This window comes from Balaenoptera ricei, chromosome 1 (genome assembly GCF_028023285.1).
Source record: "Balaenoptera ricei isolate mBalRic1 chromosome 1, mBalRic1.hap2, whole genome shotgun sequence".
In the NCBI taxonomy this organism is placed as follows: Eukaryota; Metazoa; Chordata; class Mammalia; order Artiodactyla; family Balaenopteridae; genus Balaenoptera; species Balaenoptera ricei.
In genome coordinates, this window is record NC_082639.1 from 96,377,515 (window position 1) to 96,431,639 (window position 54,125).

General features: G+C 48.3%; 1 protein-coding gene across 3 annotated transcripts; it reads left to right on the forward strand.

Moving 5' to 3' along the window:
* The first annotated feature begins 3,457 nt into the window (after positions 1–3,457).
* On the forward strand, positions 3,458–15,672 carry AMPD2 (adenosine monophosphate deaminase 2). Of its 3 annotated transcripts, none has more exons than XM_059927355.1 (18): positions 3,458–3,541; positions 8,524–8,654; positions 8,872–9,002; positions 10,115–10,183; positions 10,273–10,384; positions 10,628–10,814; positions 11,046–11,187; positions 11,299–11,388; positions 11,643–11,772; positions 11,939–12,133; positions 12,222–12,353; positions 12,563–12,726; positions 12,963–13,089; positions 13,179–13,342; positions 13,638–13,758; positions 14,029–14,202; positions 14,386–14,496; positions 14,612–15,672. In XM_059927355.1, the coding sequence occupies exons 1-18, from the start codon at positions 3,532–3,534 to the stop codon at positions 14,819–14,821; spliced, it is 2,400 nt and encodes a 799-aa protein (XP_059783338.1). In that variant the 5' UTR covers positions 3,458–3,531; the 3' UTR covers positions 14,822–15,672. The 3 variants fall into 3 exon arrangements, with proteins under 3 accessions (XP_059783338.1, XP_059783344.1, XP_059783331.1); XM_059927348.1 differs by lacking the exon at positions 3,458–3,541 and adding an exon at positions 4,212–4,558; XM_059927361.1 differs by lacking the exons at positions 3,458–3,541; positions 13,638–13,758; positions 14,612–15,672 and adding an exon at positions 4,201–4,558 and having other exon boundaries at positions 14,386–14,479.
* The last annotated feature ends 38,453 nt before the right edge of the window (positions 15,673–54,125 follow it).

Below are 54,125 nucleotides of genomic sequence, written 5' to 3' on the forward strand. Positions count from 1 at the left end.
CTCTAGTAGAAGAAGGGAGGGAAAAATTGTAAAATGAACAGACTTTCAACAGAGAAGCAGAACAACAATAGAAATGGGGGATAGACATTTGGACGAGAGGAAAGAGCATGAGAAAAAGCATGGAGGCATGAGGTACAAAGTGTGCTCAGAGAAGACTGGGAAGTTTGATATGACTGGACTGGAGTAAAAGAGTGGAAAGTGCATGGAGGGGAGGGCTGGGAGATGAGAATAGGAAAGGAAAATTGGGGCTAGCCAGTGAAGGGCCTTGAATGACAAAGGGTTTGGCTAAAACCCATTTAAGACTTACAAACAAGTATGGTTGGATACAGCTGCATGGTGCTATAAACAATGCAGGGTGACTGGGGTGGGGGACTGGCTCCTGGGAGAAGCTGAGAAAAAGCTGAACAGCTTGATTCTAGAAGGATCTAGGCATAATGTTTGGTTTAGGAAACTCATGGCCAATGATCTTTTTGAGGCTGCAGGTATTCTCTCCCAAGTCTAATATCTGCTGAAAGTGGTTTGACCTTGGTAGGAGGCTGACGTCACAGGTGAGCATCAGACGAGAAGCTAAGAGAAGCAGTTCTTCAGAGAATTAAGGAGTGCATTGTCAGGGGGGGGCTAAGATTCAGGGAGGGCCATTCCAGGAACCATCTGGGGTACAAGCTAGGCAGTGAGGAAGCTGGTTTCAAGCTAGGGAAGATCCCAGAGGCTCAAAGACAACCTTAAGTCCCCAATATGAAAACAGCTGGAGGTCAGAGAGGATGACTCACTCCTTCATTTCCCAAACTGTTCTACATAGACAATGAAACCCCACTAAGATTCTTGCTGATGTTGTGTAGGTGGGGAGATTGAGGCTTAGCTGTAATCAGGGCAGACTTCCTAGCAGGGACAGCATACTGAAAGTCTAGAAATAGGGGAGAGTTATAGGGTGAAGGGTGTGTTGTAGATGGGACTAGGGAGGAGCATGAAGGGACTAGTGAACTGGTTTTCCTAGGTAGGGTGGAGGGCAGGAATTGCCACCTATGGGCTGGTTAGGTAGGTAGGTCTGGATTAAGGGGGAATCCTAAAAAGACCTGGCTCAATGCAAGATACCACCCTTTAAAGTTATGTCAAAATTTGCATTGTATCAGAATATAGATGACCTTCTACATGGTTACCTGGGATTTTTAATTTTGAGATTTTATTATTCAATGTTGAGAGCCCAACAGCCTCAAAATTCCTAAAGGCCCCAAGACTAATTTAGTCCGGGGTTAAGACATAGGAGAGTCTTAACTAGGTGGGATGTGGAGGCTATTACAGATTTTTATAGACTTTTGTTGCTTTCCATTTCTTTGATTATAAAAATCATGGATATGCATTGTAGACAGTTTTTAAAATGCAAGTAAGTATAAAGAGGAACATAAATATAAGCCATGATTCCACCACTCACCGATAATCATTTGTTACACTATTTGATGTGTTTGTTTTCTATGCGTATATGTCACATAATTAGGGTCATACTGTATGTACAGATTTGTGCATCCATTTTTTTCACCTAACTTTACATTGTAAACATTTTCACCTTATTAAGAGATTCTTCAAGAACAATTTTTAATGGTTGTATTTCATTGTATGCATATGACCTAATTTAAACATTTTCCTATTGTTGGACCTTTAAGTTTCCAACCTTTCTATGTGATAAACATTGCAGTTATGAACAATTTTGTGCACATTTTTCTTGCAGCGCTTTTTAGAAGAACAATTTCCTGGAAGTGGAATTACTGGATCAGATAATACGAACCTTTTTAAGACTCTTGAGTAGACGTTGCCAAATGGCTTTCAGAAAGATTATATCAGTGTTTTTTACCACCACCAGTAGGATATGTGTGTGTCCCATCTCACTAACTACCCCCTTGCCTGCTTTAGGATTTTTTTTTCCTTTAATCTGCTAATTTGATGGGTAAACATGGTATCTCCTTGTTCTCTTTTTAGTTTTATTGATTCTTTGTGAGGTGAACTTTTCCCCCCCATGTTTACAGAGGCCATGGTTTTTTGAGTTTGTCCAGGGTGAAGAGCAGTAAGTAGGCAGGGATCAATGGAGGCAACACCAGGTGCAGGTAGAGAATAGGGTTCAGGGTCCACAATCCAGTCTGGGTAGGAGGGGAGGAGGCAGAGTTCGGGAAGGAATTTGGTTGGGGTGGTGAGAACTGGGAGGAGCTGGACAAACAGCATTAGTACAACTGGGTGTGGGGGCAAAGGGCTCCCACAAGGTGGAGACACAGGAATAGACTAAGCTGCTAATACGTTTAATTATGTGCAGTGACGTTATAGGGCCTTTCTCCCACGGGTTTCCTTTAAGTAGGATTCTCTGCTACTTGGGAGTAGGGGTTCTGGTTGTGTGGGGTATCTGCAGTCCCCAAAATAGCCCAGCACCCCTTCTTTATAGACTGCAAGGTGAATCAACCTCTGAGTGTCAACAGGGGGCCAAGGCCAAAGCACAGCAATGATATTATGGAACATTAACTGAGTAGTAACGACAAGCCAGGCACTTAACTTATATTAGTTCATTTATCCTAACAACTACCATATAAAGTGGGGTCTCTTACACTCATTTTATAGAAGAAATAGAAGCACAGAGAAGTTAACATTCCCAGTGGCAGTCAGGAAGTAGGTGGAGTCTGGAATTGAACCACACTGGCCACAGAGCCTAAGCTGTTGACCAATAAATACAGAAATAAATGTGGGAAGGAGAGTCAGAATTGCAGGACACACCCTGCCTAGCTACGCCTGCCGGGAAGGGCTTCTGCTAAAAGAGAACCCTGGCACAATAATAATAGCTATCTTTTATTGGGCACTGGCTTTGTGCCAGGTATCACGCAAAGGTGCTTAACGTTTCATCGTCACAATAACCCGTTTGAGTGAGGTGCCGCGATTACCCCATCTCACTTTATTGGTGAGGAAGCTGACGCACAGAACTTCCCCAAGACGCTGCCGGGCGGATGCTGAGTGGCGGCTGTCCACGTGGCGCCGGGAAGAGGAAAAATGGCGGGGGCGGGGCCGGGCCGGCTTGGCGGAGGAGGGCCCGAGTAGGGGCGGGGCCACGGACCTGGCGGGGCCTGGGGCTGCGGAGAAGCGCGCCGGCGCTGGCGAGGTTTCGGTGGGGTTGCACCTGTTGAGTGACTCCCCCACAGTCCAGCTACCCGAGTCCGACCCGAATACCCAGAAAGTGTGGAGAGAAGCCCAGACGAGTTGCGGGTCCCGCTCTCCGGGGAGCACGTGGCCTGCCCGCCTCTGGAGTGCGGGGCTGGGGGTCGGGAAGCCGGGGTCTACAAGGCCAGTGCAGCGGCCCAGGTCGGCAGGGGTCCGCCTCCCTACAGCCAGCAATTTTGAAAGACTGCCTTACTTCTCCCATCTCAGTGCCAGGGCAGGGGCCCTTGGAGTGACTTGCCGGGGTCTGGATCCCAGCCCTTCTCCCGTCCCTCGCGACCGGGCTTCCCGGCTTTGCAGACCCTGGAGAGCAGACTTCCCGGTACCCCTCAGGGCTCGGGCAGCATGGCCTCAGGTGAGTGTGTGCGCGTGCGAAGGAGGGCAGGGTCTCTGGGACAGAGAAGTGCAGTGTCCAGGGTGACAAGAGGGTGGGCACAGCCTGCAGACCTACGGAAGGCGGACAGCTCCTCCCGGGGAGCGCCCGGAGAGCAGAGCCTGAGTGTGGAAAGACAGAAGGAAAAGTCAGAAGCCGCTGGGGTCTCTTTCACAGACCCCAGAGAAGCCCCTGCCTCCTGGCCTCCCTGCCTTCCTAGAGGGTAGCTTCTTTGGACAGTGGAATTTTCCCAAGACAGGCTCCTCCCTACTGGGCTGGGATTCTCAGTTCTACCCCATCCTCCCCGAGCTGGGCTACCCCTGGGGCTGGGGGTCAGACGAGGACAAAAGGGGACTCTGCCCCAGAGGGGCTGGGTTTTCATGGAATCCGCTGGCCCTGAGAGGAAAGTGTTCTGAGCTTGGGGGAGCTTGCGCTGGATCCCTCTCTATTACTATTTTTTTTCTCCTTGGCTGGCTGGACCAGTTAGCCTGGACTTTGACTCTTTTGCTCCAGAGCCCTGGCAAGGGGCAAGGGGCAAGGGGCAAGGGGCTCGGGGCTCCAGGCTCCTGAGGGCTTTGTGGAGTGCTGGGTCTGGCGCTTCTCCATCTTGTTTCCTCACTTCCACCCCCCAGGGGAAGTGAGGAAACAAGTGACACGACCATCCGTGTCACTCCAGGGACTGAGGAGAGGAAGGGAGGGGTAAAGGGGCAGGGATGGAGGCCCCCCCCTCCTGAGGTTGCCTAGACAACATCAGAAATCATGGCTAGGGCCTCTTCCGCCTGCGGGGCCTCTGCTTCCTGCATCAGTCACTCCCGCTGGGGGCGGGGCGGAGGAAGGGGTTGGATGTGGCAGAGCCAGGCCCAGCTGGTGCGGCTCACACTCCCCCCGCCGTCTCTGCGGCCGGAGCCATGGCATCCTATTCATCTGGCCCCGGCAAATCCAAGGCCAAATATCCCTTTAAGAAGCGGGCCAGCCTGCAGGCTTCCTCTGCAGTACCAGGTGAGTGTGTGCTTCCTGGCCTCAGGCTTGCTCTGCCCCTACCTCTCGCCCAGGCCACTGGTACCCTCAGGAGGGGGGCTTCTCCTGCACCTTCTCTGCAGTGGTGCCCCTTGTCCCCTTCCCAGGGACAGCTGGCTTGGGAGGTGGTGTGGGGAGGGAGGCGGGGTGGAGGGTGACAGGGTTCTGTGTCGGGGATGCTGTCCTCTGTAACGAGGAGTGGGCGTGGGTGTGGGTGCAGCAAGAGTGTATTTGCACACGTGTCAGCGTGTGGATGTGCTAAGACTGTTTGCATGTGGAGTGTGTGTGAATGGAGTGGGGGATGTGTGGGACTGACTAGTTTGCAGACTGGCCACACTGCTGGTGGCTGTGCCTTTACCAGGCAGGCTCAGGCTGTCCTCTTGCAGTTAGTTACTCTTTCTAGGATCCTAGATCTTGAACCCCCTTACTGGGGGTCTGATGTTAGGGCACACTTATTGCCGCCCGGCATCCAGGGTCTAGGGGATGTTCATTCCTGATCTGTCTTGTGAGCTTCCTCAGAAGTATGGGGTGTCCTTGGGCTGGGCCCATGCGAGGGCTCAGGCTGGGGCCACTGCTGGCCTGCGTGTGCTCCTGCACCCTTTGGTTTGGCTCCCACTCCTGTAGGCATCTCTGCACCGTTTGGATCTGGCAGTGTGGTGCAGCTGTGCCCATCGCCCTGAGGGCTCAGCTGCCTGGGTCCGTGCTTGCTGAGGGATAGCTACCTGCCGTCTGCTGCTCCCAGGCCTGTGGCTAAGGGAAGACCACTCCCACTTTGGTGACCAGGTCAAGCCAGTGCCCCCACCCCCGGAGCACCTGTCTGTACTTGTAGGCTGATTTTGCTTATGCCTACCTCCTGGTTTTCTTATGCTACTGAAGATGCTGGCCTGAGTTCTGTATTGGCCTGAGGGTCTGTGTTCTCTGTGCCCAGGTCTGTGCCTCCAGAGGGTGTCCCCTGAGGCTAGATCTGTATACCTTGGGATGGTCACATGGTGGGAGCATCTGATTCTTGGGGGTCAAAGCCTTGGGTACCTCTCTGCCTGCCGGGGCAGCCTTGGCAGTGAGTGAGGGGCTCTGGTCAAGTGGGTAGACAGGTTGGCAAGAATCTTGGAGTTGGTGGGAATGGCTGGGGAGTAGCCCCCTCTGGCTTTTGACCACCCCTCCCCACGCCTTTGTGTGTGTGTGTGTGTGTGCCTTGTGTGTGTGTGCCTTGTGTGTGTGTGTGCCTTGTGGGTGTGGGTGTGGGTGTGGTGCTGTGGCACAGACCCTGGGAGAAGGGACCAGCAGGCAGCTGGGTCTTCTAGACCTGGACTCAGGAAGTGCGGAGGTTATTGCCTGTCTGTCACCTCCAGTGAACCCTGGCAGCCCTGTGTGGTGGCTTGGCAGGCTGGGGGGATGGCTCTGCGTGCCAGAACCTGTCCTGGTCACCCCAGCATTTCTGTGGAGACCCTGGGTCACCCTGCTAGGAGAGGTGGTTGAGATTAGGGCCTTTGACTCAGTTCTGCTGACCCGATACACACCAGCCCTGGAGGTCTGTGGTCAGCCTCTCTGGAGGGGGTTAGAAGTGGGGAGGAGCCATGTAGGGTCAGGGTTCCTGGGGGAAGCAAGGGCCTTAGGCTTTGTCTTAACGCTCTGAGGGCAGAGCTGGTGTCCATCTTCTTTCCTCTTTCTGCTCTGCCCTCTTCCGAGTAAGAGACAGTGTTCCCACCCTGCCAATTCTGTTCTCTTCACACCGTCACTGCTCATTGCCTTGGCCTGCGCTGGGCCCAGAAGCTCCCCCCGCCCCCAGTGGGTGGGACTGCATGTGGGGAGTGTTTGGAGGGTCCCAGGAGTTCATAATCACAGATGATGGTACTTTCCAGAACACTTGCAGAGCCGTATCTCTGTGTACCTCATAGCAGCTGTGGCTAGGCAGGGCAGGACCCCTTATCACCCCATTATAGGCAGACTTGAAGCCTCCGGAAGGTAGAGACTTGCCAGTAATTGGGAACAGAGTCAGACTCAAGTCCTCTAAATTCTAGTCCCACTTCTGAACCTCTCCTCCTGGGCAGTCTGTCCCCGACGATAGGCTTGGACAGGGGCTGGAGGTCTAGGGGGCCATGAACCAGTCCCCTGGGCAACAGGGAAGCTGCGTTAACTGGTCCCTTCCTGGACTGAGCCTCTACCCCAGCTGCCAGCCAGTTCCTCTCCCCAGCAGGGGCCCTGTCTCTCCCAAGAGACCCCGTAGTCAGGGGCCCAGAGGGCAGTGGTGAGCAAAACAAGGCCATTGGGCAGAGGAAGCTGGCCTGGGGCTGTTGGGTGTGGAGGTGAGGAGGGCTGCTCGTCCCCTCCTACTCTTTGGCTGGCCAGGCCCTACACACTATCCCCTAGGGCACTGCATTTTAAGGAGGCTTGTCCCTTCCCTGCCAGCCTGCCCTGCCCATATCGGCCTGCCCTGCTCCTCCCCCTTGGGGGCCCCACTTTGGGCTGGGCCCTGGCACTGTAGAGGTTAAGGGCCTGTTCAGTTTGGGGGTTTCTCTTATCTCCCAACTCTGATACTCCTTCCCTTGATTTCTTTACTCCCCTGAGCTTCCCCAGCCCCCTGCTTGCCGTCATCCCAGGGTCTCCCCTGCATGCAGCTGCACTTGGTACAGCCCGTGCCGGCCCCTGAGCTGTCCTGGGGGACTGGCTGCAGCTCCACTCAGCAAACAGGCGGGCAAGGGGCACAGGGCTGCTGGCCAGCGCTGCCTGACTGCAGGTAGGGCCCAGGCAGGCACCAGGGCGAGGGGGGGCTAGGTCCTGGATCTGGGGCAGGCACCCCCTCTTCTTTTTGTCCAGCCTTAGGACAGGACTCTGGGGTATTGGGAAGTGGGCCCAGAGACTTCAAGGCATGCTGCCTGGTAGAGCCTCGAGTCCATCCTGAGCCACAGTGGAGAGGGAGAAGGAGGGTGCTGGAGGGGAGTACCCCCCCACGGCTGACTGGGAGAGCTTCCTGCTGGGAGGGTGGGGCTGGGGAGCCCAGGGAGGGTCCTCTGGGGTGGGCTGGGAGCTCAGGCAGCCTCTCTAGACTATCAGCTTCAAGGCCTTTAGTGCCAGCCTCCTGTTGGAAGCTGAGGAATTCTTCCTTCCGTGGTGAGAGACTCCGGCTTCTGCTACTCCCTTCCCCAGGGCCTCCGGCCCAGATCCTGGGGCCTCTGAGTGGCGCAGACTGTTTGTGGCAGCTCCCTTTGGAGGGGCAGCCAGCAGTGGGAGGGGCAGGCTGGGGCCAGGCCACATCTTGGCAGCCCTGGGGTCCTGGGGGAGAGGGCAGGCCTCCAGGGAGGAGGTAGGGTTCCTGCTGCCAACCAGGTCCTCCACTTCCTCTCTTCCTCTTCCCTTGAAGGCTGGTCCCCAGGTCAGAGCTGAGTGGCAGCTGTGGCTTCCCCAGGCTCTGTAGGTCTAGGGTATCAGCCGCAGACCCTGGCCCTTGAGAGGGGGATCTCCTGGTCCAGAGGCAGGTCTGATCCTGGACTGTCTGCCCTGGAAGCTGTGCACTTGGCATCGCTGGTGTGGCCTTAATGAGCGCCTGGAGAGAGAGAGAGAGAGAGAGAGAGAGAGAGAGAGTGTGTGTGTGTGTGTGTGTATATGTGTGTACATGGACACGTGGGTGCCTGCCTGTAGCAGGTACTCACATGGAGGTTCTCTCATGGCCTGATGGGGTGGCCCCTAGTCCAGGATTCAGATTTTTCTTCCTGGGGTGAATGAATCCACTTATTCTAGGGGCAGACTCGTGGCCCCACCCATGAGCCTGGAATGGGTGAGGGGTCCCCGTGCCAGAATGCAGGTGAGGTCCACATGTGGGCTCACTCCTCAGCCTCTGAGGGGGGACTGGCCTCTCTTCGGGGCTGGCCTGGGGCAGGCAGGGGCCCAGGGCTTCCAGTGCACCCAGGCCCTGCCCTTCACCCTTTGACCCTGCATCACTGTCTCCACAGAGGCTCGGGGTGGGCTGGGGGCCCCTCCGCTGCAGTCTGCCCGATCCCTGCCAGGCCCTGCCCCCTGCCTCAAGCACTTCCCGCTCGACCTGCGCACGTCTATGGATGGCAAATGCAAGGAGATCGCCGAGGTATCGCCTGGCACCGCACCCTGTGTCCCCCCATCACTGCCGCCACGCCTAGTCTTTGCTCCCCTCACCCCTCCTCCACCTCACCTGTCCCTTTACTTCACGCTTGGCTGTGCCCTGATCCCCTAGCCTGTCCCAGGTACCCCCAGCTCCTGTGCCCTCACCCCATCCCCAGACCCTGATGGCTAGGCCACACTGACCCTTCCTTTCCTCCCACCAGGAGCTGTTCAGCCGCTCCCTGGCTGAGAGTGAGCTCCGTAGCGCCCCGTACGAGTTCCCGGAGGAGAGCCCCATTGAGCAGCTGGAGGAGCGGCGGCAGCGCCTGGAGCGGCAGATCAGCCAGGATGTCAAGTAAGCCCCCAGGTTCAGAGCCAGACAGGTCGCCTCAAGGGGCAAGCCATGGGGTGGGGGGCACAGCCAGGCGGCCATGGGGTGGGGGGCACAGCCAGGCGGCCATGGGGTGGGGGGCACAGCCAGGCGGCCATGGGGTGAAGGGCACAGCCAGGCGGCCACGGGGTGGGGGGCACAGCCAGGCGGCCACGGGGTGGGGGGCACAGCCAGGCGGCCACGGGGTGAAGGGCACAGCCAGGCGGCCACGGGGTGGGGGGCACAGCCAGGCGGCCACGGGGTGGGGGGCACAGCCAGGCGGCCACGGGGTGGGGGGCACAGCCAGGCGGCCACGGGGTGGGGGGCACAGCCAGGCGGCCACGGGGTGGGGGGCACAGCCAGGCGGCCACGGGGTGGGGGGCACAGCCAGGCGGCCACGGGGTGGGGGGCACAGCCAGGCGGCCACGGGGTGGGGGGCACAGCCAGGCGGCCACGGGGTGGGGGGCACAGCCAGGCGGCCACGGGGTGAGGGGCACAGCCAGGCGGCCACGGGGTGGGGGGCACAGCCAGGCGGCCACGGGGTGAGGGGCACAGCCAGGCGGCCACGGGGTGAAGGGCACAGCCAGGCGGCCACAGGGTGGGGGGCACAGCCAGGCGGCCACGGGGTGAGGGCCACAGCCAGGCGGCCATGGGGTGGGGGGCACAGCCAGGCGGCCATGGGGTGGGGGGCACAGGAAGCGTGGGGTTGGGGGGAGGGACACAGGATAGTTTGCCCAGCATCCCTCTGTCTCCATCCGGACGCTTGCAGAGCCCCATCTCTCTTCTCTTCCAACCAGTCCTCCCTCTGGGGCCCCCTGGGGAGGCGGCACAGAGCAGTGGTGTGAAGTGGCTTTGGAGTCAGGCTGCTGGGTTCTGGTTCCGTCTTCCACCCACCAGCGTGGCCTGGAACATGTTGCTTAACTTCCGGGTGTGCTTCCTCATCTCTGATGTGGGGCAAGAGCAGCACCCACGGCATAGTGTTCTACATCCCTGTGAGGACCACAGGTGACACCACATGCACGGCACCTAGTACAGTGCAGGGACCTGGGAGCAAGGGCCTCATCAGCTGCCTGACCTCTCACTCCTCCCACCTCTAGGCTGGAGCCGGACATCCTGCTTCGGGCCAAGCAAGATTTCCTGAAGACAGACAGTGACTTGGACCTCCAGTGAGGAGGGCAGAGGGGTGCGGGGGATGCAGGCCTGGGGCCTATCCCACTGCTGTCTCCAGCCCCTCCCTCGTACCCTCCACTTGTAGGCTCTACAAGGAGCAGCGTGAGGGGCAGGGCGACCGGGGCCTGTGGGAGCGAGATGTGGTGCTGGAGCGGGAATTTCAGCGGGTCACCATCTCCGGGGAGGAGAAGTGTGGGGTGAGTGTCCCCGTCCCCTGGATCCTGGTGGGCTTCCCGAGCCTGGGCAGGTGGGGGTAGAGGCCAGAGAGGGTGTTTCTCTTTCTTGAAGCTGGAGGGGCAGAGGGTCTGGCTGGAAGCTAGTTGCTGTGCTGAGAGCAGAATGCTTTGAGAGTTTCTGGGGTCAAGGCCCAGGGAAGACGTGAGAGTGAGCCGGGTCTGGGACTGGGACCAAGGAGAGTGATTCCGTGTCCCCGTCTCCAGGTGCCATTCACAGACCTGCTGGACGCAGCCAAGAGCGTGGTGCGGGCACTCTTCATCCGGGAGAAGTACATGGCCCTGTCGCTGCAGAGCTTCTGCCCCACCACCCGCCGGTACCTGCAGCAGCTGGCCGAGAAGCCCCTGGAGACACGGACCTATGAGCAGGGCCCGGACACCCCTGTGTCCGCTGGTGGGACCCCCCATCCCTGTCCTACTCCAAGTGCCCTGGTATCCCAGGCTCGCTGAGCTTGGTGCCTAGGAACCTCAACCTGCCTGCTTCCTCGCACACCCGAGTTCATTCCAGCCTCTTGGCGTGCAGGGGTGGAGGCAGGGCGGGAGCTGTCCTGCTGGGGCTTCTGGGCCGGGCAGTGGGTGGCCTGGAAGAGGCCTGGCCCTGACTCCACCCTTCTCACCCCTGCAGATGCCCCAGTGCACCCCCCTGCGCTGGAGCAGCACCCGTACGAGCACTGTGAGCCAAGCACCATGCCTGGGGACCTGGGCTTGGGTCTGCGCGTGGTGCAGGGTGTGGTTCATGTCTACACCCGCAGGGAACCCGATGAGCAGTAAGAGGGGCGCGGGGCATGCTGGGGGGAAGCTGTGGCGGGCTGCATCGGCTCGGGAGGGCCCACAGGGCCTGGCTTGCTCTCCTCACTCAAGCTCTCCCTACACACCAGCTGCTCAGAGGTGGAGCTGCCGTACCCTGACCTGCAGGAATTTGTGGCAGATGTCAATGTGCTGATGGCTCTGATTATCAATGGCCCCATGTGAGTCTGTGCCTGTCCCAGACACTCGGCTCCCCTCCCAGCTCAGATTCTTCCAGCCCCAGCCCTGCCCCAGACACTTGTCACCCAGTCTCCCACCCCTTCAGTCACCGAGTCCTAGATTTTCCCGTCATCTGCTGCCCCCTTGGCAGCCTCAGGCCTGCACCTTCCTGCTTCCTCCCTCTGCTCTGCCACCCAGGCCCTCCCAGGTGCTTCCTTGCGGGTCTGAGCCCCTGCCTGCTTCTCCTTCTGCCCAGAAAGTCATTCTGTTACCGTCGGCTGCAGTACCTGAGCTCCAAGTTCCAGATGCACGTGCTGCTCAACGAGATGAAGGAGCTGGCCGCCCAGAAGAAGGTGCCACACCGAGATTTCTACAACATCCGCAAGGTGGGCCCTCACCCCCAAGCCGGACCCTGCACCTCTGCCCAGCCTCCTCCTCCAGGGCCTGGGTCCCCACCCAGCATCCAGTTTGAAGAGTCCTCTGCCATCCTACCGCCCAGGCTCCGGACTGTCCTGGCCTCCCATGGACTCAGCAGTCCCCGTTCCCCCCCAGGTGGACACACACATCCATGCCTCGTCCTGCATGAACCAGAAGCATCTGCTGCGCTTCATCAAACGGGCGATGAAGCGGCACCTGGAGGAGATTGTGCACGTGGAGCAGGGTCGCGAGCAGACGCTGCGGGAGGTCTTCGAGAGCATGAATCTCACTGCCTACGACCTGAGTGTGGACACGCTCGATGTGCACGCGGTCCGTCCCAGTGGTACAGGGGCTGAGGGGCTGGACCAGTGTGCGGGCCAAGGGTCAGGGGTGACTTGGGCCTGCCCTCCTCCCCCAGGACAGGAACACCTTCCATCGCTTTGACAAGTTCAATGCCAAATATAACCCTATTGGGGAGTCTGTCCTCCGAGAGATCTTCATCAAGACCGACAACAGGGTTTCTGGGAAGTACTTTGCTCACATCATCAAGGTAGGGAGGAGGGGCTGCCAGGGCCCACGTACAGGGAGGGGCAGCGTCGGCCTGGGGCAGCCCTCCCTGACTGGGTAGCTGGGGGCTTGCATGGGTGGGTGGGGAGGGTGAGTGAGAGGCATGAAGGGGTCTGACTGAGCACACCTGGTGGGCGCGAAGACAGGGACGGGTGAGAAGCCTGAGGGTGACAGTTGCCTCGCACGTCCCAGGAGGTGATGTCGGACCTGGAGGAGAGCAAATACCAGAACGCGGAGCTGCGGCTCTCCATTTACGGGCGCTCAAGGGACGAGTGGGACAAGCTGGCGCGCTGGGCCGTCATGCACCGCGTACACTCTCCCAACGTGCGCTGGCTCGTGCAGGTGCCCCGCCTCTTGTGAGTGTGCCTTGGAGTGGGAGGGAATGTGGGGGGCAGAGGTCAAGAGGCCAGGGCCTCCTCCTGCCCTCCTGGGATGGCTGACCCTCCCCTATCCCAGCCGAGCCCTCGGAACAGGAGGGACTCCCTGGTCCACTCACGGTCTGTCCCGCCCGGCCCACCCAACATGGCTCAAAAGTGCTTCTGTGATTCTGCCCTGACCTACACATACCTGTGTGCATTCGTCTCGCCTGCAGTGACGTGTACCGTACCAAGGGCCAGCTGGCCAACTTCCAGGAGATGCTGGAGAACATCTTCCTGCCGTTGTTCGAGGCCACCATCCACCCTGCCAGCCACCCGGAGCTGCACCTCTTCTTGGAGCATGTGAGGGCGTGGCCCAGGGCTGGGTATGGGGGGGACACTGCCTCAGGCCCGGCTGCGGCTCTGGACCTGACCCCAGTGTCCTGTGCCAGGTGGACGGCTTTGACAGCGTGGATGATGAGTCCAAGCCTGAGAACCACATCTTCAACCTGGAGAGCCCCCTCCCCGAGGCTTGGGTGGAGGAGGACAACCCACCGTATGCCTACTACTTGTACTACACCTTCGTCAACATGGCCATGCTGAACCACCTGCGCAGGTGCCTGCCCCTGGGCTCCGCTGGTGCCGTGTCTCTGCCTGCCCTGCCGGCTCTCAGCCAGCAGGCCTTACTCTGGGCCTGCCGTAGGCTGGGGCCACCAGATCTCTGACCCACCTCTTGGCCCCAGTCTTAGATCGGATGGGTTCTCTGCCCTCGGGACTCTGTGGCTCAGCCCTCGCTGCCAAGAATCTACCCCTGCCCCCTGGTCCTAGGCCCACAAAGTCACTGGGTGGGGGTTGCTCAGGAGCCCAGGCGAGCCAGGCTTGGGACCCGACGCTGTCTTCACGCCCCCCAGGCAGAGGGGCTTCCACACGTTTGTGCTGAGGCCGCACTGTGGGGAGGCCGGGCCCATCCACCATCTGGTGTCGGCCTTCATGCTGGCTGAGAACATCTCGCATGGGCTGCTTCTGCGCAAGGTCAGGCTCTGCACCCCAGCCTCCCCTCCCAGTGGTTCCCCTCCTCCCAGCCTTTCAAGCCTCTTCAGCAACTGGTCCTCCTCCCCAGCTTGGACCCCAGCCTCCACACTGAGGCCCCAACTTGGATTCTGGCTGTAACTGACCCTCTGCAACTCAGGCCCAGCCTGGACTGCCCCCTGTCCCCCACTGTGACCTGTAACCCCCAGAACCAGGTATCCTCCCCAGCCTGGAGGCCACCTGACAGGCCTGCCCTCCCTGTTGCCTGCCCAGGCCCCGGTCCTGCAGTACCTGTATTACTTGGCCCAGATTGGCATCGCCATGTCCCCGCTCAGCAACAACAGCCTCTTCCTCAGCTACCACCGGAACCCACTACCTGAGTACCTGTCCCGCGGCCTCATGGTCTCACTGTCCACCGACGATCCCCTGCAGTTCCACTTCACCAAGGTCAGCACACGGCGGGCAGCCCGGTTGGCGGGTGTCCTGGGACACGAAGGCCACCAGGACAGGGCAGGTCTCGGGGCTGGTGCTGCCCTCTGCTGGTGGAGTGCAGCATGCCTCGTGGCAAGTCCGTGGGAGGGGCGGGTGGCAGGCCCCGTCCACCTGCCTGAGGGAACCTGGCTTGTGCAGGAGCCACTGATGGAGGAGTACAGCATCGCCACCCAGGTGTGGAAGCTCAGCTCCTGCGACATGTGCGAGCTGGCACGCAACAGTGTGCTCATGAGTGGCTTCTCCCACAAGGTACTGCGCCCCCTTGGCATCCCCTCTCCTCCCCTGCTCTGCATTTTGGGAAGGTCCTGGGGGTCCTGGCCCCTCAGAGCTGGCTGCAGCCCTGCCCATTATCCTGCCCCTTCAGGTGAAGAGCCACTGGCTGGGACCCAACTATACCAAGGAGGGCCCCGAGGGCAATGACATCCGCCGCACCAATGTGCCGGACATCCGTGTGGGCTACCGCCATGAGACCCTGTGCCAGGAGCTGGCGCTCATCACGCAGGCCGTGCAGAGCGAGATGCTGGAGACCATCCCGGAGGAGGCGGGCATCACCATGAGCCCAGGGCCTCAGTGAGCCTGGCCCACACAGTGCCCCCGCGTCTCGGCACCTTGACCACGTTCTGTCCTCAGACCCCTCCCACCCTGTTGTGGTCTCTGCATGTGTCTGTTCTTCTTTGTTCTGTCCTGCATGTCTCTACCTGTATCTGTGCCACCCAGGGAAAATGGTGCCCAGGAGCCGCTTTACCCTTGTCTTGGCTCAGGTGGCACCCGATGGCCCAGGTTTGAGGTCTGCCCTACTGGTGGACCTGTCCCAGGATCCTCTGAAGGCTGGCTGTCCTGCGGGCATCTGTGTGTCCACAGAGCCAGGGATGGTTGTGGCGGTCTGGCCCCTCTGGCCCTTGGGGTCCTGGCTTGGGCAAATTTGAGCTTTGGCTGGGGCTGGAGTTTGGGCCTCCGTCTTGCTTATGTGGCTGGGGGGCAGTCAGGTGTGGCCTGTACACGTGTGTTGTGGGCACGGGCTGCCAGGGATCTGCAGCAGGTAGAATTGGCTGAGTCACAGCCCTGGCTGCCTGGGCTCAGGCCCCGGAGGTGCTGGACCACCACCTCCGCCAAGTCACTGCCCAACAGCTTTCACCGTCCTTCCTCTGGTCCATGTGCTCCCCTGGTGTCAGCTTCCTGTGCCTCTGTGGGAGGGGGCAGCTGCCCTGTGCTGTGTCTGGGGCCATTGCAGCGGGAGGGTCCTGGATCTGCCACCAGCCCTGAGGATAGTATCCCTACTATGGTCCCCAGAGTTTTGACCAGACCTGGATCCCACCTGGTCCCCTGTGTTGTGTTCTGGACCGAGGCCTTTGCTATGAAGTGCAGTGTTTCATACAATCCCATCTTTCCTAGTGCATGACAAATAAAGATTATTTAAGTAATGAGGCAGGTGGGGTCTCTGTTGGGAGAGGGAGAGCCGTGGTGGACGGTGGCTGAGGTTGGGTCCAGGAGCACTGTGGATGGAGATACAGCAAATTCTGAGGGGAGTGACTGGGCTTGACTGAGTGTGTTTATGCATGTGGAAACTGACAAAGGAAGCGGGGTGGGAGGAGAGGCCCACCGGGGACCTGTCTGCTGCCCCTAGGCCCTTGTCCAGCCCGCCCCCTCTGAAACAGACACTTGACCCCAGGTCTCGGGCACATCTCTGTCACATCAGTTTGGGGAGTAGCATCCCCTTTCCACCTTCTACTTTCTCCTCACTTCCAGCCTCTTAGGACACCCTAGTAGATGTGGGAATGTGAGATTACAAGCAAGCCTGAGGCCAGTGGTTCTGAAACTCTGGGGACATCAGGCCCTTCTGGGGAGCTTGTTTAAAATGCTGTTTCCAGGTCCTACCCTCCGAGATTCTGATTCAGTAGGTGGGAGGCGTAGCGCAGAAATCTGCAAGCTCCGGGCAGATTCTCTTGCAAAGGGTTGGAGCAAGCGTGTTCCTTCTGAATCCAGACCTAACCAGCTTGGCTTCAGTCCCATGTTTAATGCATGATTTTTGGAGCACCTCCTTGGGCACAGAGGTTGCTGGACTCTGTTGCCCGTGTAAGGAGGAGAGTGGAATGTGCCCTGTGCTGTGCAGGGTCTTGGGTTGGCGATGGAGAAGCTGTTTGCTGCTGCTGCTGCTGCTGCTGAGTGGGGAGAAAGACGGCTGGTCGCTTCAGACACAATTAGCCGTAGAACAGTGTGAGCCTGCCTAACTGAGGGCCTGGAGAGGGAGCAGGAGGCTGGCTTCCTCCCCACTCCTGGTCAGCCCACTCTGCTCCAGCCCCGCCTCTCTTCCTGCATCTGCATCTTGCCTAGCGCCTCTGGGCAGAAGCTCCCCTGATGCCACTGCCTCCTGAGGGCTACTAGCCAGGCTCACTCCTGGCCAAGACCCAGGGTCCTTCTGTCTTCAGAAGGCATCTCTAGCCAATTTGTCCTAGACTTTTACACAACGTAGAGCAGAACGTTAGAGCTGGATGCTGAGCAAGAGATTGTACAAGTCTGGCTGGTCTCTGGTTGGGGAAACAGGCCCAGGAGATGCAACTGGCTGGTGGCGGAATCTGGGCTGGAGCCAGGGGAGCTCGGGGTCCAGGGCTCCCCACCTCAGGCTGGGCCTGCATCTGCCCAAGGGAGGATGCTTTAACAGGCTGAAGGGAACTTACTTTTCAAGGAGGTGAATGTATTTAATAGTAAAAACATGTTGTGTCTTCATCTGTAAGACAAGGAAGGAGGATTAGAAGATCTTTCTAGAAGGCAAGAATTACCTGTCTCATTTGCTAGCACTTAGGACAGCCAAGACTCTGTATTTTCTCATTGAACTTGTCATATAATAGAATCCTTTATTCCATTTTCTCGTCCCTTGTACATTCTTCTCAGTGTTCTGAGGCCTAGCTGTAAGAGTATTACCAATTTAAAAAGTTTCTTAACAACCTCCCACTATTTTTTTTTTTAAACAACTTGCTTCTAGATATTTTGTCTCTCAGAAATTTCTCTTTTAAACATTTATTGAGAGCAAATAATTGTAAAACAGACCTTAGTACTTTTTCCTAACTGAAAAGAGTAATTTTCATTTAAAAAGTTTGGAAAATATAGAAAAAATGGGAAGAGGAAAAAAGCCCATTCATAATCTACCAGTTTCAACAAATATTTGATCAACTTCTGTCTGAGATACATTTATATGTTTAAAATATATTTTATATATTTACATATTCCTTTCAGTTCTTTTTAAAAAGGCATTTTAAGTTGAGATCATACATGTATAATTTTGTATTTTAAAAATGTATTTTTAATGTCCTTCCACATTTCATTAATATTTTTACATTCTTTATAAATTTTAATCACTGTACACTGCCCCATGATGAGCCTCACAATAATGGCTCTTCTTTGTTAAGAATAACCATGGCCTAATGTCGTGGCTACCAGTGTTTGCTTTGGCTCCAGACCACTGGGGTTTGAATTTTGGCTTCACTGCTTACTGGCTGTGTGACCTTGGGCAAGTTACTTCCCCTCTCTGTGCCTCCAGGTCCTCACCAATTTCACAGGGATAATAATAGCACTTTTCTCATGGGTTCATTTTGGATTCACTGGGTCTCGATATAAAGCACTAAGTGCTCAATAACTATTAAATATTATTATCTTTGCATATAGGGCTTTACAGATTATTCCTAATCTAGATGACCGTGAATAAAATGACCAGGTCCAAGATATCTATCTTATTGCTTCTTGATAGAATGAATCAAAGTGTGTCAACTGAAGTTAAAGTCCTTTCCCTGCCTTCTCTCTCACCCACTCCAGTGCAGTCCTTCTACCTCCTTCCCTTTCTTGGAATTATGTCATGCCCCTCCTCGTGGCCTGCTTGGGAGGTGTGTGTGGAAGTCTTTGTGAAGAGGCTGCATCTTCCCTCCTCTACCTCCTTCCTCTATGGTCGGGATTCAGGGCTTCTGCCTCTTGCATGGAGAAGGGAGTGGAGTGGATGGCAGAGGGAATTCAAAAAACTGGTCTACTCTGAAGGGCCCCAGACAGAGTGCAATAAAACAGGCAAATCAACTTGTCTCAGCCAGTCTGCTTTGAATGGGCCCGGCCCTGAGTGACGTCTATACTGGGGGACTGTCCCTTGTCAGTCACAAAACACTGTGGCTGGGCGGGCTGTGCCAGGCCACATCACACCCTGCCCTGCTCTGCTTCACCTCCTGGTGCCCCATCCTGGGGGACTTGAGGGGAGCAGGGGGGCAGTTGGCTGTGCCCCCAGATGGAAGGGGCTGGTAAGGCTTGGTTAGGATGACAGTGATCCTAATTTCCAAACCTTACATGAGAACATTCTCCCCATCAAAGCATTGCCTCATTCGTAAATGTATGTATATGGAACTCCAATAAAGATTTAAGCATTAAATCGTATTTAATCCAACATTTGGCAAATCATTTTGTTTTCAAAATGAGAATAAAATTACCCAAATAAGGATGCCCTGGACCATCCGGGGTCAGGTGCTCTTGCAGCTGGACCTGCAGGGGCAGGCTGCGTGTCTGGAGATGGAGAGGAGCCAAGTGTCCTGGCTTCGTGAGCAATCCCGTCCTATCTAGGGGCCAGGGCGGACTTCTAAAGGCCCAGGAAATGCTGGAGACTTGAAAGAAAAACTTTGGGGGCTGAAAAATATGAAAAAGTGTGAAAATTACTAAATGTTTAACTAAATGCCTTCAGAAAGTAACATGTCAACTTTAATATTTGTTAAGTTTGGTATCCATACAAATGTCACTATATTTGAAAACAATTTGTAGGTTGGATTTTTGTCATGAGTTCCAGAATATGCAGGAATGATTGAAGAGAAATCATAGCCAGTAGTAAATTGAAAGAGTTACTCAGAGTCTAGTAATTTCAAAAGCAAATTCATAAAAACCCTTTTACATTTCAAGCAGAGTTATGTTTAATGAGGAATGTGGGTGCAGTTTTAATGTTTGCGGCGATGAGGGTGAGGCGTCCGAGGATCAGATGCAGGGTCTGGAAAGGGCTGAAAGCGCCCTGCCCTGCAGTCCTGCTCTGGGCGGGGATCAGCTCAGCTCTGGTCTAGCCTGGCCCCTTTGCCCTCCTGCCTCCCTAATGAGTCTGGGCAGATGCAGGGCACCTATTACTGCCACAGGCATCTTCTCTAGGTCTGTGCAGGACCATGTGTGCCTGAAGTTTGTCTCCATTTTGCAGATGAGAAACTGACTTGGATTTGAAACCTGAGTGTTCCACTTATTAGCTGGGCAAGTCCCCCCTCCTCCCTGGCTTTCTGGGTTTGGGGGTGACAACCCATTCTCAGCCTGTGTTTTCCATGTGGGGTAAATACCTCCCGGGCACCCGGCACTGGGCTGAGCGCTTAACAAGTGTGAGTGCATTTCGTGTGCCTAAGGACTCTGCATGCTAGCTCTCATCATGATGCTCTGCCTTAGAGAGAAAATTGAGGGTCAGGGAGGTTAAGTAACTTATCCAAGATGACCCCACTGGCAAATGGAAGAGCTGGGATTTGAAGCTAGAACTGTCTAGCTACAAAGTCCTTGTTCCTTCTACTCTGTGACGGTCCCTGGTGGGGGGCGGGCTGTGAGTGCTGCATGTCTGGTGGGGTGGGTCTCTGTAGAATTGGGTGCTCAGGGAAGGGACAGTGCCTGGCTCTGGTCAGCAGATGGACCAGCATAGGTAAGGCTGGAGGCACAAAGGCCGTGGAGGAGGCTCCTGGAGCATCCCAGGTGCGAGTGGGAGTGGAGAGGAGCTTTTGTGGGGAGGCAGTTAAGACCAGTGGTGAAGAAAGGGGTGGCAAATAAAAGAGAAAGGGGTGGCAGAACTGGCCTCAGTGGCTGGCACAGCTTGATAAAAGACTGAGTATGTGAATGCCCTGAGGCAGGTGTGTACTCCAGTTGGCCACAAGCCCCATCCCTCCCTGATGCCTTTCACCTGGCCCAATCCACACACTGCCATGGAGGTGTCTGACTCTGTGATCCCTGGGTTAAAATCACTGTTTCGCGGTACAGCTCTTTCACTTTATTAGCTGTGATCTTGGGCAAATTGTATGAACTCTGAGCTTCAGTTCTCTTATCTATAAGATGGAGACACCAAGGTCTCCTGCACTGGCTGTTGTGGACATTAAGTACCGTATATAAAGCTCTTAGCAGAGTGATCAGCACACAGAAAACCCTTGGTGCTCATGTGAAACTTATGAAACCTTAATGCCCCTTTTGCTTCCGGTCTCTATCTCTCCATCCACCCCTGCTTCTCCCCAGAAGACCATGGAGTCCGATTCCTGCTGCTGCTTTTTGCTCACATCCCAGAGTCAGCAAAGACATTTACTGGGCGAGAGGCACGTGCTGGGGCAGAGGTGGGGGGAGGAGAGCAGCAGAGAGGAGACCCCTTGGCTGTACTCACTGAGGGCCTCGGTGGGTGAGCATCTTAGCAGAGGTCGAGATGGAGATGGTATTCAAAAGCTGCGGAGGGAGGCAACCCTGCAGGCCTGATCCTCTGTCTGTCACGGTGTCCGGAGATGACCAGTGCACAGGACCCGACTGCCTCTGACCGAGGTCACAGGAGACATGCAAGTCTCACAGCAGAACAGGCAAGTTACTCACCAACTTACGAGAGGGAATCAAAACACCAAGCAGAGGATTTTCTCAAAAGTCAATCAGCAGTGGCTTGGTGAGTGGTGAGATGCAGCCAGGGTTTTGAACAGCCTCTGTTGGCCCTGCGGCTCCTTCTCCTCTGCATCCATGTGTCCCCGAGCAGAGCCATTCTAACTCATAGAGTGCCTTTGTGTATTTAGAAAAAGGTGCTCCTTCTCTGAGGAGACGGGCCTCACGCTGGGGAGCACAGCTTGGTGAGCAGAGAATAGGCTGGCTTTTGGTCCCTGATTACCCAGGGGCTCTTGTCAGTGGATACGCTGTTGGATGTAGGTAGCAGACTGGCCCTGGGGCCCCTGGGCACCTGCAGCCTGAGGGTGTGTGTGCAGCCACGTTGTCACTGATGCCACTGGCTCTCGCATCTGCCCTTGGAGGATGTCACCCAGCCAGGTCTGGGTATTCCTGGCAGCATCCTACATGAGCTTATGAGTCAGATGAAGCTGCAGTCACCTCTGGTCCATCCCTGTCCTGTAGCTGAATAAGGCTCAGTGCCCACAGAGCTGCCCGGGTGCCTCAGTGCTGCTGTCAGGGTGCACATGTTCATGCCATGGTGTCCCCAGGACAGTCTGCCTGGGGCGCTGGAGACCCCACTGTGAAGAATCGGGCGCATGGCTCTCTCCCGCCCCCTCTGCCACATCCCGTCCCTGTGCATCAGGGGCCTTGCACGGCTGCTTGAACACCTGGGTCACGCGCAAACCCAGGGCTGGTGTTCACCCGTGTATCACCCTTGTGGGAGGATAGGAAAAGGTGGCCCCTTTGGGCAGACGTGGCCGTGACAGCTCACAGAACTGATGGCATTTTTGGGTAGAGAAAAGGGTGCTCCCCCCCCCCAACACCCCAGGTAATCACAGGCAGCCATGCCAGGGCGAGTTCCTTGGTGAGCAGAGGGTAGACTGGATTTCAGCTTCCACTCGCCCAGCCGCAACCCGGGACTGGCAGCCCTATGCAGTTTCCAACATGTCCACACGGTGGCGGTACTGAGATCTTGGTGAGAACCCCACGGGCTTCTGCCCGCAGCTCCTGGCTCAGAGGCTGGGCTGGGGCGCCCTCTCCAGACATCCATGCCACTGACTCATGCAGTGGGCACCTGTGGGGCCCCGCCCGACTAGCCCAGTAGGCAGACTGGCTCACGTACGAATCCTCCCAGTGAGACGTGGCTCAGGCTAAGCCAGGAGTTCCCCGGGAGGAGAGCTGCCCAGGGGCCAGCTGACGTGGACACCCTTTGTCCTGGACAAGGGTTCTAATCCTTTTTCTCTTTTTTAAAGGTTTTTTTTTTTTTTTTTTTTTGATGTGGACCGTTTTTAAAGTCTTTATTGAATTTGTTACAATATTGCTTCTGTTTAATGTTTTGGATTTTTGGCCGCAAGTCGTGTGGGACCTTAGCTCCCCAATCAGGGATCAAACCCGCACCCCCTGCATTGGAAGGCGAAGTCCCGACCACTGGACCGCCAGGGAAGTCCCAGGATTCTAATCCTTTTGCTGTGCTGTTCTAGACCCCGCTCTACCCCTTTCTCTCGTTACCACATTCCTCTTTCAGCTCTGTGGGCCACATGTGGTTAGGCCCCCTCTCCTCTTACATTCAGCACATCCTGACTGGGTTTCCTGGCTGCCCCGGCTCCTCATCTGGAAAGCCTCTTAGTTTTAAGACGATTTCTGCAGGAGTTCATGTTACCTCCTCTGAGTGGATTCTCCCGTAACCTTCAGAGCTTGAGGAAGGCCTATTTGTCCCTGCCACGTACAAGCTTCACCCCAGTCCTAGTTGAGGAGACAAGGTTCCTTGCTAAGAGTGCTGGCAGAGGTCCATTTGGGCTGCGGTGGTCAGCGGCGAGGAAGCTCTGGGCTCCAAGGAGGAGGTGGGGTTTGATCGGGCTCGGCAAGGATGGAGAGAACCTTCATGGAAGAGGGGGAGGGAGGAAGACATCCTGGGGCTGGTTGGGGGCATCTCCCCCTCATCCTCTGGTGTGGGGTCAGTGTCCTGAAGGCCACAGGGGCAGTGCCTCGCTGGGGTGGGACCTGGAGGAGTCTCCTTGCCTCTTGGAGACGGACTGAGTCAGCTGGCATGGGAGGCTTGTTCAGTACTTTGCTCCCCATGGGTGCCCAGCATGTAGCTCTGGCAGGGAGTTTGGGGGCCTGAATTCATCCATCAAGGATAATGATAACAATCGCTAACATTTATTAAGCACTTTCCATATGCCACGCACTGTTTTAGGAACTTTACATGTATGACCTAATTTATCTTCAAATCGGCCGTATGAAATAGGCACTATTATTATTGCCATTTACAGAGGAAAAAGGCACAGAGCAGTTAAGTGACATTCCCAGGGTCACACAGATAGGAAGTGGTGGACCCAGGATGCCAACCCAGGAGGTCTGGCTCCAGAGGCAGTGCTCTACCTGTTGTGCCCCACTGCCTTCTTCCTTTGGGTTCTGTGAATGAGGTGGCCAAGGAGCCCATTATGGCTAGGCAGGGTGGAGGCTGGTCCCACAGACTGTAAGGGAAGGCTGACCTCACCAGCCCGTCTCAATGAATTTCCACATGTAGGATGTGGTTACAGCCCTACCCTCTGGGATGGCAGCCTGGGCCTTGCCCTGTCTCTGTGACCCAAAGTTAGAATCAAGTCTTTGTCCCCATTTTCTGTCTCATACCTGCCAAGCCAAAGCGCCACCCCCTGGACTCCCTGTGAATGTCCCACCTACACCTATATACCTCTTCCGGCCCTTAGGGTCTTCCTTTGATCTCCTTACTGCCTTCTGGCTCCTGAGCAGAATTATTTTTCTCCTTGGAACTACTTACCACTTATATGGCTATGACATATATAGTCCTAAGCGCAACCCTTATCCAAGACCTGGAGAAAACAGAATGCCTTCTACCTGCTCCTACCCTGAGTCAAAGAGAAGTTACTATCATCACTTACCTCAAAACTGGGGTCAGGAAAGGATGGCCTTTTCAATAACTGGATGTGCATATGGAAACAATGCCAACAACTCCAGCCTCACACTAAATACAGAAGTCAAGTTCACAGGTCTTGAAGATCTGGTTTATGTGAAAATACAGAGGAACATCTTGACGACCCTGGAGTGCAAAGATTTCTTAAACAGGAGACAAAAGCACTAATCATGAAGGAAAAAAATGATAAATGAGATTTATATTAAGATAAAGAAATTCTGTTTATCAAAAGCCACAGGATGAGAGCAGAAAATAAAGGGCTTGCATCCAGAATAAAGTGTTCCTACAAAGCAATAAGAAAAAGACAACAATAGAAAATAAACAGAGGTCTTGGTCAGGCATTTCACAGAAGAGGACATCTAAATGACCAATAAACACACAAAGAGGTGTTCATCTTCATTTGCCATCAGGGAAATCTAAACTGAGGCCTCAAACTGCTACTACCAGACACCTGCCAAACTGACCAAAAGGAAAAAGCTTGATGACACCAAGTGCTGATGAGGATGTGGAGCCACTGGAGCTCTCATGTGTTATTGGTGGGAGTGTCAATGGGTGCAACTACAGAAAACTGTTTGGTAGTACCTGGCAAAGCAGAACACAGGCACGCCCTGTGGCCAGGAACCCCACTCCGAGGTAGAATGTCATAGCAGCACCATCCAGGTAGCTCATCAAGGAGTCTTCTCAATGCTGGTCAGCTGCAGAATAAATAAATGTATATGGCAGAGTCACACAAAGGAATGCTAGACAGTGAGGAAAATGAACAAAACACAGTCACACACAAACATGGAGGAATGTCACACAAGCAGTGTTGCTGGAAGAAGTCAGACACGAGAGCACAGTATATGCTATGTGATTCTATTTACATAAACCTCAAACCAAGCCAAACTACTCTATGGCATTAAAAGTCAGACTAGTGGTAACCCTTGGGGGGAGTACAGACTTTTAGGGCTGTTTGGGGATGTTAATAATGCCCTATTTTTATCTGGGTGCCGGTTATCCAGAGTGCAGATTTTGTGAAAATACATCAAACTGTACACTTGTAATTCGTGTACTTTTCCTATATGTATTTAATATGCCAGTACGAAGTTAAAAACCAAAATCATGGGTAAGGGTGGGGCTAACCCACAGACCTGCCCTGGGAACCCTGGCGATCTGAGTCAGGGCATTCTCATGCACAGAACCGGGTAGAGACTGCAAAGGAGACTTGGGCTCTGTGGTCAGGTCCCTGGTATTAAGGTGGGAGACACAATGATGGCCCTTCACCAGAGGAGATTTGCCTCCACCTGGGGCTCACCTTGATGCAGGGGATAAAGGAGATTTGGAGCCCTCTTACAGAGTCGGGGTTGGGTTTGGCATGGGTGGCTAGAGGGGAGGCAGTGTGGGCCAGTAGAGAGTGACAAACCGGCATAAATCTGTTTTCCTGCTTCCAAGCTTCAGGCTTAGTGTTTGCCAGCCTTTCCTACCGTATCCATATAGAGCCATGCTATTATTTTCTTAAAATTGATTTAAAATTAATTCACTTAAAAAATCAATCTCAGTGCACCTTCACAACCACTAGGATGGCTATAATGAGAAGGAAGGAAGGAGGAAGGAGGGAAGGAAGGAAGGAGGAAGGAAGGAGGAAGGAGGGAAGGAAGGAAGGAAGGAAGGAAGGAAGGAAACAAGGAGAGATTGAAACCCTCATATATTGCTGGTGGGAATGTAAAATGGTGCAGCCGCTGTGGGAAACAGTTTGGTGGTTACTCAAAAAGTGAATCATAGAATTGCCATCAGACCCAGCAACTCCACTCCTAGGTATATACCCAAAAGAATTGAAACCTGGTATTTAAATAAGTACATGAACATATATATTCATAGCAGCACTATTCACAATAGTGAATATTCACAACCTAAAGGTAAAAATAGCGCAAAGGTCCATCAACAGATGGAGGGATAAACGACACTGGTATATCCATGCAATGGAATATTATCCAGTCATAAAAAGGAATGGAGTACTGATCCATGCAACAACAGGGATGAACCTTGAAAACATTACGCTAAGTGAAAGCAGGCAGATACAATAGGTCATATACTGTATGACTCCATCTATATGAAATATCCAGGATAGGCGGATCCATAGAGACAAGAAAGCAGATTGGTTGTTGCCTGGGGCTGAGGAAGAAGGATAATGGGAAGCAGTTGCTTAAGAGGTGTGGGACTTCCTTTTGGGGTGATAAAAACCTTTGGAACTAGATAGACGTGGCGGTTACACAACATTGTAAATGTACTTATTGCCACTGAATTGCTCACCTTAAAACGTTTAATTTTATGTTAGGTGAATATCACCTCAATACAAAACAAATGCGAGAAGAAACAACCGGCCATGGTTTCCTTACCGGTAAAAAGAGGCTAATAATACTACTTACTTCATGGGAGGTGGTAAGGAATAAAACAGTGTGTGCTAAGTGGCTCGACTTCAGCTCGTCAATAAAAGGTGGCCATTGTTCTCCGAATGCCACTTCCTAGGGTTGCAACAGGGAAGCCCCAGTCTCCCTGCTGGCCCCTGGGGGCTGTGGCTTACATCCCCGGGCAAAACCCCCGAAGAGCTCTAGCTGCGAGGTGGCACGTAATGGGCTGCCGCTCTCATGTGGACAAAAGTGTGCCCCTTGCAGGAGTAGTGGCACTGCTGGGGAGCAGGCAGGGTTCTGTGGGAGGCCTGGAGAGGCTGAAGCTGGACATTCCCTGGGCAAGAGGGAAGGTGTGGCCCGTCTCCCTCCTGGGACCTGCACATATGGCCACCAGGGTCGCTGCTGGAGCTGTCCTCCCTGGGAATCGGGCTGGGACTCAGGCCTTACAGAATACCAATCACTTAAACTTGCAATCCTCCTGGTAACCATGCAGTCTACTAAGTGTGAGTTATGTCGGGGTTCACCAGTCTCCTCATGTTGCCGATGATGGGGTTCAGGACAGGCTACGCCAAGATGTGCCTCTCTGGCATGTAGATTATTTTGAGCTGAAAACAAGCAAGGCTCAAAAGACTCAGGAAGAACCTTTGAAATTCCCTCTTACTGCCTAAAAGAATTTAGGATAGGAAGCCTGTCCCAGGAAGGAGCTAACTGTAGTAAAGTATGAATTAGGTGTGCTAGACAGAGAGGAACCTAGCAAGGCCCTTTTGATCAGTCCTCTCTGTGTCCCATTGTTTTTGGCTGGCCCAGCAAACATTTGTTTACCAAACATTAATCTTTTTATCTTCCTGTGAATTACCTTTCTTACTTTTTTAATTTAATTTTTCTTTAACGTCTTTATTGGAGTATAGTTGCTTTACAATCGTGTGTTAGTTTCTGTTGTATAACAAAGTGAATCAGCTATACATATACATATATCCCCATATCTCCTCCCTCTTGCATCTCCGTCCCATCCTCCCTATCCCACCCCTCTAGGTGGTCACAAAGCACCGAGCTGATCTCCCTGTGCTATGCGGCTGCTTCCCACTAGCTAGCTATTTTACATTTGGTAGTGTATATATGTCCATGCCACTCTCTCACTTTGTCCCAGCTTACCCTTCCCCTTCCCTGTGTCCTCAAGTCCACTCTCTACGTCTGCGTCTTTATTCCTGTCCTGCCCCTAGGTTCTTCAGAACCTTTTTTTTTTTTTTTTACATTCCATGTGTATGTGTTAGCATACGGTATTTGTTTTTCTCTTTCTGACTTACTTCACTCTGTATGACAGACTCTAGGTCCATCCACCTCACTAAAAATAACTCAATTTCATTTCTTTTTATGGCTGAGTAATATTCCATTGTATATATGTGCCACATCTTCTTTATCCATTCATCTGTCTATGGACAATTAGTTTGCTTCCATGTCCTGGCTATTGTAAATAGAGCTGCAGTGGACATTGTGGTACATGACTTTTTGAATTATGGTTTTCTCAGGGTATATGCCAAGTAGTGGGATTCCTGGGTCATATGGTAGTTCTACTTTTAGATATTTAAGGAACCTCCATACTGTTCTCCATAGTGACTGTATCAATTTACATCCCCACCAACAGTGCAAGAGGGTTCCCTTTTCTCCACACCCTCTCCAGCATTTACTGTTTGTAGATTTTTTGATGATGGCCATTCTGACTGGTGTGAGGTGATACCTCATTGTAGTTTTGATTTGCATTTCTCTAATGATTAGTGATGTTGAGCATCCTTTCATGTGTTTGTTGGCAATCTGTATATCTTCTTGGGAGAAATGTCTATTTAGGTCTTCTGCCCATTTTTGGATTGGATTGTCTGTTTTTTTGATATTGAGCTGCATGAGCTGCTTGTATATTTTGGAGATTGATGCTTTTTCAGTTGCTTCATTTGCAAATATTTTCTCCCATTCTGAGGGTTGTCTTTTCGTCTTATTTATGGTTTCCTTTGCTGTGCAAAAGCTTTTAAGTTTCATTAGGTCCAGTTATTTTTTTTTGTGTGTTTATTTCCATTTCTCTAGGAGGTGGGTCCAAAAAGATCTTGCTGTGATTTATGTCATAGAGTGTTCTGCCTATGTTTTCCTCTAAGAGTTTTATAGTGTCTGGCCTTACATTTAGGTCTTTCATCCATTTTGAGTTTATTTTTGTGTATGGTGTTAGGGAGTGTTCTAATTTCATTCTTTTTTTTTTTTTAAAGATTTATTTATTTTTATTGATTGATTGATTGCTATGTTGGGTCTTCGTTTCTGTGCTAGGGCTTTCTCTAGTTACGGCGAGCGGGGGCCACTCTTCATCGTGGTGCGTGGGCCTCTCACTATCGAGGCCTCTCTTGTTGCGGAGCACAGGCTCCAGACGTGCAGGCTCAGTAGCTGTGGCTCACGGGCCTAGTTGCTCCGCGGCATGTGGGATCCTCCCAAGCCAGGGCTCGAACCCGTGTCCCCTGCATTAGCAGGCAGACTCTCAACCACTGCGCCACCAGGGAAGCCCTAATTTCATTCTTTTACATGTAGCTGTCCAGTTTTCCCAGCACCACTTATTGAAGAGGCTGTCTTTTCTCCATTGTATATTCTTGCCTCCTTTATCAAAAATAAGGGGACCATATGTGCGTGGGTTTATCTCTGGGCTTTCTATCCTGTTTCGTTGATCTATATTTCTGTTTTTGTGCCAGTACCATACTGTCTTGATTACTGTAGCTTTGTAGTATAGTCTGAAGTCAGGGAGCCTGATTCCTCCAGCTCCGTTTTTCTTTATCAAGATTGCTTTGGCTATTCGGGGTCTTTTGTGTTTCCATACAAATTGTGAAATTTTTTGTTCTAGTTCTGTGAAAAATGCCAGTGGTAGTTTGATAGGGATTGCATTGAATCTGTAGATTGCTTTGGGTAGTAGAGTCATTTTCACAATGTTGATTCTTCCAATCCAAGAACATGGTATATCTCTCCATCTGTTTGTATCATCTTTAATTTCTTTCATCAGTGTCTTATAGTTTTCTGCATACAGGTCTTTTGTCTCCTTAGGTAGGTTTATTCCTAGGTATTTTATTCATTTTGTTGCAATGGTAAATGAGAGTGTTTCCTTAATTTCTCTTTCAGATTTTTCATAATTAGTGTATAGGAATGCAAGAGATTTCTGTGCATTAATTTTGTATCCTGCTATTTTACCAAATTCATTGATTAGCTCTTGTAGTTTTCTGGTAGCATCTCTGGGATTCTCTATGTATAGTATCATGTCATCTGCAAACAGTGACAGCTTTACTTCTTCTTTTCTGATTTGAATTCCTTTTATTTCTTTTTCTTCTCTGATTGCTGTGGCTAAAACTTCCAAAACTATGTTGAATAATAGTGGTGAGAGTGGACAACCTTGTCTTGTTCCTGATCTTAGAGGAAATGGTTTCAGTTTTTCACCATTGAGAACAATGTTGGCTGTGGGTTTGTCATATATGGTCTTTATTATGTTGAGGTAAGTTCCCTCTATGCCTACTTTCTGGAGGGTTTTTTATCATAAATGGGTGTTGAATTTTGTCGAAAGCTTTTTCTACATCTATTGAGATGATCATATGGTTTTCTCCTTCAATTTGTTAATATGGTTTATCACATTGATTGATTTGCATATATTGAAGAATTCTTGCATTCCTGGGATGAACCCCACTTGATCATGGTGTAGGATCCTTTTAATGTGCTGTTGGATTCTGTTTGCTAGTATTTTGTTGAGGATTTTTGCATCTATGTTCATCAGTGATATTGGCCTGTAGTTTTCATTCTCTGTGACATCTTTTTCTGGTTTTGGTATCAGGGTGATGGTAGCCTCGTAGAATGAGTTTGGGAGTATTCCTCCCTCTGCTATATTTTGGAAGAATTTAAGAAGGATAGGTGTTAGCTCTTCTCTAAATGTTTGATAGAATTCACCTGTGAAGCCATCTGGTCCTGGGCTTTTGTTGGAAGATTTTTAATCACAGTTTCAATTTCAGTGCTTGTGATTGGTCTGTTCATATTTTCTATTTCTTCCCGGTTCAGTCTCGGAAGGTTGTGCATTTTTAAGAATTTATCCGTTTCTTCCAGGTTGTCCATTTTATTGGCATATAGTTGCTTGTAGTAATCCCTCATGATCCTTTGTATTTCTGCAGTGTCAGTTGTTCCTTCTCCTTTTTCATTTCTAATTCTATTGATTTGAGTCTTCTCCTGTTTTTTCTTGATGAGTCTGGCTAATGGTTTATCAATTTTGTTTATCTTCTCAAAGAACCAGCTTTTAGTTTTACTGATCTTTGCTATTGTTTCCTTCATTTCTTTTTCATTTACTTCTGATCTGATCTTTATGATTTCTTTCCTTCTGCTTACTTTGGGGTTTTTTTGTTTTTGTTCTTTCTCTTTTGTTCTTCTTTCATCAGATTGCTTTAGGTGTAAGGTTAGGTTGTTTATTTGAGATGTTTCTTGTTTCTTGAGGTAGGATTGTATTGCTATAAACTTCCCTCAGAACTGTTTTTGCTGCATCCCATAGGTTTTGGGTCATTGTGTTTTCATTGTCATTTGTTATTAGGTATTTTTTGATTTCCTCTTTGATTTCTTCAGTGATCTCTTGGTTATTTAGTAGCGTATTGTTTAGCCTCCACGTGTTTGTATTTTTACATTTTTTCCCCCTGTAATTGGTATCTAGTCTCATAGCGTTGTGGTCAGAAAAGATACCTGATACGATTTCAATTTTCTTAAATTTACCAAGGCTTGATTTGTGACCCAAGAGATGATCTATCCTGGAAAATGTTCCATGAGCACTTGAGAAGAAAGTGTATTCTGTTGTTTTTGGGTGGAATGTCCTATAAATATCAATTAAGTCCATCTTGTTTAATGTATCATTTAAAGCTTGTGTTTCCTTATTTATTTTCATTTTGGATGATCTGTGCATTGGTGAAAGTGGGGTGTTAAAGTCCCCTTTATGATTATGTTACTGTCGATTTCCCCTTTTATGTCTGTTAGCATTTGCCTTATGTATTGAGGTGCTCCTACGTTGGGTGCATAAATATTTACAATTGTTCTATCTTCTTCTTGGATTGATCCCTTGATCACTATGTAGTGTCCTTCGTTGTCTCTTGTAATAGTCTTTATTTTAAAGTCTATTTTGTCTGATATGAGAATTGCTACTCCAGCTTTCTTTTGATTTCCATTTGCATGGAATATCTTTTTCCATCCCCTCACTTTCAGTCTGTATGTGTCCCTAGGTCTGGAGTGGGTCTCTTGTAGACAACATATATATGGGTCTTGTTTTTGTATCCATTCAGCCAGTCTATGTCTTTTGGTTGGAGCATTCAATCCATTTACATTTAAGGTAATTATCAATATGTATGTTCCTATTACCATTTTCTTAATTGTTTTGGGTTTGTTACTGTAGGTCTTTTCCTTCCCTTGTGTTTCCTGCCTAGAGAAGTTCCTTTAGCATTTGTTGTAAAGCTGGTTTGGTGGTGCTAAATTCTCTTAGCATTTGCTTGTCTGTAAAGCTTTTAATTTCTCCGTCGAATCTGAATGAGATCCTTGCTGGGTAAAGTAATCTTTGTTGTAGGTTTTCCCCTTTCATCACTTTAAGTATGTCCTGCCACTCCCTTCTGGCTTGCAGAGTTTCTGCTGAAAGATCAGCTGTTAACCTTATGGGGATTCCCTTGTATGTTATTTGTTGTTTTTCTCTTGCTGCTTTTAATATTTTTTCTCTGTATTTAATTTTTGATAGTTTGATTAATATGTGTCTTGGTGTGTGTCTCCTTGGATTTATCCTGTATGAAACTCTGCACTTCCTGGACTTGATTGAGTATTTCCTTTCCCATATTAGGGAAGTTTTCAACTGTAATCTCTTCAAATATTTTCTCAGTCCCTTTCTTTTTCTTTTCTTCTTCTGAGACCCCTATAATTCAAGTGTTGTTGCATTTAATGTGTCCCAGAGGTCTCTGACACTGTCCTCAAGTCTTTTCATTCTTTTTTCTTTATTCTGTTCTGCAGTAGTTATTTCCACTATTTTATCTTCCAGGTCACTTATCCGTTCTTCTGCCTCAGTTATTCTGCTATTGATTCCTTCTAGAGAATTTTTAATTTCATTTATTGTGTTGTTCATCATTGTTTGTTTGCTCTTTAGTTCTTGTTAAACGTTTCTTGTATCTTCTCTGTTCTATTTCCAAGATTTTTGATCATCTTTACTATCATTACTCTGAATTCTTTTTCAGGTAGACTGCCTACTTCCTCTTCATTTGTTTGGTCTGGTGGGTTTTTTACCTTGCTCCTTCATCTGCTGTGTGTTTGTCTGTCTTCTCATTTTGCTTAACTTACTGTGTTTGAGGTCTCCTTTTCACAGCCTGCAGGTTCATAGTTCCCGTTGTTTTTGGTGTCTGCCCCCAGTAGCTAAGGTTGGTTCAGTGGGTTGTGTAGGCTTCCTGGTGGAGGGGACTGGTGCCTGTGTTCTGGTGGATGAGGCTGGATCTTGTCTTTCTGGTGGGCAGGACTGCATCTGGTGGTGTGTTTTGGGGTGTCTGTGAAGTTATTATGATTTTAGGCAGCCTCTCTGCTAATGGGTGGGGTTGTGTTCCTGTCTTGCTAGTTGTTTGGCATAGGGTGTCCAGCACTGGAGCTTGCTGGTCGTTGAGTTGAGCTGGGTCTTAGTGTTGAGATGGAAATCTCTGGGAGAGCTTTTGCTTTTGATATTACGTGGAGCCGGGAGGTCTCTGGTGGACCAATGTCCTGAACTTTGATATCCCACCTCAGAGGCACAGGCCTGACACCTGGCTGGAGCACCAAGACACTGTCAGCCACACTGCTCAGAACAAAAGGGAGAAAGCAAGCAAGCAAGCAAGCAAGCAAGAAAGAAAGAAAGGAAGAGAGAGAGAGAAAGAAAGAAAGAAAAATAAAAGAAAATAAAGTTATTAAAATAAAAAATAAAAAATATTATGAAAAATAAAAAAATTAAAAAGTAATAAAAAAAAAGAAAGAAAGAAAGAAGAGAGCAACCTAACCAAAAAACAAATCCACCAATGATAACAAGTGCTAAAAACTATACTAAAAAACGAAACAAAACAAAACCGGACAGACAGAACCCTAGGACAAATGGTAAAAGCAAAGCTATACAGATAAAATCACACAAAGAATCATACATATACACACTCACAAAAAGAGAAAAAGGAAAAAACAAAATCTATATATATATTAAAAAAAGAGAGGAACCAAATCAATAAACAAATCTACCAATGATAATAAACTCTAAATACTAAACTAGGATAAACATAAAACCAGAAACAAATTAGATGCAGAAAGCAAACCCCAAGTCTACAGTTGCTCCCAAAGTCCACCACCTCAATTTTGGGATGATTTGTTGTCTGTTCAGGTATTCCACAGACGCAGGGTACATCAAGTTGTTTGTGGAGATTTAATCCGCTGCTCCTGAGGCTGCTGGGAGAAATTTCCCTTTCTCTTCTTTGTTCGCACAGCTCCTGGGATTCAGCTTTGGATTTGGCCCTGCCTCTGCGTGTAGGTCGCCTGAGGGCTTCTGCTCTTCGCTCAGACAGGACGGGGTTAAAGGAGTGGCTGATTAGGGGGCTCTGGCTCACTCAGGCCGGGGGCAGGGAGGGGTACGGATGCGGGGCGAGCCTGTGGTGGCAGAGGCCGGTGTGACGTTGCAGCAGCCTGAGGTGCGCCGTGCGTTCTCCTGGGGAAGTTGTCCCTGGATCACGGGACCCTGGCAGTGGCGGGCTGCACAGGCTCCCAGGAGGGGCAGTGTGGATAGTGACCTGTGCTTGCACACGGGCTTCTTGGTGGCTGCAGCAGTAGCCTTAGCATCTCATGCCCATCTCTGGTGTCCGCGCTGATAGCCACGGCTCACGCCCATCTCTGGAGCTCGTTTAGGCGGTGCTCTGAATCCCCTCTCCTCGCACACTCTGAAACAATGGTCTCTTGCCTCTTAGGCAGTTCCAGACTTTTTCCCAGGCTCCCTCCCGGCTAGTTGTGGAGCACTAGCCCCCTTCAGGCTGTGTTCACGCCACCAACCCCAGTCCTCTCCCTGGGATCCGACCTCTAAAGCCCGAGCCTCAGCTCCCAGCCCCCGCCCGTCCCGGCGGATGAGCAGAGAAGCCTCTCGGGCTGGTGAGTGCTGCTCGGCACCGATCCTCCGTGCGGGAATCTCTCCGCTTTGCCCTCCGCACCTCTGTTGCTGCGCTCTCCTCTGTGGCTCCGAAGCTCCCCCGCTCTGCCATCTGCAGTCTGCACCCACGAAGGGGCTTCCTAGTGTGTGGAAACCTTTCCTCCTTCACAGCTCTCTCCCACTGGTGCAGGTCCCGTCCCTATTCTTTTGTCTCTGTTTTTTCTTTTTTCTTTTGCCCTACCCAGGTACGTGGGGAGTTTCTTGCCTTTGGGGAAGTCTGAGGTCTTCTGCCAGCGTTCAGTAGGTGTTCTGTAGGGGTTGTTCCACATGTAGAGGTATTTCTGATGTATTTGTGTGGAGGAAGGTGATCTCTGCATCTTACTCCTCCGCCATCTTGAAGGTCTCACCTTACTTAATTTCGAAGTCTCAAACTCCTACCATATCCTCCTCTTTGGTCCAGTGTGTGTGTGTGTGTGTGTGTGTGTGTGTGTGTGTATTTCATCTTGCCTTGCTGTCTTTGAAATTCTTCATACTTATGTGGATTGCCTGTGTGCACATAATAAATTTGTTTTCTCCTGTTAATCTGCCTTATGCCAGCCAGAACTAAGAGGGGGAGGGGAAAATCCCCCTGCCCCATACTGACCCATGGCCAGATGATCCCTCTAGGCTCCTCTCCTCTCCTTCTCTTGCCTACACCCTGAATAGAGTCAAGGGGTTGCTGTGTCTTCTACAGGGAGGGGGGTGAGCTTGGAGTGGAGGTCCAAGGCCCAGCCACCCCCAGCTACTGCACTAATGGCCTTGCCTCTGCCTTCAGGGCTGGGCTGATGCTGAGAGGAAGGCCGAGTGTGGGAGGGCTCAGACCCAGGAGCTGGTGGGTTGGAGTTGGTCTCCTTGCTGGTGGTTCAGGGATCTGGGGATCTGAGGTGTGTCTGATCCCTCTGTGTCACAAAGTCACAACATTTCCTTCTCTCCCAGCCACTTCTGCATGAGCCTGCGTCAACCTCTGCTTCATGTTTAATTGGGCAGTTCTCAGCCAGGCTGGAGTCGACCTGGCATCCCAGATTGCCCGCTGAGACCAGAGCTCTCATTGCCCCTCCTCTAGGGGTGTCCCCAACTCCTGATGCTCTACCAAGGGCAGAACTCCCTGAACCAGACCACCATCACCACCATTGCTACTTAGAGATTCCTGCTTCTCCCATCCCAGGTCAGACCTCCTGAATGCATACAAGGCCCAGTTCCAGTCTTCTGGAGCCAAGCCTACAACCTGCTTTGTGCTCCTGCCAGACCAACTTGTTGCCACCATCATCTGAGAGAAAAACGCACAATGCAAGAGTTGTGAGTGTAAGTTTTATTCAGGGTCTTACAACCTATAGCTCAGGAGACAGTCTCTCAATAGTTCTGAGTAAAATGCTCTGAAGAGGTAGGGAGAGAAGCCAGTTTATATGTGATTTTTAGCTAGGGAATACATGCAGTCAAACATACATCTTGGTGAAAGATTACTGCCAGTCACAAAGGACAGATATCTCAAGTTAAGGATTTTAGTGCTTTTCTGTGCATGGGAAGGTGCAAGAACCTGGGGTCATTAAAATTCTTCCTGTGGCATGCACCTAACTGTCTATGGGCTACTTGTCCAAAGCACAGAGCATCCTGTTATTGTCTTCATTTCCTCCCTCTGAAGCACAGAGTGCCCTGTTGGTCAGCGACTGCAGTGGGTTAATGTTTGTAGAACTGGGTGATGAGCAATGCTCTCTGTTCCTTACTTACAGTTTCTCCCCTTTTGGTGATAAATTCAACCAAGATTTGGGAGGCATTTCATGACCAATATGTCCCGCTGTGCTAGGAAGGCTCATTCCTAGGTCGAATGAGGATTTTGTTGACAGGCCACTCAGCGTGTTATGACTGGAATGGGCCCTTCTAATGGTAGCTGTAAAAGTCTCTGGACCATTTGTCTTACTGTTATGGTCCAGGACATGATTCTGCCTTGTTGTTTCTTCCTATACCAAGAGTTACACTATTACAATCATTTTAATCTTACATGGCATTATATATTTGGTCAATCATTTCAAGTCACTTAGTCATCATTATCTTTGTCAGAGGCTCACTTACTCATTGGGAAATACAAGAAATAACAATCTTGTAAATAAGCTGAATACAATATAGCTAATAACAAGGAAAAATTTAAGTCAAGAACTCCCATTAGGTGCAGCCCAGTTTATCCCCGGTTACCTGACTCAGTCCATTCTGTACCAACTGCTATCTTAAGGGTAATGATATATTGTATTGTTCATAAGGCACCCAGCCCACTTTCCTACTGTTATTAGGCTGATTATCCTTAGTATGATTTGACAGTTTCCAACATAAGGAAACCTTCAGCCCTATGTAACTAATTCTTGTTGATCTTGATCTTCTGTTAACAGTTTTAGGAAGCCATCAGTTTCTCCACTGAAGTTCTATAATTTCTAACCTAGTTCAGTGGTATGATCTAAAAGTTATCAGAAACCTCTACTTGTCAAAAAGTTCTTTCTATGAATTGTCTTGAAGATAAGGCCTTTTGTAAAAGCATCAGAGTAAAACAATAACTGTCTGTAAGTGACAAGACTTAAAATGGCATGGTTAAAGATCTGATTATGATGCAATTGACAAAGAAATTTGGTTATTTCCGTGACATACAACATTTCAAGATAATAACTAGAACCGTGACTGATAACATTATACCAGGGCATATGCAAATTTAGTATAATTTCTATAGCATTTATATTAATAACACTTATCCATACAATATAACCTAAGAAGGTTTATTATCACTCATTTGACAATGCTTCTCATGTAATTTAATACACCAAATAAGCCTAATTAGTTTAATATCTTTCTTTGAGGTTTTCAGAGCCCCTCTGAAATGTTCCAAAGTTAGCTAGGAGTCAAAAGGACTTCATTTAGAATTTGATTTTGGAAAGTTTGTCAAAGATATCAAAAGATTTTAAAACACTTGGCCAAATAGAGTCATAGATCACTGTGAAACAATGCTTATTCACTTAACCAAAGTGACAATAGAGATTTCAAAGGCAAATACATAAAGTTTCAACAGATTACTTAAAAGGTGAAGAAATTTTACAATCTGTTCTCAAAAGCAGATTGATATTCCAAGAAAACTTTGTCCTCTTAATAGAGAGAAAACCAATTTCTAGTTTTGTACCATCTTACTTTTAATATTAAAATTCATTCATTCAATTAAATTCATTCTAACCTTAGCCAGTCCTGACCATGCACAAAACTCTTTTCTCAGGGTCTCTTCCACAAACCTTTTACAACTTTCTTTGTTATCTTCAGATTTTGTTCTATGTTTTCCCTTTCTCTCTTAACCTTTTTTAGGACAAAATTACTTTTTTCCCCTTAACAAAACGCATTTCCATTCCTTATACCTTTCTTTCCTTGCGTACCAAGACGTTTCTCCTTATTAATTTTAGTAGTTTTAATCACACATATTAATTAGAATTCTTAACCTTTAAAAAACTTAATTTCTAGTGAAAACTAAGAAGCAATTATAAACTGTCTTTCACATTAGCAGTTTGTAGATTGGCAAACTTATGAACACATTCCACAGCCTCTAGCAACACACATTTCCTCACAGCATAATTTATTTCCTCAATGTGGTACAAGATGTATGTCTGATAAACCCAAACATCTCTCTTTTTTTCTTTTTTTTCTCTAGTAAGAAGACAAAAGTAGGTAAACTTAGATTTGCTTAGCAATTAATGCATAAGTATTTTATCTTATTTTGGAAATAATCTAGACATTCAATGAATTCCCATAATTTAATGTAGCAAAACTCTAAAGTTTCAAGTTACTAAAAAGATCTGGAGAAACTCTTTTTAAGTAGACATACCATAAACATAATTATTCTTGAAAGTTTGCCTAAAAGCTCTTATCTCATTTACATTTAATTTACTTATGAAAAAATTCTCATACCAACTTAGTTTTCTTGCTGACAAATTTTGTTAAAGAGATAACATGAACTTATTTCACTTTTGGTAAACCTAGGTAGAATAAAAGTTTTACATTTAATGTTGATAACTCGACAGATAGGCCTATTTAACTAAACCAACCAACAAACTTGTTTTTATTTACTAAGGATTAATCCTAGGTCATGTGATCTTAAAAGAATTTGGGTTAGTTTCTATTACATTTAGAAATATTTAATTCTGACTTCCCTGGTAGTCCAGTGGTTAAGACTCCACCTTCCACGGCAGGGGACGTGGGTTTGATTCTTGGTCAGGGAAGTTCCACGAGCCACACGGTGTGGCCAAAAAAAAAAAAGAAAATTAATTCATAAGCATTTACTTTTAAGCCAGTTAAATAGAGCTGATATACAAATTAATTTTGGCAATACTCTCCGGAGTTAGAAACATATCATATCTATAGTATATACGCAGACATAATAGATAGACATAGAGATCGCATAGCTTTCATTTTAAGGTTTTAGTTATGAAACAGGTATAATACAAAACTCACTAGTTTATATATAACAGTTGGAATAAATTAAGCCTACTTGCCTGAGTTTAAAAAGGCCTATTTTCCCTTTTTTTCCCTCTCAGTCTCAGGAATTGGAGATGGTCTAGATAAGAGCGTCCTGAGAAAACCTGGAGACACATCTCAAAGGCACAGGGAGATAAATGTAATTTCCCCCCAGAGGGACTTTTGTTCCCTTAGGGTCAGAACTTTGAAAAGATGTTTTTTCAAGCTGGCTTTCTCTAGCTGCATACACACACAAACAGTTTGGAGCCCCATCTTGACCATTTCAGGGCGAGATCTCCTTTAGTTCCCATTTAAGTAAGTACTTCTGAGTATTATAAGCTCTGTACATACATAAACCCGGCTGGAGTGTTAGTCGGGGTTTGACAATCTGGCGCCCCTTTTTCTTTTTAGTTGAAGCCTTTGTTTCCCATTTCAGTGTTGGTTTGTCAGGATAAAATTACTGTTGAAAATTGTGTGGCAGGCTGGTGTGCTGTTTGTGAGCTGAACTCCTCTAGGTGTCACCCGAGAGTCGTTTCAGCTCTTTTACGTGTCTGGCTTCTCATTGTAGCAGTCTAAAACCACCGTGGCTCTCAGAGCACTGGATGGCCAATCCTTATGTGTGTGTCTCTCAGACAAGCAGTTTTTATTTATTTATTTATTTATTTATTTATTTATTTATTTATTTATTTATTTATTTATTTTTCAACATCTTTATTGGAGTATAATTGCTTTACAATGTTGTGTTAGTTTCTGCTTTATAACAAAGTGAATCAGTTATACGTATACATATGTTCCCATATCTCTTCCCTCTTGCGTCTCCCTCCCTCCCACCCTCCCTATCCCACCCCTCTGGGTGGTCACCAAGCACCGAGCTGATCTCCCTGTGCTATGCGGCTGCTTCCCACTAGCTATCTATTTTACGTTTGGTAGTGTATATATGTCCATGCCACTCTCTCACTTAAGACAAGCAGTTTTTAAATTACTGAGCGGTTTTCTTTATGGGACCACTGCACGGTATGTGGACGCACCTCCACCACTCCTGTAAATTTCTCAGTTGCCTTAGAAGGCCGTACCCGGCCAGTAGGAGCTCTGTCCCTTATCTTCGGAGCTGAAAGCTCTTATATGATATCTTCACTTTTATTCCAACAAACTCTGTTAAAGTAGCTAATTAAAGAAAAACACCAGGCCAGGCCCCTACCTAGTCACCCAGTCCAAACCCTCTCAGTGTCTTTCAACTGAGCAACTTTCCGACTGTCTTTCAACTGAGAATCCAGGTACCTCTTCCTGAACTGCCTTAAGTTCAGAGAAACCTCCTCATAGCAAGGAGTTTACCAACCATCAAATAAAACTCAGGATCATCAACCAAGATGTGAGATCTGAAGCCAGGAGAGACTTACCCAGTTGACTGGACTTGCTGATGAGGTGGATGGGCACAAGGAGACTTTGCTGGTACCAAGGCTCTGGATCCTTGTAGAGTTCAGGTGAAGGAGAGAAGTTTGCTCTGGGTCCCTCTGTGGTCACCAAAACTGTTAACCAAAAGAAAGATGCACAGTGTAAGAGCTGTGAGTTTAAGTTTTATTCAGCGTCTTGCTGAGGACTATAGCCCAGAAGACAGTCGCTCAGTAGCTTGGAGTAAACTAATCCAAAGTGGTAGAGGGAGAAGCCAGTTTATAATGTGATTTTTAGCTAGGGAATATGTGCAGTCAAGCATACATCTTGGCAAAAGATTACTGCTAGTCACAAAGGACAGATATCTCAAGTTAATGATTTAAGTGTTTTCCCATGTATGGGAAGGTGCAAGAATATGGGGTCATTAAAATTCTTCTTGAGATATACATCGAAGAGGTCTGCTTGTCCAAAGCACAGGGCATCCTGTTACTATAGTCATTTCCTCTGTCTGGAGCACAGAATGCACCATCAGTCAGCAACTGCAGAGGGTCAATCCTTGCAGAACTGGGTGATGAGCAATGCTCTCTATTCTTTGTTTACACCTCCCTCCACCTGGTCCCAGCCTTTCTCTGACACTTTCTTTGTAGTTAGAAGTTTACTTCACTAATCTTATCATGGGATGCAAAAGCCCAAAGGTTTGATACAACGGGTCTTCTGCAGCCCAATGAGGTTTTTGCGCCCCAATCCACTGCTTTGGATCTTTCCAGCACATTCTTTCTGGCTTATGGTCTCTCTCGGGTGTATCAGTTACCTTGTTGAGACCACTTCAAGTGTTTATAAGATCTACTTACGCTGAAATATTCTGGCCATGTGAAGTTGCATTTCTTGTCGATAAGGAATACAAGGGACACAAAGCGTTCTAAGAAACACCCACTGTGCTTGGTGAGTGAGGGTCCTTTGCTTACTGCCAAGTTTGTCTAGTATCAGCTCCCACAGTGTTTGGAAACAGTCTTGGATTGTTGTCAGATCTTCCGGTCCTGTGGTTTCACTCTGCAGGCTTTTCAGGCAGTGCAGTGTCCTGGGTAGCAATGGGCCTTGGGGTTGGCTGGACTGAATCAAAAACATTTCAGTGACTTACTAGCTGTGTGTCCTTGGGCAAGTTACTTAATCTCTCTGAGCCTTAGTTTCCCCATCTATAAAAAGGGGAGAGAAATATGTAATTTAAAAAGATGTTTTGAGACTTCAGTGAGAAAGTATATGTGGTAGATGTGATTGGCACTCAGAAATATTGGCTGGGATTATTAGTCAATGCAAACAGACCTCTCCTTTACAGAGGAAGACAGCTTTTTTCTAAACATCTTTGGCTGCCAAGAAGTTATTGTTTCCCAAGACATCCAGGAGCAGAGGTCAGGGAGAGGGGTGTTTCAGGGTGCAGGGGAGAGGCGTTGCCACGCGGTGCTAGGGACCTGCACCCTCAGACAAAAGTAGGAGAAAGGCCATTTCCAACTTCTGCTGGTTTGAGGAGCTGGGCCCTCCACCTGGGCTGGGTGAGGCAGAGGCGGCGTTGTTCTGAGGAATTAGGTAAAAGGCCCGCAGCTAAACGTGGGATCAAACCTCAGAGAATAACAGAGCTTTGAGGGACCTTAGATGCGAACTCAGGCCCCAGTCTTAGGAGAGTTGCTGCAGACCCCACAGGCAGCGAGCCAGGCCCGGCCTCAGGATGACACACACACACGGAACATTCGCCACGTGCAAGGCACTGATCAAAGTGCTTTTCACATGTTAGGAGATTCAGTTTCCCAAGCCACGCCCCATGAATGGCTTTTGTGAAATCTGAACTTTGTCTATTTTGTTCACTGTTGAATTTCACGAGAGTTCCTGCCACATAGTTGATACCTGCTACAAATTCAGTGAATGAACAAACCCTGTGAGGTTTGCCAGAGGAAATTCGAGTATGCAGAGAGGTTAAGTAACTTGCCCAAGATTCCCCAGCTGGTAAAGGGCCAAGTCAGGACTGGAACCCAGGCAGTGAGAAGCTGTCTGCAAGCCTCTGGATTCCCAGTCTCCCCACTGCCTGTTTTCACAGAATGTCTGACCAGTTTCTTTTCCTTCTTGTGACCTGCTTACTTGGAGTTTTTCCTACCCTGGCTATCTGTAGATATTTGTAACCTCAGGAGAGTTACCTCTGGGGCACTTAGCTTCACCTACCCTTCATTTCCCATTTTCACAGAATACAACTTTCCTATATTTCAATAGACGGTCTGGTTTACAAGTTTGCAAACTCTAGTTTTTCCTGACGACAAGGGTGTTGCAGGGAATTAGATCTCCAGGGTTGAAGGCTGGTGGATTTGCACCCAGTTGGAAATCCTTCTGGACTGTCCAAGCGTGTTCTGCACGTTCAGTGAGGATGTGAGAAACGGGTGTGATGGTGTCTGAACCTGCCCTTCCTTCTGGGCAGCCTGTGAGGGTGTTATCGAGTCCAAGCTTGTACTGCTCACTGCACGACAGGCCAATGAATCGAGAGACGAGTTGTAGGGCAAGGAATAGTGACTTTATTCGGAAAGCTGGCAGACCAAGAAGATAGTCTCGAAGAACCCTCTTGCCTGAGTTAGAATTCAGCCTTCTTTTATGCTAAAAGGTTGGGGAGTAAAGTCCTGGTTCTGGTCAGCTGGAGGGGATGTGTTAGTTTCTTCCTCCCCGCAGTCATTCACAGGTGGGCCTGGTCAGGATGTTTCCTGAGAGCTAAACGAAGGTATTTTAGCTTAATGCTCATTACCTGGGAGACAGGGTTCCCAGAGATGGGCCATTATGTATCATTTAAGCTTACAGGTGACATCCTTTTAGTGATTAACTTGTAATAGCAAAGTTTCTTCCCTATTACAAGGGGTCATCTGTTAGAGAAGAAACTAACTTGGAAAGAAATCAAGGATAAGCTAGCAAGAGAGTAGCCACCGGTGTGGCTGGGTCTCCACCTCACTTTGGGGGCTCTTCTGCTCCCCACCTCTCCACATCGTCCCTCCTCTCCCTCTACCCACTTCTCACCATTTCCCCTCCCGCCTCAGCCCCGGAACCGCTCATTCTCTGGTTCTGGAGCCTGGAGGGCTCTGAGCATTGCCCTGCCCAGCCTGGGGATGTTCTTTCCAGTCTGGGGCTCTCAACCCTCGCTGCCCATCAGCAGCACTTGTGGGTCTGGAATAAATATATGCAAGTGCCCTGTACCACCACCCTCCCCAGGTTCGAATTCAGCAGGTCTGGGGGAGAGTTGAGGGATGTGCATTCACAGACTCTGTCCACCGGTGATTCTGATGCGGGCCTTGATTAACAAACTGCTCTTCTATCTTGCCAGGTTTCCTTAACTTGGGATTATATGACAAAGAGATGAAAGGATGTATTTAGAGTTACTGTGCTGATTCTGTGAAAAGAACTAATGTGCTCAGGAGGCTTACTTGGGATTTTTTTCCCCCAGCTTTATTGAAGTAGATATAATTGACACATACCATTGCATAAGTTTAAGGCATACAATGTGATGATTTGATGTATTTATATGTTGTGAAATGATTACCAAAGCAAGGTTAGTTAACAAATCCATCCCCTCACATAGTTACCATTTCCGTGCAGTGTGTGGTGAGAACATCTAAGATCTACTCACTTCGCAACTTTCAAGCGCACGATGCAATATTGTTTACTATGGTCCCCATGCTGTACCTTAGGTCCCGGGAATTTGTTCCTCGTACAGCTATAAGTTTGTACCCTTCGACCAACATCTCCTCACTTCCTCCACCTCCAAGCTCCTGGCAACCACCAATCTATTCTGTTTCTCTGAGTTTGGTGTTTTTAGATTCCACATATAAGTGAGATCATACAGTATTTGTCTTTCTTTGTCTGACTTATTTCAATTAGCATAATGGTCAAGGTCCGTCCATGTTGTCACAAATGGCAGGATTTCCTTTTCCTTAATTTTTCAAGGCTGAATATTATTCCCGTGTGTGTGTGTGTATATATATATATATATACATACACCATATTTTCTTTATCTATTCATCTGTCGACACTTAGCTTGTTTCCATGTCTTGATTGTTGTGAATAATGCTACAATCAACATGGGAGCACAGGTATCTCTTTGAGGTAGTGATCTCATTTCCTTCAGATAAATACCCAGAAGTGGGATTGCTGGATCATATGCTAGTTCTATTTTTAACTTTTTGAGGAGCCTCCATATTGTTTTCCATAGCAGCTATACCAATTTACATTCCCACCAACAGTGCACAAGGGTTGCCTTTTCTCTATATCCTCACCAGCATTTGCTATATCTTATCTTTTTGATAGCCATTTTAACAGGTGTGAGGTGATATTTCATTGTGGTGTTAATTTGCATTTCCCTGATGATTAGTGATGTTGAGCACCTTCTCATGCACCTGTTAGTCATTTGTATACCGTCTTTGGAAAAAATGTCTATTTGGGTCCATTACCCATTTTTTAATCAGGTTTTTGGGGGTTTTGCTATTGAGTTGTATGAGTTCCCTATATGTTTTGGATGTTACCCTCTCATCAGATATATGGCTTAGAAATGTTTTCTCCCATTCTGTGGGTTGCATTTTCATTTTATTGATTGTTTCTTTTGCTGTGCAGAACTACTTGGGATATTGTAACCTGTATGTTCCCAATCTACGTTGAGATAACATTTCATTTTTACACTGATTTGTGAATGGCAGGAGCCTCTTTGACCCAAGTGCCAGCTCATATATATTCTCTTTCTGCTAGTTGCCCAGAGCACTGCTCTATGTGTGTCCCCTGTTCCCCTGCTCTGACTCCAGTGTGATGGCCTCGAGCCGGGCACAGCTGTCTCCTGTGGTGACATCCTTCATACCCTTATGTTTCCACTTCAGAGCCTGGAACTGAAAGCAGGTGGAAAGCAGTTAACAAGACCTTCCTTCAGGTGTGAGAATAATGGAAGGAATTACCATCATTGCCATCATCACCATCATCTTCACAGCTAACACTGTGTGCCAGGCAGCTCCAACTGCTTCGTTTCATCCTCACGGTGACCCAGTGAGGTTGGTACTGTTATTACCCCCATTGAACAGATGAGGAAACTAATCTCTCAACCTCAGGCAGCTAAGCCAAAGAAGCTAGTGTGTCTCTAGGAGGGTTTACGGGTAGCAGCCACAGGCACAAACCTTACTGAGAGTCCCATGTAACTCTCAGAAGACTTTAAACAGGAGATGCAAATTCAGCCTCTATCAGCATGGCTCCCCGCACCTGGGATTCCAGGTCAAATTGCCTCACTTTCCACTCCATCCCTCCCCCATCCTTCTCTTCCAGTCCTCTGACCATTAGTGGAGCAAATGGGGAACAAATATCCCCTTGGGGGAAATCCTCTCCTTACCCCACTTCAAGGTGTGGTCTGACTCCAGAAACTCGTATTTGACAGGTGTCACCGTTCACCATTACTTTTCTCAAGGTTTGGGTTGGGGCTTAAATAAGCACTAAAGAGGGACATCCCACCCCAGCTCTGAGGCCCTCACCTTGTCTGGGACACAAAAAGTAGCCATAAGATTAAAGTATAAGCACCTACTAACCCCCGAAGTATGCAAATGAAGGACGGCATGCATCCCACGTTAAACAAAGTGATCTCTTTAGACAAATAGGACAAACAATTTCTTATGGCAGTTCTTTTGTTTTTGGTCTTCAAAATCTCTTTAAAATGCTTAACCAAAAGCTGAAGTTCATGCAATGGAGTGATTTTCCAATTTTGGTTTACATTTTGATGTTAAACCATCAACAAAAAGTGGGAAGGGAATTAGAATAACATCAGGAGCTAATTCTGATTAATGTCTAAAGGGGACGATTAGGGAGACAGTTTCTCACGTTTTGTAATTGTGCTAGCTAAAGAATATTTCAGGGAGGAAATTTTTGAGTCTGAATTACGTTTAGAAGCTAGCTTCCTAACACCAATTAAAGAAAGCTGACTTGTGGACAGTTGGGGCTTTTGTTTGTTTTATTTTAAGGTGCCTCTCAAATGAACAATTTGTCCATCGTAAAGTTCCCCAAAAGTGGCCAGTGTAATTTCAAATTGTCTGGTGAAACTGTGCCATTTAGAAAGATACACAGGAATGAGCATTATAGTGGGAAAGAATGAACGGGGCTGGTGTTTGGCTTGGAGGGGGGCACAGTTTCAGATGGAAAAGCCAACATGAGAACTGTAGTGTGACCATCCATAAAAACATTTTAGTGTGACCTGCATCTCTGGGACTTGGTCAAAGACCAAGCATCACTCAACTGGAGTCGGACAAGAGCTCCTGATTCCAGGCTGACAGAACGAAGGTGGTTTCTAAGAGGAGGGGAAAGATACAAAAACACGGGTTACTAAACATAATTTTAATTTGTCCTTATTTCTTAAAATGCCAGTAAAGTAACAGAATATGGATGCTAATGCATGTATATTTGTTTTGGCCATCTCAAAATGTTTACATGCTGTGAAATAAATGCTCATAAAAAACAGCTGGATGGCTTCTAAACTTTCTTTCCTCTGAGTTTCTCTTGTGTCTAAATACAAGAGAAAATATTGGTTACTCTAATTAAAGATAATAATTAGTGTAGATAGTTAATTGTCCTAGATATAGTAATTGCAGAGAGATATAGGTATATATACAGAATAAGAGGTGATTTTCTGTTTATTTAGAAAAATTATTATAATTTATTCAAATGATAAATTTAATATGACACATATTGTTTTATTTAATATACTGGGAAGTTAATTATATTTTAAAGCTATATTTAAAAGCTTTAAATTATCTATTTTATATTTATATATCTACATATGCCTAAATACATACAAATAAAAGAATAAATAATGTACCAAAGGAGTAAAATTAGAATTCGATCTTTCATGTAAAATGACTAAATTATTTTATGCCCAGATTAGCAGAGGTTCCTTTTATTTTTTTAACCAAATGATTCTCATAACTTTCAGTGCTTTTCTCATACTCTAAAATCATTTTGTTAGAAATTCTCTTGGTTAGCCCTTACCTAATTTTGTTTGTATTTTAAAATGCTATCACAGACCTAAATTCACCCTTAAAATATAGACCAGTCCAGAAATTAAATCAGCTCCAAAGGCTAAAATAATTGCCCTCACCTTGGCATGCCAGCTGGTTAAAAAGTAAAAGAACAAGCATGTATACTAATAGTAGATGTGCTTTTGGGGTAGTCTGCAAATTTGGAATTCTTTAGACATGAAGAGTTTTCTAATTTTGACAAAACATATAAAAATTGGACAAGTTAAAAAAAACCTTTTAGCTGATTTGCTGTTACCTAAAGAAATAGCTATAATAAAAGTAGAACTTCATTCAAAGCACCAAGACCCACAACCTCCTGGTAATGCTTTAGCTGACCATTCTGCTACATAAGCAGTGGTAACCAAGACAATTGCTCCTGTAATTGTAAAGAAAAGAGAGGCCTTGGAGGCATTCAAAGAGGCTATTCTTAACTGTCAGAGACAAATCCCTAATTTGGAAAAATGAAAAGTGGAAAAATTCAGAAGTGGGGAAAGTTGCATAAGGATAACTTTTGGTGCTCTCAGAATGGCTGACTCATGACATCAGATAATTTAAAATGGAGCTTAGCAAAAATGCTTCATGGTATTACTTATAGTAGCAGGTACACTGACAACACTAAACAAACAGTGGTGGGGTAACTTTAAAGGTATTGACAAAGATGTTTTTAAAACACGTCCTACTGCCAACGATGTGACCCTGGTAAATTGTAAAGGTAGGATACGGACAAGGACCAAATTCCAATCCTCCAAATGGACTTTATACAAATGTCTCTTGCAATGGATTATAAATACTATATTCTGGTTATTTTCTGGTTTCTTCTCAGAATAGATTAAAGCTTTCCCTTGCCAGAGAGCTGTGGCTTTAACTGTAAAAAAAAATTTTTTTTTGCTTGATTTTGTTTTCTGGCCTGGGGAGTTCCCACTTATCTCTCTAATGACAGACACTCATTTTACTGGTACCATTATTAAGGAAATCTATAATGTTTGCCTTTTAACTCCAAATCTTACTGTTTTTATCATCCACAGTCCTTAAGAAAAATAGAACTAATGGAATTCTAAATACTGAAATTAATAAGCTCCCTGAAACTTCCATGGCCTAAAATATTGTCATTGGCTTTAAGGTGTATAAGATCAACCCCCTCTGGGACTCACAGTTTATCTCCTTATGAATTAATAAATTTCTGGTCCATGCCTTTGAAAATTTCACCCTCAATATAAATTCTATCCTACTGCAATGAAATATGATCAAGTACTACAAGGAACACATACAGTACCTCCAGCTTTATCATCAATGGTTACCAGCTACATTTCCAAACCACTCACTTATCATTTGCAACAGGAGATTAAGTGTTCTGGAAAAGATACCTGAGATAAACTGCCCTTGAACTTCGATAAAAATGACCTATTCAGGTACAGTTAAAAACAGACCAACAAAACTCCAAAGTATTGATCCTTAGGTTAATATTTCCCAGCTCAAAAGATAAACACTTCCTTCTGACTACTGATGTCCATTCCACTGGAAATCTTAAACTGAGATTCTTAGGAATCTTCCAGAAGTTGCTGACTTCAGAAGTGGACAGCTTCTGCTCAAGACTTCAGATCAACATTAATACTCTGATATTGGGACTTCCCTGGTGGTCCAGTGGTTAAGACTGCACGTTTCCACTGCAGGGGGTGTGGGTTTGATACCTGGTCAGGGAACTAAGATCCTGCATGCCGCCCAGCCAAAAAAAAAGATTAACATTCTGATATCAATTTATCAACTTATGTCAATTAAACAACTAATAGCATCGATTCTATTTAAGAGGATAATTTAATTACTTTGTTTTCCTGAAAAGGAAAGTAGCACTTTACCTTTTGGTTTGGAGATGTATTACAAGGATTGAAAGTCATTTTGTTTCTGATAATTGCCTATTTTACAGTTGGCTAATGTATCATGTCCTGAGTCTTTTATTTATTTATTTTTATTTATGGCTGTGTTGGGTCTTCGTTTCTGTGCGAGGGCTTTTTCTAGTTGTGGCAAGCGGGGGCCACTCTTCATCGTGGTGCGCAGGCCTCTCACCATCGTGGCCTCTCGTTGCGGAGCACAGGCTCCAGACGCGCAGGCTCAGTAATTGCGGCTCATGGGCCCAGCCGCTCCGTGGCATGTGGGATCCTCCCAGACCAGGGCTCGAACCCGTGTCCCCTGCATTGGCAGGCAGATTCTCAACCACTGCACCACCAGGGAAGCCCCTGAGTCTTTTTAAAAAAGATTTAGATGTGTTATTTATTTATTTTATTATTATTATTTATTATATTTATTTTTGGCTGCGTCTGGTCTTAGTTGAGGCACGCAGACTCTTCGTTGAGGCCCACAGGCTTTTCGTTCTGGCACGCGGGCTTCTCTCTAGATGTGGCGTGTGGGTTCCAGAACGCGTAGGCTCTGTAGTTTGCGGCACACGGGCTCTAGTTGAGGCGTGCAAGCTCAGTAGTTGTGGCGCTTAGTTGCCCCGCGGCATGTGGGATCTTAGTCCCCTGACCAGGGATGGAACCCGTGTCCCCTGCATTGCAAGGCAGATTCTTTACCGCTGTACCCTTAGGGAAGTCCCCACGTCCTGAGTCTTAAATATGACTGCACAGCCATTGTCACATCAGATAGTTCAACCATTCATCCTGCAACAGAAGGAGAGGAAAAGATTAACTTCAGTTTAACTGCAGACTACACTCAATGCACACTCTTCTGCTCTTAGCAAAATCTCTGGAGGAAATCTGGATTTCCTGAATTAACGTCCTGTGGTCTGACTTTGTCTGTCCTTGGCCCAAAGATTGGGGCTGGGGTGGCGCTGAGAAAGAAAGAAAGCAGTCCCTGGTGTCCGGAACTGATCTGACATTCAGAGCAAGACCTCAAAGTTACTGCAAGCTGCTCTGATGCTGACAGCAGGACCCTGTTCTCTTCTTCGACCAATAATCCCACAGAGTAAAAACCTCACAGTTACTCTGAGATCATGATAAAATGAAACAAAACAAGATCACTCCATAATTTTACCTAATCACAGAGAAAAACAAGGTCACTGTGTTACCCACAAAATACCCAATCACAGAATCGCCGCCCCCGTTCCCTACCCCCTGCAAATTTCTGACAGCATTAAATCTAGATGTAGGCCCTGCTTCCTTGGACTTCTCCCAGATTAGCCAACCAGCACCCAAATTCCCTGATAGAGTCTTTCTAACACTGTTCCTGAGACACTCTGTGGGTCCCTGAGTGTTCTTCCTGGCTGCAAAGGTCAATAAACCCGCCTGGCCACCGCAGCTGTGTTCCTGGTGGCCTCCGGCTGGAGGGCAGCGACAGTGCCCCCCATTTAAAATTCTTGGCCCATATAGCAAAACAGTTCTGTGGCTGGCTATGTATGTTGTTCAGTGTTGCGTTCTTTTATGACAGTTGTACTTCTCAGGTGCCCATGCCTCTCTCTCGCCCACTCTGGTCTCTCCTTTTTTGCAAGAGGCATTTCAAGAGACATAAAAAGACATACAAAGTTTTAAAAAGCGAGGTAATTGGGAAAAAAGTACCATAAAAGGAAGAGAAATAGTGCTGAGTCAGAGGCCAGATTAACACAGAATGAACATTGTGAGACCTTGTGTTCTTTCCAAATGACAAAATTTGGCGGTAAATTTTCTAGAAGTAAAGGCAAGGAGTGAAGTACAATTTGTTATGCAATTCTGTACCTATAACATTTTGAAAATGAAAAAGTGGCCTGGGGAAATTGCCCCTGTTCTGGTAATGATCCCTTAGAGGAATGTTTCCTGCAGGATCCTGTTACAGTGAATACTATCCACATTATTCACAAGGGAAAATCCAGTGACAGGTTTCAGGAGGCTATTTCTTGCAACATCCTTCTAAAGAACTGGTTTAGGATCCACCGAGCTGAGGACTGTCTTCCCCTCCTGGCCAGGCTGTACGTGGCCTCTCGTGATCACACCGTGTGGGGCATCATGGGGCTCCCTGCCACGAGGGCCAGTGCCACATTGCCCTCTCCCGGAGGTGCAGTTCTTCCACCATCTGGATGATCCAGGCTGGTACCATCCACTGGGCTTTGAGGAGTGGCTGGGACCCGTCATGTCCAGGCCAGAGGACACCCTGGGCAGCTCAACGGAGACGGAGGACTGTTGCTTCCCTTAGCAGGTACTGTGGGCTACAGGCGACAGCCAGACCCACATCCCTCACTTCTTCCTGGGCTCCGAGCTACAGTGTTCGCCCTCTTCTCTGATGGAAACACACAAAAATAGAGGGACTTAAAACACTTCAGGTTGTTGCTTTGTCAAGTATCTATAGTAAGCAATCTGGGAAGGGACACATAAGACTTTGACTACCTTTCGTAAGAACAGTAACCCATAGCTGCAGGTCACAGCAGGAGCACCTGTTTCATGGTGATGTCAGAGGGTCTCCAGTCCCATAAAGGGGACTTTCACCAGGCTCTCCCAAAACAGCAGGCAGAAGTCAAAATGCCAAAGCTCTATTCTGTTAAAGATGCTTTATGAGTGGCCCCAGAAGTGTGGTCAAGGTTAAGACGGTGAATTTTATGTTAGGTGTACTTTACCTCAATTTTAAAAAAAAAGGTGGTCTAAAGACTCACTTTCTGAAAGTCTGTTTTAACCCAGTGTTACAACCTAAAGTATCTAAAGGAATGAATGAACTGCAGAAATAATATAAAGAATATTATTTCTTGCGGCGGAGCATTTGATAATTATCAAGTGGCAGAGAGTTCAGACTGACGTCTTCTGACCAAATCCTGGAGTGCGGATATTCCGTGTTTCTGATAAGAAGATAGCATATTCTGTGAAGCAACTATTCAACCCTGGTCCACGAGAGAATCACCCAGGGAGCTTTTAAAACTACAGATGTTACCACATTCGGGGATTTGTACTTCATTGGTCTGTGACAGGGACCAGTATTGTTTTAAAAGTTCTTCAGGTGATTCTTGTGCAGACAAGGTTGAGAATTATTGCTTTTAAGTCAGCAGAGCTTGAGGAAAGGCTGATTTTTTTTTTTTTTTTTTTTTTTTTAATAAAAGTTAAGCAACACAACCAGGGCATGTGCCTGGATTAGAGGACAAGGGATTGCCTGTGTCTCTCTGATATAGTTTCCATCTTCTTGTTCTTAGTTGAATCCTCTTAAATGACAACTTTCTTTGCTTACACTGTAATTGGGTATAACACTTTAGAGTTTGCAGATCACTGTCACTTGATTTGCATAGCCACTTTGTGAGATAGGATGGGTATAATAATCCTTATTTTCTAGGTGAAGAAAATCTCCTTCATTCAGCCTGAAGGCACCAATTAACCAACTAGCCGCCTAGTATGGGTGAGGAACGAGATAAACATGCCTCACTGATGGCCCATATCCTAAAATCCTGTGACACAGCCCACTGTCACTAGCTTGGGTGGGTGTTCCCCACATCACAGTGGCCCTTGGCCATTTGGTCCACTAAAGGAACCAGTGTCGTTCCATGGCTGCGCTGGAGTATTCTTTTAGGCCCTGCACACACTTTGCATAACAAAATATTCATGGTATATACAAGTCTGCTCTGAGAAACAGACTGTAACCCAAAAAAAGTCAGAGTGGAGGAAAAAAGCATACAGACTCTATTTCGTCAATTGTGAGGTGCACTTTTATTTTATGGACAAATAAGAAGTTTTAGAAACCCTACCATGTAAACAAACAAAGCGCTGTTGACTGTAAGACATCCTGCTTTTATCTTCTTATTTTTTTTAACTTTTTATTTTATACTGGAGTATAGCCAATTAACAATGTTGTGATAGTTTCAGGTGCACAGCAAAGTGACTCAGACACACATATACATGTGTCCGTTCTCTCCCAGACTCCCCTCCCATCCAGGCTGCCACATAACATTGAGCAGAGTTCCCTATGCTATACAGTAGGTCCTTGTTGGTTATCCTTTTTAAATATAGTGTGTATAAGGACATCCTGATTTTAGAGATGTTAGAATGTGGAAAAAATAAACGCATCTTAGAATCAATAAAATGGGTACTTCTCCCCATCTCCTCTTTCTATGCTCCATAAAGAATGTGATCCATATTTTCCCAGGACCCAATAGCCCAGAGTTAAAACGGGGTTGCTGTGACTCCAAGTACCTGCATTTTAGGAGGCCTGCTCCCTCCCCATCTCCGTCATTCCTGGGAGTCTCCACAACACCTCGGCCTTCCCACTTGGCTTTGTTGCAGCCCCTCCTGTGAGGCCACTTGGCTTTGTTGCAGCCCCTCCTGTGAGGCTGCTGCGGTTCCGAGGGATGCCCTCCCCAGGCAGCCTCTGAGAGCGCTTTAGCTCAGCTTGCTGGCAGTCCCTCGAAGGCTCACACCAGAGGACTTTTCAGTGCTCATTTCAAACGCCACATCTGAGAAGTCGAATTCACCATCACTCCCTCTCCCCCTGTCATCAACAGTAAGAAAGGACATCGCCATGCTGACTAAGGCAAGGTTTTGGATTTTCTTTAACTCAAGCTGGGATCCCTGCACTACCTTTAGGTATAGGGTGTAGCTCACATCGTTAAGTGCATGTTGAAATGTATAGATGGACTTCAGGACCCAGTAGTCTCTCGATTCTGCAGCCCAAAGAAAGCAGCACAAACATACCCTCAAATCGAGGGAGGCCTAAGTGTGGGGGAAGAGGGGCAGCTCCCCCCTCCCCCAGCCCAGCACCTGCCGTTGCCTTTGCTGTCCTCAGCTGTCTCCTTGACCGTGGGCTGTGGCCGCCAGGGCGGGGTGAGCTGAAGAGATGTGCCTCCT

What these genes read in the sequence shown, in the direction of transcription:
- AMPD2 (XM_059927348.1), top strand. Translation starts at nt 4,468, where the DNA reads ATGGCATCCTATTCATCTGGCCCCGGCAAATCCAAGGCCAAATATCCC. An exon ending in CCGGGGAGGAGAAGTGTGGG is followed by an intron (nt 10,385 to 10,627) that starts GTGAGTGTCCCC and finishes CCCCGTCTCCAG; the next exon opens with GTGCCATTCACAGACCTGCT. An exon ending in TGAGTGGCTTCTCCCACAAG is followed by an intron (nt 14,497 to 14,611) that starts GTACTGCGCCCC and finishes CTGCCCCTTCAG; the next exon opens with GTGAAGAGCCACTGGCTGGG.